Source organism: Dendrobates tinctorius, unplaced genomic scaffold (genome assembly GCF_039654945.1).
Source record: "Dendrobates tinctorius isolate UK_male_01 unplaced genomic scaffold, ASM3965494v1 ptg000046l, whole genome shotgun sequence".
Classification (NCBI taxonomy): Eukaryota; Metazoa; Chordata; class Amphibia; order Anura; family Dendrobatidae; genus Dendrobates; species Dendrobates tinctorius.
Window position 1 is genome coordinate 85,072,023 of NW_027361714.1, and position 72,089 is coordinate 85,144,111.

A 72,089-nucleotide genomic window follows, 5' to 3' on the forward strand; every position below is an offset into this window, starting at 1 on the left:
GGCTATAGCATGGTAACCCCCTTTCCCTTTTCTCAGTGCCTGGAGGTTTGCTGTAGTAACACCTTGTGGACCTTTGATCTAAATTTCAACTGTGGAAATATACAAACACACACTCCCATATTAAATACTCACAGGTGTACATTCCTAAAGGGCCGCCTTCCTCTTGCTACTTTTTGCACAAGTGAAAACTAGTACTTCACAGAAGATCGCTTTGCATTGTTCCCTGCTTGTTTGTTGGTTCACCAAAGCAAGACCAATATGTTATAATTATTAATTCATTTGTTTAACTAGAGAGTGAGGCATTTTACACATTGCAGAAGATTGCATCAGCTAAAAAAGGCTCTCATGACTTCAGACACAACCATGCGGGATACTCCATACTGCCATGTAGCTATCACATTGCATAGTATAGTGCAGCCAATCTGGAGGGTTTATCATAGCCTGTATAAAATCTGAGGCAGGGAATGCAGTAGCTATTTTACAGTTATTCAAAATTGTTGCTCACAGCTCAGCAACATACATAAGGAAAGAAAGCCCTAAAGGCCCTGTCACACACAGCGAGATCGCTAGCGAGATCGCTGATTTTGTGATGCAACAGCGATCTCACTGTGTGTGACATGCATCAGCGACCGGCCCCCCCGGGTATCACTGATCGTGCTCTAATGTCCTGGGCCATTTTTTGATCGTTGGTCTCCCTCTGGCCAGCACGCATCGCTGCATGTGGAAGCGGGAGACCATCGATCAGCGAGCTCACAGCGCTGTAAGCAGACACTGGGAGCTGATATCCAAGGTAACTAGCGGGTACAGTCATATGTAAAAGTTTGGGCACCCCTATTAATGTTAACCTTTTTTCTTTATAACAATTTTGGTTTCTGCAACAGGTATTTCAGTTTCATATATCTAATAACTGATGGACTCAGTTATATTTCTGGATTCAAATGAGGTTTATTGTACTAACAGAAAATGTGCAATCTGCATTTAAACAAAATTTGACCGGTGCAAAAGTATGGGCACCCTTATCATTTTCTTGATTTGAACACTCCTAACTACTTTTTACTGACTTCCTGAAGCACTAACTTGGTTTTGTAACCTCATTGAGCTTTGAACTTCATAGCCAGGTGTATCAAATCATGAGAAAAGGTATTTAAGGTGGCCACTTGCAAGCAGTTCTCCTATTTGATTATCCTATGAAGAGTGGCATCATGGGCTCCTCAAAACAACTCTCAAATGATCTGAAAACAAAGATTATTCAACATAGCTTTTCAGGGGAAGGATACAAAAAGTTGTCTCAGAGATGTAACCTGTCAGTTTCCACTGTGAGGAACATAGTAAGGAAATGGAAGAACACAGGTACAGTTCTTGTTAAGCCCAGAAGTGGCAGGCCAAGAAAAATATCAGAAAGGCAGAGAAGAAGAATGGTGAGAACAGTCAAGGACAGTCCACAGACCACCTCCAAAGACCTGCAGCATCATCTTGCTGCAGATGGTGTCACTGTGCATCGGTCAACAATACAGCGCATGCATAACGCCTTTTTGTATGACCAAACAACTCAATCTTTGTTTCATCAGTTCACAGGACCTTCTTCCAAAATGTAACTGGCTTGTCCAAATGTGCTTTTGCATACCTCAGGCGACTCTGTTTGTGGCGTGCTTGCAGAAACGGCTTCTTTCGCATCACTCTCCCATACAGCTTCTCCTTGTGCAAAGTGCGTTGTATTGTTGACCGATGCACAGTGACACCATCTGCAGCAAGATGATGCTGCAGGTCTTTGGAGGTGGTCTGTGGATTGTCCTTGACTGTTCTCACCATTCTTCTTCTCTGCCTTTCTGATATTTTTCTTGGCCTGCCACTTCTGAGCTTAACAAGAACTGTACCTGTGTTCTTCCATTTCCTTACTATGTTCCTCACAGTGGAAACTGACTGGTTAAATCTCTGAGACAACTTTTTGTATCCTTCCCCTGAAAAGCTATGTTGAATAATCTTTGTTTTCAGATCATTTGAGAGTTGTTTTGAGGAGCCCATGATGCCACTCTTCATAGGAGAATCAAATAGGAGAACTACTTGCAAGTGGCCACTTTTCTCATGATTTGATACACCTGGCTATGAAGTTCAAAGCTCAATGAGGTTACAAAACCAAGTTAGTGCTTCAGGAAGTCAGTAAAAAGTAGTTAGGAGTGTTCAAATCAAGAAAATGATAAGGGTGCCCATACTTTTGCACCGGTCAAATTTTGTTTAAATGCAGATTGCACATTTTCTGTTAGTACAATAAACCTCATTTGAATCCAGAAATATAACTGAGTCCATCAGTTATTAGATATATGAAACTGAAATACCTGTTGCAAAAACCAAAATTGTTATAAAGAAAAAAGGTTAACATTAATAGGGGTGCCCAAACTTTTACATATGACTGTAACTAAGTGCGCGCGTCGCTTAGTTACCCGCTGTGTACCTTGGATACCAGCGTGCTTGCGCTGGAAGCTGGTATCCAAGGTAAATATTTGGTAACTAAGTGATGCACGCGCTTAGTTACCCGATATTTACCTTGGATACCAGCGTCCTCGCTGGTCCTAATCGCTGGTGAGATCTGTCTGTTTGACAGCTCACCAGCGATCATGTAGCGAGGCACCGGCAATCCTGACAAGGTTGTATCGTTGTCGGGATCGCTGGTACATCGTTTAGTGTGACAGGACCCTAAAACATTTGCCAAATACTCAAGACAGTATGTGTTGTACAACTGTGGCAAAGAAGAAAATTAGTGCAGTAGTCTACAAATAATACAGAGATTCAATTAATAGGGGGAAGGAGAAAAAGGAGAGGTACCAGAAGCAGTGTCAGTGTGATTGATTAGTTATATAGCATAGCTGTGCTGGTAGCTTGTCCTGCTGCATTTGAATTACACATTTTTTTTCTAAGGGGTAAGGTTTCTCCTTGCGGAGAGTGACATGCCAGCTCTGGCTTGTCAAGGTAAGGAGGCTTATTCGCCGTGCAATGCTCCTCTGGGAAAATAATATGCAAATTGCCTCTTCAGAAAGAAAGAGGACTTTTACTCTACAGCACCACCTATTGGTAGTAGCGATCCTACAAGTCACAATCAACCCTTTAACGAGTCTTGTAATATGACTTAGGATAAAAGCCAAATCAGAATCTCAATTTGCAGACACACTGTTTCGAGCTATTGGCTCTCGTCAGTGCAAAGTATGAGATCTGATTTGGCTAGGTGAGAGGCTCTGGACTGAGGTCTAAGAGGTAAGGTTTCTCCTTGCGGAGAGTGACATGCCAGCTCTGGCTTGTCAAGGTAAGGAGGCTTATTCGCCGTGCAATGCTCCTCTGGGAAAATAATATGCAAATTGCCTCTTCAGAAAGAAAGAGGACTTTTACTCTACAGCGCCACCTATTGGTAGTAGCGATCCTACAAGTCACAATCAACCCTTTAACGAGTCTTGTAATATGACTTAGGATAAAAGCCAAATCAGAATCTCAATTTGCAGACACGGTGTTCAGATCTCATACTTTGCACTGACGAGAGCCAATAGCTCGAAACACCGTGTCTGCAAATTGAGATTCTGATTTGGCTTTTATCCTAAGTCATATTACAAGACTCGTTAAAGGGTTGATTGTGACTTGTAGGATCGCTACTACCAATAGGGGCGCTGTAGAGTAAAAGTCCTCTTTCTTTCTGAAGAGGCAATTTGCATACATTTTTTTCTTAATTCTTTAAGAGAACCTGTCAGCACAATTTTGAAATGTAAAGTACTGACACGGCTGTAATGGTGCTGTAACACTGATTATTTGTTGTTCTTTTGTAATCAGTATTTGATGTTTTCTACTAAATTAGGACTTCTCCTTCCTGTCTGTGATTCCCCAGCCCCCATGCCTTCCTCGGTGTTTGAAGACATGGTCACTGCAGGTGGAGGGGCCGAGGAATCACTTACAGGTAGAAGACCGTACCCACAGTCTACCCCTGTGCACTGAAATCTGATTAGCAGAAAGCTTCAAATCATGATTAACCCCTTTATCATCCAAGCTAGTGTGCACCTTCCTGACCAGGACAAATTTTACAGGAAGTTGCACACCAGCTTGGATGATAACCAGTGTCACTTTATGTGATAATAACTCAGGAATGCTTCAACGGATCCCACTGATTCTAAAATTGTTTTTTTCAAGACATACTGTACTTCATGGTAGTAGTAAAATTTCTTCGATATGACTTGCGTTTATTTGTGAAAAAAGTGGAAATTTGGTGAAAATTCAGCAATTTTCAAAATTTTAACTTGTATGCCCTTAAACCAGAGAGTCTACTTTATAACAGCACAATTTTTTTATTAGGAAGTTCTAAGTGTTTTTCACAAAAATGTTATTTTTTCTATTTTCACAAGGATAACTGGAAAAAATGCACTCCAAAATTTGTTGCGTGATTTCTCCTTATGTGGGGAAAATCACTGTTTGGGCACATGGCAGGGCTCAGAAGGGAAGAAGCGTCATTTGACCTTTTGAATGTAAATAATTAGTGGACGCCATGTTGCATTTGGAAAGCCCTGATGTGCCTAAAGAGTGGAAATCCCCCACAATTGACACCATTTTTGAAACTAGACCCCTCAGGGAAAATCTAAATGTGTGGTGAGCACCTTGAATCCTCAGGTGCTTCACAGAAGTTTATAATGTTGAGCCGTGAAAATAAAAAAAACAAATTTTTCCCACAAAAATGTTTTTTAGCCCCAGATTTAGTATTTTCTCAAGGGTAATAGGAGAAATTGCACCATACAATTTGTTGTGCATTTCCTCCTGAATACACCAATATCCCATAAGTTGGCAAAAATACTGCTAGGTTGCACAGCAGGGCTTGGAAGGGAAGGAGTGCCATCTGATTTTTCGAACGCAAAAATTTGCTGGAATAATTAGCAGACGTCATGTCGCATTTGGATTGTCCCTGATGTGCCTAACCATTGGAAAATCCCCACAAGTGACCCAATTTTGGAAACTAGACCCCTAAGAGAACTTATCTAGATGTATGGTGAGCACCTTGAACTCCAAAGTGCTTCACAGAAGTTTATAACATTAAGCAGTGAAATAAAGCGATGCAGTGGGGTGCAATGATCATTTTGACCCCACAGGTGTGTCACAGAATTTTATACCATTGGGCAGTGAAGAAAGCATAATTACATTTTCACCACCAAAATTTAGTTTTAGCCCCAGATTTTACATTTTCACAAGGGTAAGTGGGCAAAAATGGCACCAAAATTTGTCCCACAATTTCTGCTGAATGCAGAAATACCCCTTACGTGGCTTTACAGTACTGCCTAGCCATACGGCGACACTTGTAAGGGACAGAGTGCTATTTTCCAACTGTAGCACAGATTTTCCTGGAATAGTTTGTGGACTCCATATACAGAGCTCCTAAGTGATAAAAGAGCAGAATCCCTCCTCAAGTGATCCCATTTTGGAAATTATACCACTTTGGGAATTTATCTACAATGTAGTGACAATTTTGACTCCAATGGTGTTTTCCAGAAACAAGCAGCAGTGGATGTTGCTGAGTGAAAGTTGCAAACTGCTGTTGTAATGACCAGTATGTGGTAGTGACCAATATGTGGTAATGGTCAGTACGTTGTAGTGAACAGTACATTATGCCCAGCTCGTGCTTCTGGAGACACATACCTGAAAATTAGTCAGGTGGTTTAAAGGAGGTTTAGGCACACTGTGGGGCTCAGTAGGGAAAATAATTCACTGTATTTTTTCGGGGGGCAAGGAGCCCTTTTGCTTTTCAAGAGCCTTTGTACTTCCATTTCCTTAGACAGATGATGAACCTGAGTTAGGAATTGCTTTTTTGTGGATTGATTTTGTGGATTGATTTGAAGCTTTTGTTAGGAACATTTTACATAACATTTTGGATCACATTATCTGGCATTCTACACTGAGCACTTAGATTTTTAAATGAATAAGAGGCCGCCTTTGTCTTTAAATAGTGATTCCAGTATATTGTGCCAAGTACTGCTCTTAAAAGAGAGAGACCAATGGAGGATTCTCCGGTTCTCCTGTGGGCTAGTCCAAGCCTGGTCTGCGCACTCATGAAGGAGCAAAGTGCTACTGCTTCCCAAGCCACATACATCTTTCATGTGTTTTGAACGACCTGTGGGTTCTCAGGAGCCGGATTCTAACCTATCTAGAGGGCAACTTGTGCCCTGTATTATATATTGGAAACAATATGGCTTTAAAAAATCAATAAATATAATTGTGAACTTGATAATACACAACATCTATTGTTTTCTAGACTGAAAAACCCCTCACTTCCGTCCGGCGCCTTGAGCCATGTTTGTGTTCTTCCCCACTTTCACTTTTCATCGTTTGTGTGAGGTGTAGCAGCAAATATTACATGGGTAATGAGAAAGGGTACAAGGCTCAGCTTGTGTATTCCTACAGAACACAAAATATCAGCCAAGACAATAAAAACAAGCTTGAGCCATCTGCTAACCCGAAGGCATTTCAAGATTAGTAAAGGTTGGAAGGGCAGTTCCAGAATCCAAACAACACCTTTTGTTACTACCCGCCTTTCAATGATGAAAGGAGGAAGCTGTTACCTGGTATTACCTCAGTAATATATCCAACATAACCAGCTTCAAAAGAATGTGGGACATTTCATGAAGGGACAGATATTTCTCCATGGCTAATTATAAAAATAAAACATAAAGGATTTTTTTCTATAATTTTTCTTTCAGATTTGATGTAATTCTTGTTCTATCGATTAGACTTGTCAAGAAGGAATTTTTTGATTATGCTATTTTGTTTTTAATTCACCCTCTTCCAAGAGCCATCATTTTTTTTCCATTTTTTTTGCAGAATGAGCTTTAGTTTTTAATGACACCATTCATTTTGTCATACAATATACTTAAAAATGGGATAAAATTCTGTTGGGATAAAAAGAAAAAAAATGCAATTACACAATTATTTTTAGGGTTTTGCTTTTACGGTGTTCATTATTCGGTAAGAATGACCTTGAAGCATGATTATTCAGGTCCATGTGATTATGATGAGAATAAACTCACATTGATTTGTTTTTATTTAAGTGATGAAAAATGTGTATAAAAAAATGGATGGAGCTGGGTGAAGCATGTATTTTGTGTGCAGAGCCAACATTATGATTGATACCAATTTGAGGTACATACCATGCTTTAATCAGAATTTATTGCATTTTCTTATGGAGGTGTGGTGACCTAAAGAATGCAGTTCTGGCATTTCTAATTTTCTTCACTTACTGTGTTTACCACATGAGTTAATGAATTTTATATTCTCATAGATTGCACTTTTATGGATGCGGCAATATGTATTTTTTTTTTATTCTTTCCTACATTTTTAACAGGTGAAGGGAGATGGGATGATATGAATATTTATACAGTTGTGGCCAAAAGTATTGACACCCCTGCGATTCTGTCAGATAATACTCAGTTTCTTCCTGAAAATGATTGCAAACACAAATTCTTTGGTATTATTATCTTCATTTAATTTGTCTTAAATGAAAAAACACAAAAAGAATAGTCCTAAAGCCAAATTGGATATAATTCCACACCAAACATAAAAAAGAGGGTGGACAAAAGTATTAGCACTGTTCGAAAAATCATGTGATGCTTCTCTAATTTGTGTAATTAACAGCACCTGTAACTTACCTGTGGCACCTAACAGGTGTTGGCAATAACTAAATCACACTTGCAGCCAGTTGACATGGATTAAAGTTGACTCAACCTCTGTCCTGTGTCCTTGTGTGTACCACATTGAGCATGGAGAAAAGAAAGAAGACCAAAGAACTGTCTGAGGACTTGAGAAACCAAATTGTGAGGAAGCATGAGCAATCTCAAGGCTACAAGTCCATCTCCAAAGACCAGAATGTTCCTGTGTCTACCGTGCGCAGTGTCATCAAGAAGTTTAAAGCCCATGGCACTGTGGCTAACCTCCCTAGCTGTGGACGGAAAAGAAAAATTGACAAGGGATTTCAACGCAAGATTGTGCGGATGTTGGATAAAGAACCTCAACTAACATCCAAACAAGTTCAAGCTGCCCTGCAGTCCGAGGGTACAACAGTGTCAATCCGTACTATCCGTCGGTGTCTGAATGAGAAGGGACTGTATGGTAGGAGATCCAGGAAGACCCCACTTCTTCCACTTCTTACCCTGAGACATAAAAAAGCCAGGCTGGAGTTTGCCAAAACTTACCTGAAAAAGCCTAAAACGTTTTGGAAGAATGTTCTCTGGTCAGATGAGACAAAAGTAGAGCTTTTTGGGCAAAGGCATCAACTTAGAGTTTACAGGAGAAAAAAAGAGGCATTCAAAGAAAAGAACACGGTCCCTACAGTCAAACATGGCGGAGGTTCCCTGATGTTTTGGGGTTGCTTTGCTGCCTCTGGCACTGGACTGCTTGACCATGTGCATGGCATTATGAAGTCTGAAGACTACCAACAAATTTTGCAGCATAATGTAGGGCCCAGTGTGAGAAAGCTGGGTCTCCCTCAGAGGTCATGGGTCTTCCAGCAGGACAATGACCCAAAACACACTTCAAAAAGCACTAGAAAATGGTTTGAGAGAAAGCACTGGAGACTTCTAAGGTGGCCAGCAATGAGTCCAGACCTGAATCCCAAAGAACACCTGTGGAGAGATCTAAAAATGGCAGTTTGGAGATGGCACCCTTCAAATATCAGGGACCTGGAGCAGTTTGCCAAAGAAGAATGGTCTAAAATTTCAGCAGAGCATTGTAAGAAACTCATCGATGGTTACCGGAAGCGGTTGGTCGCAGTTATTTTGGCTAAAGGTTGTGCAACCAAGTATTAGGCTGAGGGTGCCAATACTTTTGTCTGGCCCATTTTTGGAGTTTTGTGTGAAATTATCAATGTTTTGCTTTTTGCTTCATTCTCTTTTGTGTTTTTTTCATTTTAGACAAATTAAATGAAGATAATAATACCAAAGAATTTGTGTTTGCAATCATTTTCAGGAAGAAACTGAATATTATCTGACAGAATTGCAGGGGTGTCAATACTTTTGGCCACAACTGTATATATTTTTTACATTAATTAAAGACAATTTATCCTGTGGCTAAGCTTTAGAGGAGTACCAGCATGGCAGCCATGAAGTCCTCCAGCAGGATCCAGACTACCATGGTAATTCATCGTTACCCTGCAATCGCATTGCGGGGGGCCAACGGAAACCAGTGTGCATGAGCACCAGCTTACATTCCATTTCAACGCTGTGATCAGAGATTGAATGCAGCATTTAAATTGTTAACAGCCGCAGCTAGACAAAGTTGACGGCTATGTAACATAGCCAGCATATACCTCTTGTGCAGGGAGCTCAGCCCAAGTCACCTCCACACTTGAAGAACCCTGTCAAAAATGTTTATTCATGTGGAAAGAGATTGAAAGCATGTACCATAACTGCGGGGGCTGTCAGCAGAGCCCCCGCAGCACCTATCATCCACAGCACCTATCACCCGCAGGACCAAACACCTGCAGCGGTGCACCGCACCGCACATCCGAACACCCCCTCATCCCAGCCTGCGTCCGGTAAGGTATATCCGCATTATAAGACACACACCCCTTTTCCCCAAAATTTAGGGGAAAAAAGTGTGTCTAATAATCCGAAAAATACGGGTATATCAGCTGCATGTCTGATTTCATGGTCCATGTTTTGAACATTTGCCATGGATTATCTGTGTGGACCCTATGGGTGTACAGAGCTGGTTCTTTTTATAGAGATCTCTACAATATTATATATCAATTCTGATCAATGTCTGTATGATTATCTTACTTGCAGTATATTCTTTTACCCCATCAGTTTCCTGATTCTACCGTAATACATTTGTTGCTTAAATTTGATAACTGTCTTCTTCCTCTTTCCCTAGAAAATGTTTCTAATGTTAGCATAGCTATTAGAGGTCTGCTCTTCTGTCCTAATGATTTCCTCAAAAACTCTTTATGGGATTTAAATAGAAAATACATGTTTAAAGAATTATACAAATTAATATCTGTCTTTTAGTAACTTAAAAAAAATGTTTGCAGTTGTGTCTACTTCAACGATATAATGTGGGCCAGTGAATTTTGGCTTTGGCTTTTGATATATATAAGGGTAAACTGAACTGTACCATTAATATTTGAGATGCATTACTACACGTGCTACTGAGAGAAACGAAGTAGTAAATCTAGTTTTAAAAACAATACCAGTGTAACTTGAAACAGATTATATGCGTTGCATATCTGTACTACATAACTCCTTATTACATTTGAAATACATCTACACTAAATATAGCCGAGTCATGACAAATCTCCCTAGCGGCCCTTGTCAAAGATATGTTTTTCCAGGCTAGCACCCATGCGTGTGTCAAGCATAGGGTACACCTTGTGCACTCAATAAGCAGTCCGAGTCCTGAATAATTGCCGAAGCAAATGTTTGTCTAGCTTTCAAAGTCTTTAGAAAGCGAGCAGGAGGGAGAATGCCAATTCCAGAACAGCTGCCAGGGCAGAGGAATCGGTTACATCGTATAAAAAGAATACAAGGATGATTTGTGACAGTGTGACATGTAATTCTTTATTAATGAACTTTCCTTTTTTTTGTTTAAAAAGGATATATGTATAATATATATGTACAGTATATCAATATCTTTATCTAATATATACATATGCATATTGTTATAACCACCCTTTGGCTTCAAAACATCAAATTCTTCTAGGCACACTTGCAGAAAGTCAGGATTTTCTTAGGATTGTATTCGGGTGTATGAGTAACCAAATATACAAAACAGGTGACAGTGATCATCACTGGCATATGTAGGTTGAAATAGAGTCATTAGCTCAAACAGAATAAGTTGTGTAGAAGGCTTAAAACTAGGTGGGGGAGAGCCAAACTCTGCTGCAAAGATGAGGTTGTTGAAGCTACAGGACAATGGCAAGAGGCGTATATAGAAATGATGGGGCTCCATAGCAGAAGCCTTAATTGTCCCCTCCCTTACCCCTCCCCCCAAAAATTTCTATGGGGTCATAGAAGAGCATATCTCACAACTTTGTAGCCCTTACAAACTAATTTTGCTCATATTGAATCCCTTTAGTGTTCATATGCACTAAAATAACCCTTTCAGGTACCTCATAAATTATGATGATTGCCAGCTAAAGTGCTCTCAGAAACCGTATGATAGTTCCACAGCGAATTCCTCCACAATTCCCTGGATATGACAGTATGATCACCCCATAGTACGTCCTTCGCAAAGTATGGTACTACCACAGTGACACCAACACAGTATGATTCCCCCTTAGTGACCCTAACACAGTATGATGGCCCCAACAGTACACCACACACAGTATGAGTGCCATGATGCAGTTCTTCCGTACAGTATGATGTCCCTCCACATAGTATAATGGCAGTTCATACAATATTATGGCCCTCCAAAAGTATAATGGTCCTCCATACTGTATCATGGATCTCACACAGAAAACAGTATAATTGTTCCAAAACAACCCTCCACAGAGTATGATGGCCTGTGCACAGTATAATGGCTCCCATACATACCTCTAAATAGTATAATGGTTCCCACATGGCTTTACAAATAGTATTATGGTTCTATATAGCCATCCAAACAGTACAATGCAAGTGTGACAAGGTGGCACGGGGTGGTAATCATGAACGAGTCTATTAAAGCAACAGTCCATTTTCACCCCGGCACCTTGCACATGAAAAAGACAGGTGTGATCCCAATCCTACAGCACAGTCAGTTGCCTTCTTTTCACGCTCACTGCAGCCACTGGGGATGAGGATCCAGGAAAACACGACAGGCACAGTTCTGATCCAACAGGAAAAACTTTACTGTACATGAAACAATGCTTCCTGCTCTGTCCCTGCAGCTACTTGAGGCCAGACAGTATCAGTCTCTCTGATGACGGTCCCACGGTCCGTCTACACTGCCTGGCAGACTGAGGCAGAGGTCTGCAGCAGCGTTATCCCCTCGTCCGGGGCACCTTCTGCTCCTGGCTGTGTGGAGCGTGCTGCCATGGGCAAGCCTGCCAGGGAAATTCCTGTCCCTTTGAGACTGCTGTTCCAGCCCCCTTAATTAAGCTCTTACTAGCCCTAATGTAACATCTGCATATTGTATATTACAATGCACAATATTGAAGCATTAAGACAATATAGGACATACAAACACAGCACATGAATAACAGTAATACATCATATTAGCAGAGTAGTTTAAAACCAAACCATGAGGGCTCAGCATGAGGCACACGTGCCCGACATAAAGGAAAGAGGGTGCAACTGAGGGTCCCCGCCACCTCCTTACACAATCATGCGAGACTGAGCATAGAAACAAGCCACAAGGTAATTATACATCAGCAAGGCCTCTCCCAGGCATAGGTTTGAAAGGAGACTTATTTCAGATGTGATGTTCAAGTTCTGTTAAAGAAGCAATAAGAAATGGGCAATTTTGAATGTTTACTTCCCTTTAAAATCAGAAGATGTCCAGCAATGTCATCAACTCAGAACCGACAACAAATAGTGGGACCCAGCTACACCAATCTACAGTTCTGAGAAGTTTAGCCAGAAGAAGTATTCATGGAAGAATTTCAAGCCATACCTTCAACATGGAAACAAGACAAAAATGCCTAAGCTCAAACACATAGTAACTAGGGTGCAGAAAAATAGCAGCAGGTGCTTTGGACTAATGAGTCAAAATGTGAAATTTATGGCTGTAGCAGGAGACAGTTTGTTCTCCAAAGGACTGGTGAATAGTACAATAATGAGCATCTTCAGGCAACAGTAAAGCATGGTGGAGGTTCCTGTCAAGTTTGGTGCTGCAATTCAGCAAATGAAGTTGGGGATTTAGTCAGAATTAATGGTGTCTTCAATGCCAAGAAATAAAAGCAAATATTATCCATCATGTGGTACCATCAGGGAGGCATCTGATTGGCTCTAAATTCATTCTGCAGAAGGCTAACAACCCCAACCATACAGTACTATCTTCAGCGTCAAGAAGAACAAAGAGTCCTGGAAGTAATGATATGGCCCCCACAGAGCTTTGATTTCATTGAGCCTGTCTGGAAATCCATGAAGAAACAGAAGGATCTGTGCAAGCCTCATCCACAGAAGATCTATGATTAGTCCTCCAAGATGTTTGGAACATGCAAGTTCTTTAAAAAGCTGTGTGCAAACAGGTCTAGTAGAATTGATGCTTTTTTTCCAAGGTAGATAGATAAATAGATTCTATCGTCCATAAAATAATTTGTTTTTAAACATATACAACTGGACTTAAGCTAACTCTGTTCAGTATGGCCTGTACGCATAAATTTTGCTTATTTTCTAAGGAAAGTCTACTTTGTTAATATTATTTGTACTTACAGTGCTACTAAGTACTGATGATATAGGCTCAGGAAAGGAAACCATTCAGCTGTGGCTTTGTAGTAATGAGAGTCCGTAGAGATATTTGTTACAGTGCAGTTTAAAATTCTTGGGCTGCCATGATGACAGTCTTCTTAAACTTTAAAGACATTGCAAGCAAAACTATAATATTAACGGGCACAACATGTTCTACTCTTATTTCCACATGCACAATTCACTTTCAGTAGTGAAAATCATAAACTATTTTTAAATATACAAGATGCTCAAGCATTTTCTCAATTTCTGTAGGTTTAGTCGCAAAGTTTAAAAATGTCATTATTGTCATAGTATTAAGTTGCATAACAACTTATAATTATATCTCTAAAGCGCTTTGTAATTAATGGCGCTATGTGCTGTAAGTGAATAAACTAACATGAAATTAAAAACATTCACAAATTCCCGCTAAACTGAAATTTTTGATTAATGGATCCAACATTCAGCTTGAAACACTCATAGTGGGCCTTCAATATACAATATTAATCAGAGCATAAACATGAAATTTAAAAGTGTTGAATAAGATAAGTAAAACTTTGATGCCTTTACTTAGAATTGGACCAACTGTTGTCCATTGGCTTTGTCTGGTATTGCAAAATGACACTGAGATGCAATACAATGCACAGTTAATAAACAAACAAGAATGAAAACAGCCATTTCTAGAAATCCCATTCACTGTGCTTGTAATGTAGAAGGCAGCGATTGGATGCAGCGAAAATATGCTGCATCAAAAATACTACTATCTTGATTGTGGGCACGTATCCTTGTGTTGTATATTTATCTTTAACAGTATTATGGAGTGTGACAAAGTCACTGGTAGAGTGCTGGAGGGGAGATATGTGTCCCTACGTTTAATGGCGTCAGTGATGTAAAGCCCAGAGTAATTTCCTTCAGCACACTATGTGCTAAGAGGTTTAAGCTAAGTTCCGTAATGGGCTGGTTTTTATGTGGACATCCATAGAGTGGGTGGGAGGAGGTCCACCTTATCTCCACCTGCAGAGCTGACAGGACCTGTGTGATGTCACAGTCATGTGTTCAGTCACATGGGCAAGAGTCACATGGTCTGGGGCTTAAATGGCTTGGCTTCAGAGGCAGTCTTTGGTCAGCAAGACTGGAGAGAGGATTTTCCAGGGGTTTGTGTTTTGTTCAGGGGTAGACACAGACTGTAGTGGGCCCCTGTGCAAGAAATTTTTCGGGGCCCGCCAACCCTTCATAGGGCAGCAAAGTTATTTGTTATTTGTTGTTATCTAATATTGAGGCTATGCAGGGCTGGATATAATATCTGTATAGGACATAATGTAACCCCCCCATAGAATATAATGCTGCCCCCCCATATAGTATAATGCAGCCACTCCATAGAATATATGGCAACCTCCTCATAGGATATAATGCAGCCCCTTAAATAGTATAATGTAGCCCCTCCATAGAATACAATGTAGCCCTCCTCATATAGTATAATGCAGCCCCCATAGAATATAATAAATATAATACAGCCCCCCTATAGAATATAATGTAGCCCCAAATAGAATATAATACAGCCCACCTCCCCATAGAATATAATGTAGCCCCCATATTATATAACACAACCTCCCCTTATAGAATATAATGTAAAATGTACCCCCCATGGTATATAACAGCCGCATAGTATATAGCCCAGCACCACACGGTATACAGCCCAGCCCACCATGGTATACAGCCCACCATGGTATATAGCCCACCATGGTATAATACAGCCCAGCATGGTATATAGCCCCACCAGAATGGTATAATACAGCCCAGCATGGTATAATACAGCCCAGCATGGTATATAGCCCCCCAGCATGGTATAATACAGCCCAGCATGGTATATAGCCCCCAGCATGGTATAATACAGCCCAGCATGGTATAATACAGCCCAGCATGGTATATAGCCCCCCCAGCATGGCATAATACAGCCCAGCATGGTATATAGTCCCCCAGCATGGTATATAGCCCCCCAGAATGGTATATAGCCCCCCAGCATGGTATGATACAGCTCAGCATGGTATATAGCCCCCCCCAGAATGGTATAATACAGCCCAGCATGGTATAATACAGCACAGCATGGTATATAGCCCCACAGCATGGTATAATACAGCCCAGCATGGTATATAGCCCCCCAGCATGGTATAATACAGCCCAGCATGGTTTATAGCCCCCCCAGCATGGTATAATACAGCCCAGCATGGTATATAGCCCACCAGCATGGTATAATACAGCCCAGCATGGTATATAGCCCCCAGCATGGTGTAATACAGCCCAGCATGGTATATAGCCCCCCCAGCATGGTATAATACAGCCCAGCATGGTATATAGCCCCCCCAGCAAGGCATGATACAGACCAGCATGGTATATAGCCCCCCAGCATGGTATATAGCCCCCCCCAGCATGGTATACAGCCCCCCAGCATGGCCCCACAGTCCAGCATGGTATATAGCCCCCCAGCATGGTATGATACAGCCCAGCATGGTATATAGCCCCCCAGCATGGTAGATAGCCCCCCCAGCATGGTATATAGCCCTCCCAGCATGGTATATAGCCTCCCCCCAGCATGGTATGATACAGCCCAGTATGGTATATAGCCCCCCAGCATGGTATATAGCCCCCCAGCATGGTATATAGCCCCCCCAGCATGGTATAATACAGCCCTGCATGGTATATAGCCCCCCCAGCATGGAATAATACAGCCCAGCATGGTATATAGCCCCCCCAGCATGGCATGATACAGCCCAGCATGGTATATAGCCCCCCAACATGGTATATAGCCCCCACAGCATGGTATACAGCCCCCCAGCATGGCCCCACAGTCCAACATGGTATATAGCCCCCCAGCATGGTATGATACAGCCCAGCATGGTATATAGCCCCCATCATGGTATACAGCCCCCCAGCATGGTATATAGCCCCCCCAGCATGGTATATAGCCCCCCAGCATGGTATGATACAGCCCAGCATGGTATATAGCCCCCCAGCATAGTATATTGCCCCCCAGCATGGTATATAGCCCCCCAGCATGGTATATAGCCCCCCAGCATAGTATATAGCCCCCCAGCATGGTATATAGCCCCCCCAGCATGGTATATAGCCTCCCCCCAGCATGGCCCCACAGTCCAGTACTCACACTGATTTAAAAAAAAAAACAAAAAACAACACACTCCTCACCTTCTCCTCGTGCCTGCATTGCTCCCGTCTCCTGTCTCCTCTCCTGCACTTCCTGCCTGGTACAGAGTGAGAGCGAAATGATGTCTTCGCGCACCCGCTGTGTCAGAAGCAGAGCGGGGAATGATGGGAGAGGGAGCGTCAGCTGACGCTCTCTCCAGGCTCCATCATTGCCTCCTCCTTCAATGGGGGGAGGGGGGGTTGGAGTCGGCGCTGGGGGCAGGCGGCCCCCCTGCCTCACAGGGGCCCCTTTGCCTCCCGCAGCGCTGCTCTCATTGCACTACACATGGCTAATTTGAATTTTGACATAATTAGCCATGCGCTGCTGGAGGCTGGAGGGGCCCCCTCTCCCCCGGGGCCCCGTGCAATGCACGGTCTGTACTGGCGGTAAGTCTGCCCCAGATTTTGTGGAGGAAAGACTGAACCTGTGTTGCTCCACAGCGGGATGTTGCCCACATAAGTATGGACTGTGTTACAGCATTTTGTTTTCTTTGTTGTTTACCTGTTTTTGCCTGAAGGGCTGTGTTTACTTTCCCTTCTTGTTGGTTTATGCTGCCATATAATAAACTAACTGAAGACTTAAAGAGACAGTGTTTCTGTTTTTTATCTCCGTGTACCACCAAGTGAGTTGAACTGCCACAGGAGGTACACACAGCCAAACCAGATCTCCCACTTTGCACTGATGAGGGGCAGTACCCCGAAACACAGTGTCTGCAAATGGAGTTTCTGGCTTGGCTTTTATCCTAAGTCATGTAACTAGGCTCGTTAAAGGGTCAACATTGACTTTTAGGATTGCTACCTCCAATGGGTGGCACTAGAGTTCTAGTCCTCTTCCTCTCTGAAGAGACAATTTGCATAATTAGCATATTTCCCAGAGGAGCATTGCGGCTTTAAGTCTCCTCACCTCGACATGCTTAGCATGTCATTCTCCGCAAGGAGAAATGATACTTCTTGGATATCGGTGAGACGCCTCTCTCACAGCCAAACCAGATCTCCCACTTTGCACTGATGAGGGGCAGTACCCCGAAACACAGTGTCTGCAAATGGAGTTTCTGGCTTGGCTTTTATCCTAAGTCATGTAACTAGGCTCGTTAAAGGGTCAACATTGACTTTTAGGATTGCTACCTCCAATGGGTGGCACTAGAGTTCTAGTCCTCGTCCTCTCTGAAGAGACAATTTGCATAAGGAGGTACACAAACATGTTACCTGTGGATGGTCCTGTGGACTTGGCTTTCCAGTGAAATTCACCCTTTGCAAGTGTTTTATATAAACTGAGAACTTGACTCCTTGTGCAATTTATTTTAGGCATTTGTTCTTTTTTTCCTCTTGCCTAACCGCACAAAGGCAAACAACAGCAGCCTTCACATCCTTCCATTTAGATGAAAATGATTGCAAATTATGAACATATTTGGTGAATACAGTATAAACAAATATAGAGAGCATCACATAGGTGTATTTTGCAGCAGAGATCCCCTACTTTACTAAATAACTTCTATAGAAAGGTTGTAAGGAGACATAATAAGATCTAATACCCATATACTCCCTCTCTGAAGTCCTGTAGATACAGCTCTGGTTTCAGTTCTTGGTTCCTTCTCCTGTAATACACACCTGTGTATGATGCTTCCAACATGCTACGGGCAACAGATGTGATGATGGAAATCTTTGTTTTCTTTTTGGACACTTGTTATTTGTTAGCAATAGATGTGAATGTGCCAAGACATCTTGAAGAACCATTTACAGAAATGTCAAAAACAACGTTGTTCCATCTACGTTCTTTAAATCTATACAAAAATAAAAAGAAACATTTACCCAAAATATACTTAATATAAGTCATCATGTAATAATACTGTGGACTTGCAAAAAAATAGCTGAGTGCCAAGCAACAAGATGTACCCTTTAGGACATCCAACTTTTTCCATTGATTATTCATCTTTTTGCATTGATATCCAGCAATTTGCCTTTATGATTAGACAATGTGTCTATATAAACAAATCAGTTATGTATTTTACGGCATTAGATTGAAGTTACTCTTTTGTCAAAACCTTCATGTATTCATTTTCTAGCTATATCAAGTATAGGTTCTCATTCAATTGTGTATGTCTGAATAAATTTGATAGAAATTGTGATAATGCTGTATACATTGCATAAGCCTTTTTTATAGCATTCAATATATATTTTGCACTAAATATAAAGAATTAAATTATTGATTTTATTTTTTCTCCTGGAAAAAAGTCATTTTTTCATTTCTTTGCTGGAACCTTTTACATTGTCTATGGGGTCACCCTTATAGCTGGTGAAAGAGAGGATTGAAATTAATCTTCTACCTACATGAGCATCATCACCTTGAAGTCATACTTTCTATATGCTTTATTTTCTAATCTACAGGCTTATCCGAAACATAAAGGCACTAAGGTATGTCATGAACCACAACTAAAGATCACAAGAAAGGAACTAAATCTGTTCAGAAATTTGTCAAAACCAAAACAGCACTTTGATTTTTTTCTAGCAAAACCACACTGCTGTATATTAGCGGTGAGACATGCCTGAGCCTTTTTTCTGTAAGAAGTGATATACAATATAATCTATGATGGTCCATTCTGGATACTAAAATACAAGCTGTGTAACGGAATGGAGGATCCTTCCCACAAGTTGGATTGTGCTCAGGTAAACATTTTCATAATGATAACATTTGCATAATTTTCTACAGCAGTGGGCAAAAGTTTTGACACTGAGAAAAATTTGGGTTTTCACAAAGTATTTTCTTTCAGTGATTTTGATCTTTAGTTAGATGTTCTTAAGGTTATTCAAGTGCAATTATAAGCATTTTATAAATTGTTTTATTCTTTTTTGACAATCACATCATGTTTATGCAAAGAGTGAATATTTACTGCTGACCCTTATTTGTTAAAAGGGTGGTCCAGCCCTTAAAATGAATTTTCGAAATATCTATCCTTACATCACTTTGGTTATTTGCTTTGCTACACAATACCCTACACTTCTCTCTATTTAGGTAGTCCCTAAATGTGTTTTTTTTCACTGCTTCCTGTGACGTTTCATTTGAGAAGAGTCTCAAATGTGACATCATAGAAGGTTGTGGCTGCATTAACTCCGTTAGGTGTCTATCGCCCCTTATGGATCAGGATGTCATCAGGGGGCAGCAATACAGTTACATACTAGTTTTTTGCATCGCCACCCCTCTAAAGACTTCCTGGATCCTGGGTGATAGACACTGTTGGAGATGTGAGTGCAGCGCTTAGCACTTTACTTTTATCTCTGCTGCCGCTGTGGCTTTTGTGAATGATGATATAGTCAGAGGGCTGAAATAGAAGCAGTGAGTGACATCAGCACCGCCCTAACGTTTTTAGCACCACCCTCAAACATTTTGTTATCCGGAGCGGCACTGGTGTCAATCACTGCTTCTATCACTGCCCCCTGCTGATGATTCATTTGAGGGTGATGCTAGAAGCATTGAGTCACAGCAACGCTGCCCCCTGATGATGATTCATTTGAAGGTTGTGCTAGAAGATGTGGGGCAGTACTGGTGTCACTCACTGCTCCTATATCAGCCCCCGAAGACATCTTTCACAGTTAGAAGTTAGAAAGTTGCTCCCGAATCATGAAAAAATAGCACTTGGAAGATGTTTAGACACAATTTTTTATTCATCGCAGTGTTTTTAGGCAAAATTGTGAGTGAGCCCACTCTCATGGATGAAAGGCAACTCCACATATGAATGGTCTCACAATGCTTTATTGTTGTTATGACACAGGACCCATGGTAATACTGGCCTTATCTTCTTCCCGATAATCATTTTTTCAGATGTCTCAGATGGTCTGAAGAAGGCTTCACCTTAGAAAATAACTTTATCCCAGTCCTCTGCAGTCCAATCATTTTACTTCCTGCACAGTTATTTTCTCTATTGAAGACCTCCTTCAAACCTTTTGGTACATTTGGAAGTTTGAATGTCCAGAGAAGAAAAGTTGAGCGCTACCATGTGTTCTGTGTCATACAGTATTGTGAAATCATTCATATGTGGAGTTGCTTTTCATCCAAAGAAGTGGGTTCACTCACAATTTTTCTTAAGAACACTGCCTTTAATAAAGAATAGTATCTCATTTTCCCCAATAGAAATTTCTTACATCATTCCAGGAGCATTTTGGCTATGAACAATGCTTTTTCCAGCCCGATGGAACACAGTGTCAATAGGCAAAGTGATAGGAAATCCTGTTTAGAACCTGTGGTCAATCCTCAAAAAGAGGATGAACAAATAAAAATACAGAAATTGTGATAAGCACTAAATAGACAAGAATGGGTTGTCCTCAGCCAGGATTTGGCCCAGAAGCTGTTATCCATCTTGCTTGGGAGAATTGCAAAAGTCTTTAAAAATAAGGATCAGTACTGTAAATATTCAGGATGTATTTGCCAATAAAAGTTTAAAAACTTATGAATTGCTTATAACAGTAGTTCAGTATCCCTGGAAACATCTGTCTAAAAGATCAAAAAACACTGAAAGAAAACTTTATGAAAATCAAAATTTGTGTCAGTGTCAAAACTTTTGAGCACCACAACTTTATAATTTATGGATAAATAACTTCTAATTAATGATGTAAGTAATAAATTGTTAGGCTCACCTGTAACAAAAATTATCTGAGTTTTAAAGGGAATCTGTCACCCTTTTTATTGACTATCAGCTGCCGGCATTGACATCAGGGGCTTATCTACATCATTCTGTAATGCTGTAGATAAGCCCCCAATGTAACCTGAAAGAGAAGAAAAGCACGTTAGATTATACTCACCGGAGGGGCCGGTCCGGTCCGATGGGTGTCGCGGTCCGGTCCAGTTCCTCCCATCTTCATATGATGCCGTCCTCTTCCCTTCCTGTATGTCAGGAATACCGCACTGCACTTGCTCACTGAGCCAGTGCGCGTGTCCTGAGTACAAAAACAGTGCTCAAAGATACCTGTGGAGCGGGGTAGCAGCGGTGACGATGCGGGCTTCTGACTATCAGGACCTGAAGCATGTGACTGCTGGGGCCGTGACCTAAGCTCCACAGAGCTGAGAGCTGAAGGAAAACTCCTAGAAAAGTAACTACGGGACAAGTTACGAAGGGGCATAGACAGGGACGTAAACCAGATCAAGCTGGGTCAAAGCAAGAGATAGCAGGACAGTACCAAAGGGTTAGACAGAGCGAATAGTCAGGACGTAGCAATAGATAAGAAAACCAGAACGGGCAATGGACGGTACAATAGGGACAAACTGTAACGGAGTAACAATAGCCAAGCCAGGAGGTCAGAACCGGAGAAGACTATAGTACCAAAACGAGAGACGGAGTTCAGAGTGAGGGGACAGACCGGGTCATACACGGGAATCAAACAAGCAATGCAGTATACACGCACACCAGGGGGGTCAGACACACAGCCAGAATAACAGTGTAGCTGACAGGGAATCCTAGTCTGGAGTGAGTATAAATACCCCTCCCAGATCCAAAGAGAGGTCGGCAAAAGTTAACCCTGTGAGAACAGGACATTAACCATGTCCCAACCATGACACTGTAGTGGCTTTGGCGCAGGCGCACTGTTCTCCCCTGTTGAGGGCAGAGCAGAATACTGCAGTGCACAGGTGCCAGACCTCTCCCGACACCTGCGCACTGCAGGACTCTGCTCTACCCTCAACAGGGCAAAGCAGTGCGCCTGCGCCAGAGCCACTACAGGAAGGGAAGAAGAGGACGGCATCGTATGAAGATGGGAGGAGCCGGACCGGACCACGACACCCATCGGACCGGACTGCTCCCTCCGGTGAGTATAATCTAACGTGTTTTTCTTCTCTTTCAGGTTACATTGGGGGCTTATCTACAGCATTACAGAATGCTGCAGTTAAGCCCCTGATGTCAATGCCGGCAGCTGATAGTAAAATAAAAGGGTGACAGATTCCCTTTAAGAGATTATCCGTTTTTTACGTAAACCTGCACTTTATGTGACTGCATACTTCGAAATCCTTACAGTGTGCTTACCGCATATTGTCATGATTCTTCTGTATTGGTGTTCACGTGATTGCAAATATGCAATTTGCATAATTCCAGCCACATTCCAACTAGATGTGCTTGGCCTGGCCAATTCACTTGTATTGTGTGAGGCCAAATATGTCTAGTTGGCATGTGACTGCATATATGTAAATACCATACTAGTCATCATCATGAGACCACCCGCTCTCACACCAACATCATAGAATCTTGAATTGTGTGCACTGTATTAATTTACAGGCCTGCAGTCACATAGTGTCTATAGATTTTCATCAGAAGATCAGACAACCTTTTAATTATTTAATACATGCTGTAGAAATTTTTTTTTATTAATTAGGTTTAAGTGCCATAACTATAGAGAAAGCTAATGATAATTACAACTTTATTTACTTCCAGTAATATTATGAAATCCAAAAGACTCAGATATCATGTGCTCTATCAATTGGTCATCAATAGGGCAGTATGATAAGAATATGGCTGCTAATGTATAGACTCTGTAGTGCCAAAAAGTCTACCGGAAAAACCAACACAGAAAATGTGTAGAATCAATACTTGTAAGAAAAAAATGTGAATTACCTCTACACAAATTAAGGTGTGTCCCACCATGTGCAAATGCTAGCTACTAATCACAGTCTGAAGTTTATTGCTTTTAAACCTTTAAATCAACTAATTAGAAATCCCCACAGATTGACAATGAAAATGTTGTCTTGGGTGGGGTGCGATGGCATGTACTCCATTGTCATTATTAGGCCCTGTTCACACGTTCACTATTTGATCAGTATTTTACATCAGTATTTGTAAGCCAAAATTAAGAGTCGAACAAGGAAAAGTATATTAGAAACACGTCACCCACCTCTGTATTTTTCACCCTCTGTTGGTTCTGGCTTACAAATACTGATATAAAATACTGACCAAATACTGAACATGTGAACGTGGCCTTACATCTAGTGTCAATGTTTTAAAATCCTTGGTTTAATAATGATGTTACAAGAGTGGTTCCAGCCCAACAGAAATATTCCACCTAGAATTCTGCAAGCACCTTCTCCAAGTCCATCGGAGCACCTCCAACAGTGCTTGCCGGGCCGAGCTGGGGAGATTCCCTCTACACCTAACGGTTCTAAAGAGGGCACTGTCATTCCGGGCTCACCTACGTAGGAGCAATCCAAGCTCCCATCACCATAAAGCCCTGACACATGTAGGTGAAACAGAAAAACCAGGACCCTTGGAACAGCTCACCCAAACCCAACCTGACCAGAACACCAATCACAACAACCTGACAAAAGCCAGAATCAGGAAGATGGTAGACGAAGGCCAGGAGAGGTACGTAAGTGACTGGAAGAACGACATCATCAGCTCACAGAAACTGACCATGTACCGGAGTCTACAGAGAGACTGCAGACTGGCCCCATACCTGGAGAAACTACCAGACCCCAGAGACCGCAAGATCCTGAGCCGATATAGACTCAGTGCCCACAGTCTGGCCATCAAATCCGGCTGACACGGGCGGAGCTACAAGCCCAGGGAGGAAAGACCGTGCCTACACTGTGACCAGGAGGCCCTGGAGGAAGAGACCCACTTCCTGCTACACTGCCCCAAATACTCAGCAGTGAGGGACACTCACTTCAGGAGACTCTCACATCTCTTCCCGGATTTCATCACCATGAAGGAGGAAGAGAAAACATATATCCTGCTGGGGGAAGAAGAGAGAGCAGTGGAGATAGCAGCACAATATGTGAGCGCATGCCATAGACTGCGAGAAAGGGAACTATGATATGCCATGGACTTCTATGGCCCCCACCCTGGATCTGCCCCATGCCCCCCATCCACCTTCCCTATGCCATGGACTTCTATAGCCCCACCCTGGATCTGCCCCATCCCCCCATCCACCTTCCCTATGCCATGGACTTCTATAGCCCCATCCTGGGGATCTGCCCCCATCCACCTTTCCTACAGGCCCTACCCAGCATCCCTACAGTCCCTATCTCTATTACCTTTTGTACATTTGCTTTGGCAAAACTAATGTGTATTTAGTCCTGCCAATAAAGCTTCTTTGAATTTGAGTGGCATAATTTATATATATAAAAATGAGTGTATGTATGTACAGTATGTGTGTGTGTATCAAGCCACGAACCACTGCACATAGCCCCGCTCACTCCACATAGCCACACTCACACCACACGCAAAGCTGCGTATAATAAATATCTAATATACACATATATATAATAAATATCTAATATATATATGTATATATATAATATATCTATTTCATAGGCGCACATCTTCTTGATCACAACACTGCCTGTGTTGCCCATAGCAACCAATCACTAAGCATCTTGCATTTCACGAGAGCTGTTTAAAAGATGAAAGCTGAGCTGTGATCGGTTGCTATGAGCAACAGTTTTCCCGCTCCACAACACCTCAGCATACACTGACCGGGTGGGAGAAATCTAGCATCCCTGGGAACATAAGCTCCCAGCCATTGTCTGCCCCCCCAAAAAGGAGCAGAGAGCACATGAGAGAAATGAATCACCCCCTCCTCTGTTACTGCTAGGTTCTATTGTTACTGGTGTAGAAAATCGCATCATCAGCGGCCGCACACAGAGCCGTACACACAACCGCACACAAAGCCACAATGCCAGGTTACATAACAGCACATCTCCAGGAACCTCCTGCTCAGCGCCACCCAACTCGGGACTGTGGGATGGAGGATGTGTGATGGGTATATGGGCATGGGACTATGGGATGGAAGATATGTATGATGGGTATATGGACACGGGAGTATGGGATAGAGAATGTGCGATGGTACATGGGCACTGGACTATGGGATACAGGATGTGTGATGGGTATATGGGCACTGGACTATGGGATAGAGGATGTGTATATGGGCACTGGACTATGGGATGGAGGATGTGTGATCAGTATATGGGCACGGAACTATGGAATGGAGGAAGTGAAATGGGTATATTGGCACTGGACTATGGGATGGAGGATATGTATGATGGGTATATGGGCTTGAGACTATGGGATAAAGGATGTGTAATGGGTATATGGGCACTGGACCATGGGATGGAGGATGTGTGATGGGTATATGGGCACTGAACTATGGGATGGAGGATGTGTGATAGATATATGGGAACGGGACTGTGGGATGGAGGATATGTATTTATTTCTTTATTTACTCACTTATATAGTGCCATTGATTCCACAATGCTTTACATACATTATTGTATGATGGGTATATGGGCACTGGACTATGCAATATAGGATGTATGATGGGTATATGGGCATGGGACTATGGGATGGAGGATATGTATGATGGGTATATTGACATGGGACTATGGGATAGAGGATATGTATGATGGGTATATGGGCACGGGACAATGGGATTGAGGATGTGTGATGGTTATATGGGCACTGAACTATGAGATGGAGGATATGTATGATGTGTATATGGGACTATGGGATAGAGGATATGTATGATGGGTAGATGGGCACGGGACTATGGGATGGAGTATGTGTGATGGGTATATGGGCACTGGACTATGGGATGGAGGATATGTATGATGGGTATGTGGGCACGGGACTATGGGATGGAGGATATGTATGATGGGTATATGGGCACTGGACTATGGGATGGAGGATAATCATAATTTGTTATTACTAACCACAGTTAGTTACTATGCCCGGGCAACCCTGGGCTCTTCAGCTAGTGAAGTTATAAAAGTAAAAAAAATATATATGCCAGTCCAGTAAAGCTGCTTGTACATATTAAAATAATGTTGGATGTTTTTGACAATTTTGGAGGACTTCATTAATGTTTAAAGGCAGAGGTGGGCAATTAATTTTCCAAAGGGGCCACATGAGAGACCGCAGCTGTTCTGGAGGGCCAATCTAATAGGCTGAAATGAATTAAGCTCAATATTAATATCAACATATAATTATTAATATTAATATAATAATTATAATTAATATTAATTATATCACTCAATATTAAGCAGAGTTAAGTATGCCATCATTCCTCTATATACTGTTTGAACCCGAATACAGCCTCTTTTATATATTGTATGAGGCCCACACAGCCTCCACATGTCCAGCACATGAGGCCCACACAGCCTCCCCATGTCCAGAATGAGAGGCCCACACAGCCTCCCCATGTCCAGCATATGAGCCACACAAAGTCTCTCCATGTCCAGCATATGAGGCCCACACACCCTCCCCATGTCCTGCATATGAGGCCCACAAAGCCTCCCCATGTCCTGCATATGAGGCCCATATAGCCTCCCCTTTTCCTGCATATGAGGCCATAACAGCCTTCCAATGTCCTGCATATGAGGTCTACACAGCCTCCCCATGGCAAGCATGAGATCCTGATAACCTCCCCATGTCCACAGTAAGATCTCCATAGCCTCTCCATGTCCACAGTAAGACCCCATAGCTTCCCCATGTTCACAGTAAGATCCCCATAGCCTCCCCATGCCCACAGTAAGACCCCCATAGCCTCCCCATGTCCACAGTAACACACCCATTGTCTCATGTCCACAGTTAGACCCCCATAGTCTCCTCATGTCCACATTAACACGCCCATAGCCTCCCCATGTCTACAGTAAGACCCCCATAACGTCCCCATGTCCACAGTAACACACCCGTAGTCTCCCCATGTCCACAGTTAGACCCCCATAGCCTCCCCATGTCCACAGTAACACACCCATAGTCTCCTCATGTCCACAGTTCACACCCATAGTCTCCTCATGTATACAGTAAAACCCCCATGGCCTCCTGATGTCCACAGTAAGATCCCCATAGCCTCCCCATGTGCAGCCAAACACCCCATATACATAAATAACTAATATAAAAACAAACAAAAAAATACTCACCTTGGTCCTGTTCCCCGGCGCTCTGCTTCTGCTCCTGTCTTGGTATCTCTGGTGCGCTGACTCTCCGCAGAACACAGCTGACACAATGAAATGACATCGCGTCAGCTGTTTCACACGCTGAATGGTGGAGGAAGTGGCTAGAGGCCCCTCCTCCACAAATGAAGTCAGTGTGGATAGAGACAGCGAGCGGGTGGCAACGGTCTGTTCAGAGGTGTATAGGTGCAACCTGTGTGCGAATAGCTAATGTTGGATTTCAACCTTCTCATTCTTAATTTCTGTTGGGAAATAAGCCACTTTCGAAATGATCTGGCAGCCGGTTGCTTCCCTCACTGGTGGTTTGCACGTTCATGACCGGGCCAATTTTTACAATTCTGACCACTATCCCTTTATGAGGTAATAACTCTGAAACACTTCCATGGATCCCACTGATTCTGACAATGTTTTCTCGTGACATACTGTACTTCATGTTAGTGGTAAAATTTCACTCAAATAACTTGCGTTCATTTGTGAAAAAAATAGAAAATTGGCGAAAATTTTGAAAATTTTGCAATTTTCCAAATTTGAATTTTTATGCCCTTAAATCACAGAGATATGGCACACAAAAAACTTAATGAGTAACATTTCACATATGTTTACTTTACATCAGCACAATTTTGGAACCAAATTTTTTTTGTTAGGAAGTTATAAGGTTTAAAAGTTGACCAGCGGATTTCTCATTTTTACAACACCATTTTATTTTTGTGGACCACATCACATTTGAAGTCACTTTGAGGGGTCTATATGATAGAAAATGCCCAAAAGTGACATCATTCTAAAAACTGCACCCCTCAAGGTGCTCAAAACCACATTCAAGAAGTTTATTAACCCTTCAGGTGCTTCACAGGAATTTTTTGAACTTTTAAAAAAATGAACATTTAACTTTTTTTCACAAAAAAATTAATTCAGGTCCAATTTTTTTTATTTTACCAATGGTAACAGGATAAATTGGACTTCAAAAGTTATTGTTCAATTTCTCCTGAGTATGCTGATACCTGATATGTGGGGGGAACCACTGTTTCGGCGCATGGCAGAGCTCAGAAGGGAGGAGCGCCGTTGGACTTTTTCAATGCAAAATTGGCTGGAATTCAGATCGGACGCAATGTCACATTTGGAGAGCCCCTGATGTGCCTAAACAGTGGAAACCCCCCACAAGTGACCCCATTTTGGAAACTAGACCCCCCAACGAATTAATCTAGATATGTGGTGAGAACTTTGAACCCACAAGGGCTTCTCAGAAGTTTATAACGTACAGCCGTACAATTAAAAAATCATATTTTTTCCACAAAAATGATCTTTTCACCCCTAATTTTTATTTTTGCAAGGGTAACAGGACCCTAAAAGTTATTGTGCAATTTGTCCTGAGTACGATGATGCCCCATATGTGGGTGTAAATGACTATTTTGGGCGCATGGCAGAGCTTGGAAGGGAAGCAGCGCCATTTCACTTTTTTGACTGGAATTGAGATCGGACACCATGTCGCGTTTGGAAAGCCCCTGATGTGCCAAAACAGTGGAAACCCCCCACAAATGACACCATTTTGGAAACTAGACCCTCCAAGGAACTTATCTAGATGTGTGGTGAGAACTTTGAACCCCCAAGGGCTTCACAGAAGTTTATAACGTACAGCCGTACAATTAAAAAATCATATTTTTTCCACAAAAATGATCTTTTCACCCTCAATTTGTATTTTTCCAAGGGTAACAGGACCCCAAAAGTTATTATGCAATTTGTCCTGAGTACGCTGATACCCCATATGTGGGGTTAAACCACTATTTGGGTGCATGGCAGAGCTCGGAAGGGAAGCAGCGCCATTTGACTTCTATGGCTGGAATTGAGATCGGACGCCATGTCGCGTTTGGAAAGCCCCTGATGTGCCAAAACAGTGGAAACCCCCCACAAATGACACCAATTTGGTAACTAGACCCCTTAAGGAACTTATCTAGATGTGTGGTGAGCACTTTGAATCCCCCAGTTCTTCACAGAAGTTTATAACGCCCGGGCGTGAAAATAAAAAAATCATATTTTTTCCACAAACATGATCTTTTAGTCCCCAATTTTTTTATTTTCCCAAGGGTAACAGGAGAAATTGGACCACAAAAGTTGTTGTCCAATTTGTCCTGAGTACGCTGATACCCCATATGTAGGAGAAAACTACTGTATGGGCACACGTCGGGGCTCAGAAGGAAAGTAGTGACGTTTTGAAATGCAGACTTTAATGAAATGGTCTGCGGGTGTCATGTCGCGTTTGGAGAGCTTCCGATGTGCCTAAACTGTTGAAACTCCCCACAAGTGACCCCATTTTGGAAAGTAGACCCCCTAAGGAACTTATCTAGATGTGTGGTGAGCACTTTGAACCCCACAGTACTCCACAGAAGTTTATAACACCTGTGCGTGAAAATAAAAAAATCATATTTTTTTTCCACAAAAATGATATTTTTGCCCCCAATTTTTATTTTCCTATATGTAACAGGAGAAATTGGACCCCAAAAGTTGTTTTGCAATTTGTCCTGAGTAGGCTGATACCCCATATGTGGGGGTAAAACACTGTTTGGGCGCATGGCAGAGCTTGGATGGGAAGGAGCACCGTTTGACTTTTTCAACGCAGAATTGGCTGGGATTGAGATCAGACGCCATGTTGCGTTTGGAGAGCACCTGATGTGCCCAAACAGTGGAAACCCCCCAATTCTAACTCCAACCCTATCCCCAACACACCCCTAACCCTAATCTCAGCCCTAACCCTAGCCCTAACCCTAATGGGTAAAAGGAAATAAATACATTTTTTTAATTTTGTTATTTTTCCCTAACTAAGGGGGTGATAAAGGGAGGTATGATTTACTATTTATAGCGGGTTTTTATGTTTGGCAGCTGTCATACGCTAAAAGACGCTTTTTATTGTAAAAATAGTTTTAGCATCACCACATTTTGAGAGCTATAATTTTTCCCTTTTTTGACCCACCAAGTCATGTGGGGTCTTATTTTTTGCGGGACAAATTGGCGTTTTTATTAGTACCATTTTCGGGCACGAGACATTTTTTAATCGCTTTTTATTCCAATTTTTGGGACGCAGAATGAACAAAAACCAGCATTTCAAGATTTTCTTTTGGGGGGTGCGTTTACACCGTTCCGTGTGCGGTAAAATTGATAAGGCGGTTTTATTCTTCGGGTCAGTATGATTACAGCGATACCTCATTTAAGTCATTTTTTGGTGCTTTAATGCAATGAAAATATTTTATATAAAAAATAATTATTTTTGCATCGCTTTATTCTGCGAGTTATAACGTTTTAATGTTTTCACTGATGACACTGTATGGTGGCTTGTTTTTTTGTGGGACAAGATGACGTTTTCAACGGTACCATGCTTATTTATAATCCGTCTTTTTGATCGTGCGTTATTGCACTTTTTGTTCGGCGGTATGATAATAAAGAATTATTTTTTGCTTTGTTTTTTATTTTTATTTTTTAAGGGGTTTGCTTAAGGGGTTAACTAATGGGACAGTTTTATAGGGTGGGTCGTTACGGACGCGGCGATACTAAATATGTGTACTTTTATTGTTTTGTTTTTTCTTATTTCCAAAAAATTAATTTATTAGGGAATATTTTTTTTTATTTATTTTAGCGATTTTTTATAAATTATTTTTACACTTTTGTTTTTTTTAACTTTATTATACTGTCCCAAGGGGGACATAACTCGTCATGTGACAGATCGCTGATATGTCACATCACAGATCGCTGTGACAGGTCAGCGATCTGTCACAGGGAGTTCTGGAGGCTTCCTCATGCCGGCGCTTTGCAGGCATGAGGAAACCGGCTCAGTGCAGGTCCCTGAAGGTCCCCGCCACCATTTTGGATCTGTTGACCTGCAGGGAAGGAGACCCCCACAGCAGCGCTGCTCATCGCGCTGTTGCGGGGGTCGCAGGGAATCACGGAGGGAGCCCCCTCCCTGCCGATGCTTCCCCAAACCCCCAGCACACTGCGATCGTGTTTGATCGCAGTGTGCCAGGGGTTAACGTGTTGGGGGCGGTCCGTGACCACCCCCGACACATAGTGCCGGGTGTCCACTGTGATAATCAGCCGACACCCGGCCGCGATCAGTGGCGCTCCCCCCGAGAGCGCCGCTGATCGCTATGATGTACTATCCCGTCCATGGGCATAGGGGCCCGGGTCCCATGGACGGGATAGTACGTCAGATGTCAGGAGCGGGTTAATAAATCAAATTGGAGAGATCTGGGAAGAATGTTGTTAATTGATAGTTTGAAGTTAAACTTTTTGAAATTGTCACTAGTTTTTTTTTAAGCTATGATAGTTGCTTATAACCATTTATTTGCTAAAATTGGTTAAAATATAAATAATAAATCAATATACAGTCATGGCCAAAAGTTTTGAGAATGACACAAATATTATATTTTCACATGATCTGCTGCCCTCAGGTTTTTATGTGTGTTTGTCAGATGTTTTTATCACATACAGAAATATAATTGCAATCATATTATGAGTAACAAAAGGTTATATTGACAGTTAGAATGAGTTAATGCAGCAAGTCAATATTTGCAGTGTTGACCCTTCTTCTTCAGGACCTCAGCAATTCTCCCTGGCATGCTCTCAATCAACTTCTGGATCAAATCCTGACTGATAGCAGTCCATTCTTGCAAAATCAATGCTTTTATTTTGTCTGAATTTGAAGGTTTTTGTTTGTCCACCCGTCTCTTGATGATTGACCACAAGTTCTCAATGGGATTAAGATCTGGGGAGTTTCCAGGCCATGGTCCCAAAATCTCTATGTTTTGTTCCCTGAGCCATTTAGTTATCACCTTTGCTTTATGGCAAGGTGCTCCATCATGTTGAAAAAGGCATTGTTGATCGCCAAACTGCTCTTGGACGGTTGGGAGAAGTTGCTCTTGGAGGACATTCTGGTACCATTCTTTATTCATGGCTGTGTTTTTAGGCAAGACTGAGAGAGAGCCCATTCCCTTGGCTGAGAAGCAACCCCACACATGAATGGTTTCAGGATGCTTGACAGTTGGCATGAGACAAGACTGGTGGTAGCGCTCACCTGGTCTTCTCCGAATAAGCCGTTTTCCAGATGTCCCAAACAATCGAAAAGGGAATTCATCAGAGAAAATGACTTTACCCCAGTCCTCAGCAGTCCACTCCCTGTACCTCTTGCAGAATATCAGTCTGTCCATGATGTTTTTTCTGGAGAGAAGTGGCTTCTTTGCTGCCCTCCTTGAGACCAGGCCTTGCTCCAAGAGTCTCCGCCTCACAGTGCGTGCAGATGCACTCACACCTGCCTGCTGCCATTCCTGAGCAAGCTCTGCACTGCTGGTAGACGATCCCGCAACTGAAACACTTTTAAGAGATGGTCCTGGCGCTTTCTGGTCTTTCTTGGGTGCCCTGGAGCCTTTTTGGCAACAAGGGAACCTCTCTCCTTGAAGTTCTTGATGATGCAATAGATTGTTGACTGAGGTACAATCTTTCTAGCTGCGATACTCTTCCCTGTTAGGCCATTTTTGTGCAGTGCAATGATGACTGCACGTGTTTCTTTAGAGATAACCATGGTTAACAGAAGAGAAACAATGATACCAAGCAACAGCCTCCTTTTAAAGTGTCCAGTGGTTTCATTCTTACTTAATCATGACAGAGTGATCTCCAGCCCTGTCCTCATCAACACCCACACCTGTGTTGATGGAGCAATCACTGAAACGATGTTAGCTGGTCCTTTTAAGGCAGGGCTGCAATGATGTTGAAATGTGTTTTGGGGGATAAAGTTAATTTTCTAGGCAAATATTGACTTTGCAAGTAATTGCTGTTAAGCTGATCACTCTTTATAACATTCTGGAGTATATGCAAATCGCCATTAGAAAAAATGAAGCAGTAGACTTTGTAAAAATTAATATTTGTGCCATTCTCAAAACTTTTGGCCATGACTGTATATAATCATCTTATCATGTCTGTCTTTCTGTAACCAAAATCCCACGGCACAGCTGTTTGTAACGGTAAGCTGCGCCTGCCGCTGATTGGTCGCAGTCTGGCGGCCGCGACCAATCAGCAGCAGGCACAGTCGGGCGCAGCGCTCAGTCAGGCGCAGCGCTCAATCGGGCGCAGCGCATCTGTAAACAATAGAATTAAAATAAAAAAAGTTATACTCACCTTCCAATGGCCCGCGATCTCCACTCCACGCGCCCGGCCTCACGGTCCCAGTAATGCCTTGTGCCTTAGACGGGAGATAACGTCATTCTCGCGAGAGCGCGACGTCATCAGCGGTGTTTTGTGCAAAGCATCACTGGGACCGCGAGGCCGGGTGCATGGATTGGAGATCGCGGGCCGTCGGAAGGTGAGTATATAGCTATTTTTTATTTTAACAGAGACCATGCATACCAGGAAAGGGGGGTGAGGGGACCATGCATACCAGGATAGGGGGGTGAGGGGACCATGCATACCAGGAAAGGGGGGTGAGGGGACCGTGCATGCCAGGAAAGGGGGGGTGAGGGTGACCATGCATACCAGGATAGGGGAGTGAGGGGACCATGCATACCAGGAAAGGGGGGTGAGGGGGACCATGCATACCAGGAAAGGGGGGTGAGGGGACCATGCATACCAGGAAAGGGGGATGAGGGGACCATGCATACCAGGAAAGGGGGGTGATGGGATGATGCATACCAGGAAAGGGGGATGAGGGGGACCATACATACCAGGAAAGGGGGGTGAGGGGGGACCATGCATACCAGGAAAATGGGGTGAGGGGACCATGCATACCAGCAAAGGGAGATGAGGGGACCATGCATACCAGGAAAGGGGGGGTGACAGGACCATGCATACCAGGATTGGGGGGAGAGGGGCACCATGCATATCAGGATTGGGGGGTGAGAGGACCATGCATATCAGGATTGGGGGGGTGAGGGGACCATGCATACCAGGAAAGGGGGGTGAGGGGGACCATGCATAGCAGGAAAGGGGGGTGAGGGGACCATGCTTACCAGGAAAGAGGGGTGAGAGGACCATGCATACCAGGATTGAAGGGTCAGAGGACCATGCATTACAGGATTGAAGGGTGAGGGGACCATGCTTACCAGGATTGGGGGGTGAGGGGACCATGCATATCAGGATTGGGGGGTGAGGGGACCAAGCGTAACCAGGAAAGGAGGGAGGGGTACCATGCTTACCAGGAAAGGGGGGTGAGGGGATCATGCATACCAGGATTGGGGGGGTGCATTATTGCATTATTATTAAAACTTCATAAATAATCCACATACATATTCTAGAATAACCGATGCGTTAGAATTGGGCCACCATCTGGTAGCATTATAAATGTGTAAATTGTAGCCAATAGATGAACTTACTCTAGATAGAAAATAAATTAAGAACTTTAAATATTTTAATCTTTTCTAAAATGTCACTATTTAGTTTAGTTATGGTGGCAGATATATTGACTTATGGCTATTTAATTGTAGCTATTATTGCTAAGACTAGTCAAAATGGATCACAGATAGCCTTCGAAATTTCCAGTAGGTAAACTTTAATACAAATTGAAAAATGAAGACTGTAAGAAAGTTCATATATTTTATTTATATATTGAAAATATACAGAATGACACGTTTAGAATGAATGGGCATGCAGAACATAAAACCACCATCTACTGTACCTAGGAGCTTTTAGGGAATTCCACTCTGTATGTCAGTAGATAATTAACCTTTCTTTGTTGTTTGCTTTCCTTGCTGGATTTAACTTGTCTGTGGTATAAACCTGAAAGCCAAACATGGCTGTTACGGTAAAGCAGATCTTTCAGCGAGAAGTATACCTACACTGCTACATTTCGGCTCTAATTACACTCACACCTATCAGAGAAGATCTACCTGAGAATAATCACTTCTTGGGCAGGAACTTACAAAAAAGTGTGTTTTAGGTCATTTGACCAGGCATTATGCCTCTTCAAACACTTTCCTCTCCACCAAAATTACAAATGCTTTAAAATAATGAAATAATGTAGCTACAGTATCATGATAGATTTTGAGGGTCTCTTCTGCAACAATTATTTTTTATTCGTGGTCAAAAAGTTGTTGCAGCAGAGATATATATGTCCACATATAAATAAATACAAACACATGGGCCATGCACACAGTGAACAAGTCTATAGGTTCACCCCACCGAAAGACTGAAACAGAAAAACACAGTAAAACGAATGTATAAAAATACTCTGCTGTAAAAAAGTAACAGTAAACAGCAAGTGCTAGTATAAAGATAACAAAACCGGGTATTTGGTTGATATGTTTTTTACAAAAAATGTATACTAAGCCGCTCTACCAAACGTCAAGGTAACCCCATAGAGCAGTCCCTAACTGATGTATTTAAAAACCTGATCATGTGTATAGTATCTATATGAGCAGGATTCAGACAGGTAATGTAAATAGAGTTGCGTAGTACTGGTCATATGTTTGACAGGACTGTTTCAAACTGTGCAGATAAATGTAGGCATCAAACACCATGTCACTTTACTCTAAAACTGAACATAGACGATGAATATCTGTTGGTCTGAACAATTCTATTTCCCAACCTCCCCATAAACATGGAGTGTGCATGTGTTTTTAGCAGAAAGCTGCCGATAGACTCCTCTAGTGGTGACTTACCTGCTGAGGATAAAATAAATGGGGCATTTGAAATCCAACTTCATGCTCCTTAACTCATCTGACATCTGCCAATAAGAGAGAATTAGCAGGCTTCTATATACGTTAGATGGTCAGCAAGTTACGATAATTTACACCATATTGATAAAAGTATAGGGACATCTAAACATTGCACCTGCAGGAGCTTTTATGGCATCCCATTCTACAACGTAAAACCATAGGTTTTATTATAAAGATGTTTCTCCACCTTTGCAGCTAATTCAGCTTCCACTTCTCTGGAAAGACGTTGCACTAGATTTTGGACTTTGTCTGGGGATTTTTGCCCCTTCATCAATAAAAGCATCTGAAAGGTAAGAAACCAAAGCTGGATGATACTGGCTCAATATCTTAGTTCTAGTTCATCCCAAAAGTCTTCAGTGGGGTTACGATCATGGCTGTGTGCTTCTGTGCTGCCTGTCAAATTCTTCCTCAAACAATCTCATCCAACCATGTCTTTATGGACTAGCTTTATGGACCTAGCTATGTATACTTCGCAGTTGTGATGGAACAGAAAAAGGTCTTCCCGAAACTGTTCCCACAAAGTTATAAGCATACAGATGACCAAAATATCTATGTGTTGGAGTATTAAGATTTATATTCACTAAAACTTAGGGGTCTAATCCATTCTTGAAAAACAAGCCTATAGCATAACCCCTCCATCACCAAGCTTTAAAGTTGACAAAATGTGCAACCAGCCAGGCAACATTCTCCTGGCATTCGCCAAACTCAGACTATCAATCAGGCTGTCAGACAGCAAGCATCATTCTTTATTCCACAGAATAGCATCTGTGAGGTCAGAAACCAAAGTTGGATGAGATGGCCTGGTTCACCATCTCTTTGATGAGGTTGAAATCAGGGCTTTGTGCTGTCAGTGAAATTCTTCCACACCAAACTCTTCCAACCATGTCTTTATGGACTTACCTAGCTATGTAAATATCTATGCTGGAGCATTAAGATTTCCATTCACTGAAACTTAGGGGCCTAATCAATACCTTGAAAAACAACCTGTGGCACTATTCCTCCTTCACCAAGCTTTAACGTTGGCATAATGTGCAATCAGGCAGATAGCGTTTTCCTCACATTCGCTAAACTCAGACGTGTCCACCAAACTTGCAGATAAAGAAAAAACATTAATTATTCCATATTTCCACTGCTCCAGAGTTCAGTAGTTTCATGCTTTTCACCACTCCATCCAACATGCATGCATTGCAACTACTTGGCAGAAGTTAATGAGCCAGCAAATTATTTATGACTTTTATCCACTATGTGATATTACGTAGTCTCCCACCTTGTGGAAGAATTCCTGTGGATCTTAAGTGTTTTCACTTTTCCATATTACCAGTAACACAACATGAGATTTTCAGGAGGGAAGAAATGTCAGGAACTGACTTGTTGCAATGGTGGGATCAGTGATCTCTTTAGAATGACCCATTCTTTTACAAAAGCAGTAAAGACAGACTGTATGGCCAAGGGGTTGATGTTATTCACCTGTGACAATGGGACTGAAAGAATGCTTGAATTCAGGGACTGAAAGGTGTGTCCCACTACTTTTTGTTCTAGCAGTGCACTTTGAATATGTATAGCCAGAAGAGAGCTGCCATTTGATAATCAAAGCATTTACATTTAATTTCATTTCAACAATACTGAGTAACAAATAGTCACAACTACAACACTGAAACAAAAAATATAAAGAAACAATTAACCATGGAGTCTCAAGTGGTTTGATTTAATGATATGCCACTGTCACCGACTAATTCACAGAACAGTGTTAGAAAAAGGACTGTTAGGAGGAGACTTTAAATCTATACTGTTTTGATTTGTGCTTCTGGTTAATATTAAAGAAATTGGCAAATTATTATTGCTCCATAAAATTAAAAGAAAAACACATTGGTTAGTGTAAAAAACAATATAGTATAATACTCTACAAGTCAATTCTCCTTGCAGCTCCACTTCTGACACACAACGTAAAAAAGGGCGAATGCCCATGAGAGACATCACCAGTTGCACTCAACGTCTAAGGCCTCTTTCACACATCCGTCTGTCACCATCAGTCAAAATCCGCTGTTTTGCAAAAAAAATGGATCCGCCATTTTTCTTGGCGGATCCGTTTTTCTTCCCATTGACTTGCATTATCGGCGGATCTTGACGGATGGTCATCCATAGGATCCGTTTTTTCACGGATCCGCCAAAATTTTGGCGTCCGCTGACATGACTGGACAGACACTGAAACTTTTTTTGCTGGCCGGATCCGCATTTGCCCGGAAGAATTGCCTTTGCCGGAAATTTAACCCTAAATCCCGTTCTGGCGGCTGAGAAATTCTCTCTCTCTCTCTCCCCTTTTTCCAAGCATGGGTTCCTTTAAAATTCAAACTTACATGGATCCGTCAACACAACGGTCCGGTGCCACCCGTTCCTTTCAATCCGCCTACAGATCCGTTTTCCGCCATTTTAGCGGATTTCGACTGAGCTGAAAAACGGATGTGTGAAACAGGCCTTAGGGTACAGTTACACCTAGCAATGCACCAGCGATCCCGACTAGCGATATGACGCGGTCAGGATCGCTGGTGCATCGCTAGGTGGTCGCTAGTGAGCTGCCACACAGGCAGATCTCACCAGCGACATCACTGGGGACGGGGATCGCTACTTACCTGTCAGACGCGGCGATCCTGCATCCTCCCGCCCGGCTCCACGCATCGCTCATCGGTGCCACAGGAAGCGCAGCAGGAAGTGACCGACGAGGAATGGTCCAGGAGCTTCTCGCGCGATCAGCGATAACCAGCGGGGGAGCCGGTCGGAGGTAAGTATCACATGCAGCGATATCGCTAGCAATATCGCTGCAACGTCACAAAATCGGTGACTTTACAGCGATATTGCTAGCGATATCGCAGTGTGTAACAGGGGCTTTAAACTACGCTGTCACGTATCAACCTTGATGATCTTCGGGATAACAAAACAGTGTTATCCTAAAGAACAGGACAAGATAGGGTGGGATATTAAAATTTATCCCTGACATTGTTTCGATATGATCTCTTTGACTGGACCGTCAATTAAATTGATCACCTCCAATTTTGAAGACTTTATTTGCTGTCCACAGATATTGATGTTCTAAAAGTCCAGTTTTATTCCAAGGTCACATTATTTGCACCTAGTCCTACTGGATGATTAGATCAATGTGATTTTGCCTCCGACAGTGTGCTGTCAATCTACTATTGTGGTAAAGTGATATCAAGTGTCATGTGAGTTCCAAGTCCTTCTTTTTTTGTGAATTCTTACTTGTCGGATTTTCTCAGGAGCAAAGGTGAAATAGTGAGTAAAAGTACTTAACCATTTCTGGTGGTAGGTGTTTTTATGTGCACATGTGAGTATAATATAAAGTGATGGGTGTTTCTCTGCTGAAAATTGCTGCCGCTTATGAGAACAATTCATGTTTTGGCTTTGCCTGTAAGGATGGATTAAAATGGGTGGCAATAATGCGTCCCTGACAAATCCACTATAAAATTTGCATGTCTTACTTGAATCTGTTACCACGTATAAAACATACCAACAATTTTGTTTATAGGATCAGGGTAGGTTACCAATAACTTTATTTACAAATTGACTAAGGCCGGCATCACACTAAACGTATGGAAAATCCGTTCGAGTCTCCCTGCCGAGAGATGCACAAGTGTTCTCAGTATGGTCATCCATGTGTAATGCGATGATGTGATTTTTCTCGCACCTATGTATCCGTATGAGATCCATATGACATGCTTAGGGATTCAAATTTATCACTGATTTTCCCCATTGAATTTAATGGCTCAATGGGCTGAAATAAGGAAAATGTGTGCATATTTGTCACAAGGTAGACGAATGGTTCGTGTGTTGTCTGAATTTTTCTCGCACCCATAGACTTGCTCTGGCGAGTCTCGGACGATATACGTGCACAATCACAGCATGCTGCGATTTTACACGCACGTTGAATACTTCTGAAAAAAAATATGGTGATGTGAGCTGCCCCATAGATTAACACTGGTCCGAGTGCTGTGCAATGTTTTCTCACATAGCACTCATCCGTATTCTATGGTAGTGGGACTCTGACCTAAGGCCAAAGATTCCTAACTAAAGATCTCTAAAGTAAAAAATGTTTTTTTTATTAATTTTAATTATACATAATGTATGTGCTCTAATAGAACCACATATAGTGTGAGATCATTAGACCATTTTATCCTTTATTACAGGAGATTTCACTGCTTTATAAAGGTAATTTTTTATAAGATATTTTAAATGATAATAGTGTTTCCAAATGTAGCACTATAAGCAGCTTCGGTATTCAGTAATAGTAGAATTTAACACGTAAATAACATATCACGGAGTGACAAACTTAGGCCTATAATGCTATTGCCTAGTTTTGTAGCGCTCTTGTGCTAGCATAGGTATGACAATTTTTTGCACTAGCTTGAGATCAATATCTAGATTCACCTGAAATCTCTCTGTAGTGTTGATGGTTGTTGTTAGTTGTACATAGGAAAGACAATTTGAGAACTAAGGAGGATGTCAAAACATGTCAGTATGGTTAATACAGGAGCGAATACCCCATCATCACAACACATGAGAACAATGCTTACCTCTAATCCACTTAGACTTTGTTTTTGGGGTATCAGACCTATGAATTTAGGTCCCAGGATAGAAGATTTAAATAAGCTCTTATTACAGGAAGAATCAAGATGGATTTTTAGACTCGATTCTTGTAGCCTTTCTAACATAGTTTTCAACATAGTTTTGAAGGCTGAAGGAAGACCTTATGTCCATCTAGTTCAGCCTATTTTTAGTGCAGCTGTTCTGCATTATTGATCCTGGGGAAGGCAAAAAACCCACAGAGTAGAAGCCAATTTTCTCCATAGGGAAAAAAATTCCTTCCCCTAAGCTAGGTCAACCATCTACCTATAATATTCTGTTATTCATAACCTTCTATACTGTTACTCACAAGAAAAGCATCTATTCCTTTCTTAAATTCATTCAGTGAGTTGGCCATCACCACTTCCTCAGGAAGAGAATTGTAGAGCCTCACTGCTCTTACCGTGAAGAACCCTCTTCTATGCTGGTGCAGAAATTGTCTTTCCTCCAAACGAAGAGAATGCCCCCTTGTTCTTGTCACAGTCCTTGGTACAAACAGTTCATTGGAGAGATCTCTGTATTGCCCTCTGATATACTTGTACATATATATTATACATATATTGTACATATATATATATATATATATATTTCTATAGAAAGTAAAATATTTACTTGCCTTACTAAAAGTTAAAATAAATAATAAAGGAATCAATTAAGTGTAATTAATAATGTTATGCCATTACATTGATCTTTGGGTTCATCTTACCAATTGCAGTCAATGAGCTAATAGATTATAAAATAACTTCCACTAGGCTTTTTCTTTACTAAACCTTACAATCCTCAAGTTTGATCAAATAATTGATAAATAAAATAATAACATTCCTAGCATTAATATTCTAGATAATTGGATTTATTTAAATATAGAATGAAATGCAAATAGCATAGATATTAATGCAATTTAATGGACACTAATAATGATATTGATATTATTTGGTAAATAGAGTTACTATTTAATGACGTTAAAAAGAGTGCAGGACTTTTAATTTTCATGGACACCAGAGTGCCAGGTCCTGGGACAACAACTGCTCTATAATACACTCTGTAATACTCTTTTGTGCATTGCGCGCAGGACCTGCTGATGGGTGTGATGTTACTGTCACATGACGCGCCCTCGGCAGGTCCTGTAGAGACAACCGACAGGTACTATATATAAAAAACACATGAAGTACAATGGTGCAGTAAAATTTTCCAGAACTACTTCTTTGATAAAACTGCCTCCAACATTCACTGTACTGAACTAAGATTTACATTTCAGAATGAATACCCTGCTGCAATATTTTAAGATAGAAACAAAAAAAACCAAATAACTCTAGGCAAAGGTTTCTCAATTTGGGACCCAACCAATCAAAAGAAAATGAAGACTGAGCCCAGTGTTAAACGGGAGTGCCAGGGCCTCAACAGTAACTTTGATTCTGCGGGCTCACTCTACAGCTTCATGATGATATTAACTTCCCCTTGTTTGCATTTGAATGGAAATATGTCTGCCTCGTGTTTGCAGGCACATCTCCACTGAAATCTATGGAGCATGCAGTGGGGTGGAATTCATGGACTCTCAGCCCCTCATGACAGAGGATCCTAAAAGGTGGCACTCATGAGACTTTTAATAACACATTCAGACTGCAGCAGATGGTGTGCCTATATTTCGTGCATCAAATGTACTGAGCCAAGCAATCACGTTGGGGGCACACTCCTACATATGGGGCCCACCTAGGTATTAACCTTTTCCCTTGTGGGTCAGTCTGAGCATGCCTGGGCCTCATGGTCAGTGGTCAAAGTCTATTTCAGAATTAAAACTATTGCTCAATTCAGTGCACACGATTGTGTCCATTTTTGGTCCTTGTGTGGATTTTCACCATTAGTGTGGCATCTGTTTTTCTCGTATGCCCCCCAAAAATTACAAGTTTCTTATACTCTTTAATCAGTAAAAAACATACAGCCCTTGGATGATACACAGATGGCATTCATGTACTGTCATTTTTTTTCACTCAGAGTTACAGTATGTTGGTGAAGCCGGAGAAAGGTCTGTGCAGCTTTTGATCACTTTTGTGAAAAATGCCTCCAAACATACAAAGTAGCAACAGCTAATGAACACCCCCCCTGCTGAGGCCCACCTTGCTCCTGCCCCTGGCAATGGTGGTTGGTGATGTAGCAAAACATTTAATTGAATGTGACTCAACTTGTTTTTCGCATTCATTTGCATAAATGCATGACAAAAAGCCCCCTGGATTGTAAAGGATTGTTTCTTTTAAGGTGAAGGCTGAATTACCCTCCTCCTCCTATTCACCCCATTATTTCACCCATCTCGTTATCTTCCAATGATTCCTAAAGGTTTTACATATTTTACAGAATTTCCTAAGATTTACATAGTCATATTAAATTTCCTTCGATTGCTCACAAAGGCACTGCCAGCAGAAAATAGCCACTTTTTTAGTGGTTTATTATTTTAATCAGCTGACGACAGCTGCCCTACTCAGTTTGATAGAATTGACACCATATTTGGTGGCCCTAGACTTGGACAGTTTAACGGAGTGTAGATGTGATAGAATTAAGCAAATATTTCTAGTATATGGTCTAAGGTACATGACTCATGGATTGAAAGAACTGCAAAGAGAATTCCTACAGTGGCTTGAGAAAGTATTCACCCTCCTTAGCTTTTTATCTATATTGTTACATTACAACCCGTGTTTAAAAATTTTTGTAGTCCGATTTGTGGGTGTTGCATCAGCACTAAATAGTCTAAGTTAGTGATGTGAAGTCAGAAAACTATAGGCATAGATTAAATGTATGGGATCAAGTAACAAAAAATAGGCATTAGCATATGTATTCACCCCTTTTGCCATAAAGCTTATAAAAATTGTGCTACAAGCAACTATCTTCATAAGTCACATGCTCAGTGAAAAAAAGTCCAGGTGTGAAATCTAAAGGGCCCTTTACACATAGCGATATCGCTAGCGATATCGCTAAAGCGTCACTGATTTTGTGATGCAGCAGCAATATCGCTAGCGATATCGCTACATGTGATACTCACCTCCGACCGGCTCCCCCACTTGCTATCGCTGATCGCGCGAGATCGGCCTGGTCCATTTCTCGTCATTGGCTTCCTGCTGGCGCCGACGAGCGAGACATGGACGTGGGCGGAAGAAGACATCATTGCTGCGTCTGAAAGGTAAGTACGACCGCCGACTGCTGCTGCGTCACTGGTGAGATCTGCCTGTTTGGCAGCTCACTAGCGACCATTTAGCGATGCACCAGCGATCCTGACCGGGTCGTATCGTGGTCGGGATCGCTGGTGCATCACTAAATGTAATGGGGCCTTAAGTGTCGCATGGTCTGTCAGTATATACACACCTTTTCTGAAATGCCACAGAGGCTGCAACACCATTAAGCAAGAGGCATCACTAACCAAACAACACCATGAAGACCGAGGAGATCTCCAAACAAGTCAGGGACAAAGTATTTGAGAAATACGTTATCATCAAATGGATAGAACATGGTACCACAACAAACCTGCCAAGAGAGGGCCGACCACTAAAACTCTCAGCCCAAGCAAGCAGGGCATTAATCAGAGAGACAGTACAGAGACCAAAGATAACCCTGAAGGAGCTGCAGAGTCCCTAAGCAGAGACTGGAGTATCTGTCCATGACCAGAATATGCCGTAAGCTCTATAGATTTGGCCTTAATGGAGGAGTGGGTAGAAAAAAAGCCTTTTCTTACACATGCAAATTGTAAGGCTCATTTTGAGTTTACTAAAAGACGTGGGAGACTCCTACATTGTCAAAGACAATGACCAAAAGCATAGTGGTAAAGCATCACTTGAGTGGTTTAAGGGGAGACGTGTAAATATTTTGGAGTGGCCTAGTCTAAAGGGCCTGTCACACTAAGCGATATCGCTAGCAATATCGCTATAACTTGTGACATTATAGCGATATTGCTAGCGACATCGCTGTGTCTGATACTTACCTACAACCCGCTCCCCCGCTGGTTATCGCTGATCGCGCGAGAACGTCCTGGACTGTTTCTCGTCGTCAGCTTCCTGCTGTGACGACGAGCGACGCGTGGACGCGGGCAGGAGGACGCAGGATGGCCTGGTGTGACAGGTAAGTAGCGACCCCCATCCCCAGCGATGTTGCTGGTGAGATCTGCCTGTGTGGCAGCTCACTAGCGACCACTTAGCGATGTACCAGTGTGACAGTACCTTTAGTCCAAACCTTAATCCAATTGAGAATTTGTGGGTCAGAATTGAAGATTGCTATTCACCAGAGGAAACCATCTAACTTGAAGGAGTTATGCATTGATGAATTTGCAAAAATTCCCGTGGCACGATGTGGAAAGCTCATAAAGACTTATCCAAAGCTACTTGTAGCTGTAATTGCTGTAAACGGAGGCTCTACAAAGTACTGACTTTAGGGGAGTGAATAATTATGCACACTGAAGTTTTCAGTTATTTTGTCCTATTTGCTGTTTGCTTCACAGTAAAAAGAAAACCAAATGTTCACAGTTTTAGGGCAGGTTCTTTACATGGACTAATGAAAACAGTGAAATTTCAGGTTGTGAAGTAGCAAAACACGGAAATTGCCATGGGGGTGAATTTTGTTGCAAGCCACTGTATGTCATACCTCCTCTGCCCATGCACTAGACATCAATTTTGCCCAGAGTGCTTCTGTAAAGAACTTTTTTTAGTACTGATAACCTGGTAATGGCTCTCTTATTTAAAGAAAACTACAGTACCAAGCTGCATCAATATATACAGATCTATGCTTGGTGATCAACAGAGAACATGCCACTCTATAGAGCACAACTCCTTCTGTCAGTTGATCAGAGGAAGTGTTGAGTTGGCTCCCCCTCAATTTGATATTGATAGTCTATTCTAAAGCTCCCCCCCATAAACATTAGATGGCTGTCAGATGAAAGACTGGTCTGCTTATTATTACTCTCCCATACACAGGAGCACTCGCTTTGCCAAGTGCTCCTGTGTTCTCTATGAGAGCGCCAATGCCAGACATGTCTGGCGACCAATGGTGTAACTTGAAGCTAGAAGGCCCAATTGCAAGTATTCTAAAAGGAACTCAAGCTATACGGCTCTTTAAATGGCATTGGTTTTCTCATTTTGGGCCAAAGGGTTCTTTGGTCCCCTCTAAGCTCTAGAGCCAGAAAGTAACTCCTACCCCTGAACTCACTATAGTTACACCCCTGCTGGTGGCATCTTATCTCAGGGAGAACAAAAGGATCACCAGTCCAAAATTGGACATGACAGATCAATAACTGTCCCCAACAATCAATTACGATAGGCCTACAATATCAGTCACAGGGAAATGAATGTATGAAGTGAGGCTCACTTAAGGTGAAATGTCACTGTAAGTAAATTAGCTGCATTCCGAATGCTATAGGAATGCTACATTATCATGAAGCACTGCAATGTGTCCTGGATGAAGCAGCACCTCCTTCACATAGAACAACTTGACACAGATGGCGGCAACCCTGGCACACACTACAAGCACATTTTCTCCAGCGGTGCTCCAGGTGCGCTGAATGTCTTTGGAGAAAATCCAATCTGCCCGAAGATTTTATCCACTATAAGTTTAGGCTTAAAACATACAACTCCACCCTTCACCTCTTCAAACAAACCTACTGCAACACCCTCAGCACCTCAATGTTCAACAGTTCTAATTGACTCTGACCTTTTTCACTCCCTCCTCAGTCCTAAAGTGCATGTCCCATATCACCAACCTCAGCGCTGACGATCTGGCCAATTATCTCAAATAAAAAAATTGACCATATCTGACAGGAAATTTTCTCCCAATCCCCTAATGTTATACATTTTCTTCCCTCCTGCACTTCATCTAGCTCATTTTCTGTCTTTCAACTGGTCATGGAAGGAGACACTAACAGGCTCCTCTTGCTCTACTACCTGCGCCATTGACCCTATTTCCCTCACATCTCCTTCAGTCCCTTCCCCAGCTGTCACCACTCACCTAAGTAAAATATTTACCCTCTCTCTCACATCTGGTATATTTACCTGTTCCTTCAAACATGCCAGCATATACCATCACTTAAAGAACCATTCCTTGACCATAACTCCGTTGCTTACTACAGATCTGTTTCTAATCTTCCCTTCATTTCTAAACTGCTGGAATGTTAGGTCCACTCCCATCTAATCCTCTATCTTTCAGATGACGCTCTTCTTGACCCTTTACAATAATCCAGTTTCTGCTCTTTATACTCCACTGAAATTGCCCAAACTAAATTCTCTAATGATCCACTAACAGCTATATCTAATGGTCACTACTCTTTGTTGATTCTCTTGGATCTCTGTGCAGCATTCAATACTGTGGATCATCAGCTTCTCCTCACTATATTCCATTATGTCGGCCTCAAATATACTGTTCTCTCCTGGTTTTCCTTGTACCTCTCTGAAAGCTCATTTACTATATCTTTTGTTTGCTCCTCTACCTCCACTCTTGCCTTTTCTTTTGGGATTCCTCGGGGTTCAGTTCTAGGTCCCCTCCTCTTCTCCCTATGTACTGGCTCTATTGTCCTATTGGACAGGATGACCCTGGAAATTACTTCCAAATCTAACATTCTATGGTTCTATGAAACCATCAGTAGATTAGGTTTTCAGTACCATCTATTTGCTGATGACACCTAATTATTCACATTGTCTACTAATGTCACCCCTCCATTAGTACAAAATACCAGTGATTATCTTTATGCTGTCTTTAACATTATATCCTCCCTTTATCTAAAACTTAATCTGTTAAAAGCTGAACTCCTTGTGTTTCCTCCCTCTTCTAACATTCCCAAACTCAATATTGCCAGTTCTGCGTGTGGATCTTACTAAATCGTCTCCAATTCATCCTAAATGCAGCAGCCATGGATCATATTCCTCTCCAACTGCTACACCGATGCCTCTATTGTGTGCCAGTGATTGCACTGGTTGCCCCATCTACCATAGAGTCCAATATAAACTTATCACTCTCCACAGTTTTGCATCTCCTCTCTCATCTCTATCACCCTGCCCTTCATTCTGCTAATGACCTAAGATTAATATCCTCAATAATCTGATCCTCCCACTCCTGTCTCCAAGACTCCTTGCGAGCTGTGCCAATTCTCTGGAATGCCCTACCCACGACAATTTGATTGATTCTCAATACCCATAGTTTTAAGAGTGCCCTAAAAATGCACATCTTTAGACTGGCCTACCGTCTCACCTCACTTACGTAATTATTCCAGTTTTGCCTTTCCAAAATTTTCTTACAAAAATGGTCCCTCATATCATCTGTTTACAAACCCTCCATGCACTTAATAGCCCTCTGTATCTGTACTTGTTGATGCAGCATTATATAATTACCCTATTTATTATATTGTTGGCTGGACATTACAATACAAGCAGTTTTTACCATTTACCTTTTTTGTCTCCCCTAATTCCTCATAGATTGTAAGCTTACAAGCAGAAGCCTCATTCCTCTTAGGGCCCTGTCACACACAGCGATCTCGCTAGCGAGATCGGTGATTTTGTGACACATCAGCGATCTCGCCAGCGAGATCGCTGTGTGTGACGGGGATCAACGACTGGACCCCCTGCCGGTTATCGCTGATCGTATCGTGCTCGAGCGGCCAGTGCCGTTTTTGGACCGCTGGTCTCCCGCTGGCCAGCACGCATCGCAGTGTGTGGCAGCGAGATACCAGCGACGCTGGACGCTGGTTTCTAATGTAAACATCGGGTATCCAGGAGCCGCGGCTCCAGGATACCCGCTGTTTACCTTGGAAATCGGCGTACACACTGGTTTCCAAGGTAAACAGCGGGTATCCAGGATTCGCGCTGCTCCAAGATACCCGATATTTACCTTGGAAACCAGCGTGTACGCCGGTTTCCAAGATAAACAGCGGGTATCCAGGAGCCGCGGCTCCTGGATACCCGACGTTTACATTAGAAACCAGTGTCCAGCGTCGCTGGTCCTGATTGCTGGGGCTGTCTATGTGACAGCTCACCAGCGATCAGCCTAACGATGTCCCAGCGATCCCATTATGTCGGATCGTTGGTGGGATCGCTGGGACATCGTTATGTGTAATGGGGTCTTTAGTGTCTGTTGAATTTTATGTTTACTCTGTTATTGTCTTTATTGTCTGTACTAGTCCCCTCCATGATGTAAAGTGCTGCAGAATATGTAAAATTATTATTATAGGAAAGGGCTAATTGCATAACAGCAGTTCTGTCTAATAATTTGAGAGAAATGTATTAATTGTACAATTGATGAAATGTTTCCTTTTTCCTTTTAAACATTTTTTATTGGGTTATATAATACAAATAAACAATAATGTTACATAACAGGGTGTGTTTCAATATAATGTTGTCAGAAGTTTCTTCAGGGTTCCTTTTTACTTACTATAGATTACTGGTAATTTGTGGAGTACAGAACAAATAATCCCATGCCTTGGCTTTGATTTCCAGCCAGAGACATAGTGTCTCCACTCACATAATGGTGGGCCAAGTTGAAAACTATCATGATGCATCTTTACTGAAAGCTCCAAGTCTACTCTGCGAATGACAACAGGTTAAAATAACGAATTCTGTTTAATTGAACCACAGAGTTAATCTGCAAACATAAGGCTATTATTAGAGGTTACCACTTGCTGTTTTGCACTTTCTTCCATCTTGAATTTGCATCATAATACAATTATCTGTCTCCCCCAGTGCAGAGTGTTTGTTTTCCCGTAAATGAGGCTAAAGACAGGAAAAGTGACTTGTGAACACCTCCATGCACTATGTTGTAAAGTGTCACCATACACTGTTTGTATTGTATACAAGAATGGAAGTTGATGGTAATGGAAGAGTAAACTTACAATGTATATTGGAATGTGTATTGAAGCAAACACATTGAAAAGAGGGTATTCTACCATTTCGTGTTCCATACTGGGTGAGGGGCATTGGCTTGGTAAAATATATTTGGACAAGACTAACTTTTGCAAAAATCAATAAGAGGATGCATGTAAAAATATAAAAGCTTAGCACACAGTGGGATACATACATTTTATGGTATTTAATGAAAAGTAGCTAATGTCTGTTTCCAGTAAGAACAGGCTGTAAATTCAGTCTATTTTCTCTATAGTAAAGTTTTATTAGATTTGGTAGATGTTGGATTACTTTACAGCATCCTTGTCCCAAGAGAAGTATGTGTCCATGTTATGAGAGATAGCTGTGACATCTTCATCAATCAGCTTCTTCTAATTAGCCAATTTTAAGATTCTATAAGCCACTCACAGAGGAACATTTATCTTTGTTGTCCATGCTTAAAATTGCAATATTGTTCAACTACAGATGGCCTGTAAAAACGCCAATGAATAATTACGTGTGACTGATTTTCACAGATTTGCATGTTTTTTATTTGCTGTATTAACAAATGTAAGTGTATGTGCACACGATGGGTCTGGTTCATCAAGACTGGCCTGGTACATGCTCACGCTACAGCAGCCTTGGTGGAGTATAAGGTGCCGAATTCTGAGTGGCGTGCGCCTCTGTTCACCGAGCCAGAAATTCTACTTCCCTCAGGGACTGAATTTGACGGGCTATATCGGCTCCTCCCCGGCTCTCCCAATTTTGGCGGAGCTGATTTAAGCTGAATGAAAATGCCAAAAGTTGCAGGAATTTTGTGCAACTCCTAGTTTTTGCAACTTTTTAAAGCATTTCTGCTCCGCTTCTATGACTCAGCCCTGATATCTTCTTCAAGCAGATCCCGAAAATGCTTCAGAGCTTGAACATATGCACAGCAAAGCATTTTTACATATAAATTCATGTATTTAGGCTTGTGAGTCTATTAACAACTTTAGATTTCTAAAAGAAAGTGACCTTCTCATTCTTCTGGCATTTTCTGCTCAGACGAGGCTCTGTATTTGACAATACAAGTCATTGGAAAAGTCAAAAGATGCCCAGATGATGCCCAGGCGTCGTTTAGGGTATGCGCATGCGTTAAGTATCGGCAGCAGAAGTTTCAACACCACAACGCTTCAGTTTACAGTACCAACAAAATCAATGAGACATGGATGCTGATTTTTTTTCCTTGCGTATTTCAAATGAAAGGGGAAAAAACACACACCCAAAAAAATCCCATCAAAAACCCATCTGTTTTACTCAGTGTTTCTCCTGCCAAGAGATGCAGATATTTCCGTTGCAAATATGGAACATGTGCACCTGCACTTAGATCATTTTGCTGTCATTTTTACTTTAAAAAACATTAGTGGTCTCTTCATTATTCAAAGCAGTGAAAAAAAAAATGACCAGAATACGACAATAAAAAAGACATGACAAGCACTGTGGGAAAACTCTGCAAAAAAGCACTCGGGGAAAAAGTAGCAAAAATCAAGGTGACAGTACTCTTAGGAAAAAAATGTGAGCATTTGACGGTTATCTGGTTTTAGTGTTGTCATTACTGTTGCATTATCATTAGCAATAACAATGACATTTCATCTGAGTTTCAGCCAGGGAACTCTGATTTTTTTTCTTGTTTGTCATCCATATGCCTCTGTGTGCAATCCCTGTGCAAGCCGTTTCTATGCAGCAGTTGCTAAAAATGTACAAGACTAAATACAGTTTCCTACGTCAAAGAATTGCAATGTATCCGTAAAAAAATAATGCTCCGTATGGCATCCAATTTTTTTGCAATCCCATAGACTTGATTGGGTGAGTCTCAAACAGAAAAAAACTATAGTGATTTTTTTTTTCATGCACAGATTCGATCTGTGAAAAATATTGCGCGTATGTACTACCCCATTGAATAACTTCCGTCCGTTGTTTTCACGGACAGTGCTCAGAAGTTTGCAGATATGCCTAGCAAACCCTATCCAAAATGTAACCTTTAAACAATACTTAAATCTATTTAAAAATAATGTAAAGTTTATTATAAAATGTAAAAAGAATAAATAATAATATGCACAATAATTTTTCTTACATAATTCACTTCAATTCCTATGGAAAAAGAACCAGAATAGAAAATATCTGTTTCTTATTCCAACAACTACAAGCTTCTTTGTTGCCAAAACACATTTTTCTGTATTCAGAGCTTTCCACGGATCACTATTTATAGAAAACATATCTATGTCTGCTACATTTTTGCAAGCAATGAAAGGTTACAAGTTTGGTATATCTCCTTGCCATCAAATGTAGGTGATACTTTTGCTCTAGATGCAATATTCAGATTTTTAATAATATAATAGGGCGGCTTACACCATAGGGGTGTGTGTGTGTAGATATATATATATATATATAAATCAAGAAAAAAGGGCAGCACTGCCAAAATAATACAGCAGGGGCAAAACCTTCAGCAGTGTCCAAACAGCCAAAATGTCAAAAGGAAAAAAAATAGGCAGCACTCAAATTAAATGTGAAAAAAGTGGATACTTTACTGATCCTCAGATGGCAATGTTTCAACGGTGACCCGTCTTTGACAAAGACGGGTCACCGTTGAAACGTTGCCATCTGTGGATCAGTAAAGTATCCACTTTTTTCACATTTAATTTGAGTGCTGCCTATTTTTTTCCTTATATATATATATATATATATACTGTATTATATATATAATGAAACAAGTAATTAATATTAGATTATATTTATTCTAGCTATTAATTTTGCTTATTTTGCTTATTTATACAGCGCCATTAATTCCATAGCGCTTTACAGATATCAGCCTTGATAAACGACTAGTAACTTATTAGTTTCCATTAGTAATGTCAGAAAGGTTTCTTTATCAAATGTGAATATATAAAAATATAATTAGAAAAAAAATATATAATTCAGTGTTTTAACAGTTCACTTAATATTTTAATTATATGTATTTTAGAATTAATCCATTAAAAAATGTATATCATTCACTGTTTAAAGTATATATTTTTTTTCCAGAATTTTATTAGTCTACGCATCTGTATTTTTGGTTCCACAAGTCCACTACTATTTTTGTTATAAAATTTCTTTACGCACATTCTCTTTATTTTAATTCTCAGTAAAACAGGTTTTGTGTTAGATTAGTTACAGTATTCAAACTTACGTGTTTCCCGTTTGTCAATGATTATATCACTTAAATAAACATGTACATTACCGTATAGTGATTTTTTTTGTTTTAATTTTTTGCAGCACTCTTGCAACATTACTGTGAAATATTTGGGTGGATTTAGTAGTGGTAGTTTTTTTTCATAACTAAATTGTTTTGCTGTTCATAAATAATTCTCTTTTGGGTACTCTATTTGCTTTAATAATAAATATCTCTATATTGGTTTCTTTGGCTGGAAAAATGTTTCTTAATGTTAATAGGGAGAGCTTATTTTGAAAAGTTTTATGTTTAAAAAAATTGGAGAATATTAAAAAATGAAGGTTATGCGCACAGCTTTTTTTGTTCTATCCTGAATTTGGCTGTGTCTGGATGTTTTATTTTGCAACATATTAATTTCTAATGGATTATTTTTTTGTGGCTTTTTAGTGGAGAATTGCCATTGAGATGCATGTTGGTCTAAAAATCCATAGGTAAATCTCAAAAGTGCAGCGGTTTTAGTGGATATTTCCACGTCAATACCACACAAAATGGTGTGGATTTGTCACAAACTGACTTTGAAATGTTGCATATTTTTTTTCAGTAGATAGCAAGAAGAAATTGTCAATGTGTGAACTTACCCTAAAAATACCATTATACACATAACAATACAGTAAACCCATAGTCAATGAAAGTTTGACGTAGACTGAAAGCCTTTAGGTTTTTATTTGTGATTCTTAATATGTCACCTATATTTATAGCGCAAATATACAGTGTTTCTAAATAAATATTAACACCTCCATTAATATTTAAGACTCCAGCATAGACAGTGGAGATGATTTAGAATGATGTATGAGCTTTGGGATTTCACGCAAAGTGCCCCGCTTGTAAAGTGTAAAGATTTATAAATGACCCCCAGGGAGTCTCCGTTGTGTCAACTGTTCGCTTATTTGCAGGGGTTCGTGTTAATTGAATGCACCAAATTAGTAACATCGCACCCTTCTAAGGAACATATTGTCTCACTCTTACCATAAATCAATGATATTTTAATTAAGTTAGGTTAAACATCAATATATTTCTGCCTCCACTGGAAGAGTTACAAGACATGACTATTATTATGGCACACACATCCATAATAGATATGCAAAAAAGCTTCTTCAGATAAGAATGAAGCCTCTTTTCTATAAATATTGGTATCTGGTCACCAGCTTTGTTTCATTTCAAATGATTTTACACTTTTTTTTTAGCAAGCACATATGCTTAAGATTAATATCTTGAATTACAATCCATTGAGAAGTTTTTTATCCTGTATAGGAGAGGGAATTTAGATTGTGAGCCCCAATGGGCACAGTGATGATGATGGTGGCTGTAAAGCGCTGTGGAATTAATAGCACTATATAAGTGAGTAAAATAAATAAATAAATAAATAAATAAATGCATCTGCAAATAAACATAGCACCTTCCTACAGTTGTGGTCCCTAAAGGGCCTTTTACACATAGCAAGATCGCTGGTGATATCGCTAAAGCGTCATCCATTTTGTGACACAACAGCGATATTGCTACATGTGACACTTACCTCCGGCGTTTTTAATCAAAGCAGGGCCACTTCCCCTCCACAGAGATATAGACTTCAGTCTAAACAGAGGATTTTTCATAGGTTCCCATTCAGATGGAGACTTCAGTCTTAGTGAGGATTGGCATAGAATAGGGACCTGGAAAATGAGAAATGCCTTAACGTGGCTTCCAGGTACACATAACTTGGCCATTTTATGTGCTAAATTTTCTTAATTTTTCATATTCCTAATGCAGTAATGAAATTCATTTTTCATATTTGCATGTTATGGCGCTACAATGTGCTTCCTTTTTTTTTGAGTGTATATGAGTTGGTGACTCTAGGTTAAGCACCTGTTCACACAATGTTTATGCTTGGATGTGACGGTCAGTTTTTGAAATTTGTATTCATTTACCTTCTGACTGAGCACTCCACCTGTTAGCCGCAGGCGTTTTTAATCAAAGCAGGGCCACTTCCCCTCCACAGAGATATAGACTTCAGTCTAAACAGAGGATTTTTCATAGGTTCCCATTCAGATGGAGACTTCAGTCTTAGTGAGGATTGTGATAGACAGGGACCTGGAAAACGAGAAATGCCTTAACGTGGCTTCCAGGTACACATAACTTGGCCATTTTATGTGCTAAACTTTCTCAATTCTTCATATTCCTAATGCAGTAATGCAATTCATTTTTCATTTTTCATATTTGCATGTTATGGCGCTACAGTGTGCTTCCTGTTTTGCTTGAATGTATATGATTTGGTGACTCTAGGTTAAGCACCTGTTCACACAATATTTATGCTTGGATGTGATGGTCAGTTTTTGAAATTTGTATTCACTTACCTCCGACCGGCCCCCTCGCTGGATATCGCTGATCGCGCTGGAACATCCCGGGCCATTTCTTTCTCATTGGCGTCACGCTGGCGCTGACTAGCGATGCATGGACGCAGGCAGAAGATGTCATCATCGCTGCCGTCTGACAGGGAGGAGCGACCGCCGAGCATCACTGGATCATTGCTGCATCGCTGGTGAGATCTGCCTGTTTGGCAGCTCACTAGCGACCATTTGGCGATGCACCAGCGATCCTGATCGTTGTCGGGATCACTGGTGCATCGCTAAATGTAACGGGACCCTAAGATTTCAGCTCTGGAAGATTTCACACCAGGGACTGAAAACAAAATTTAAGGGGCAGTTCATTATTGTCGCCTTAATAAGTCACAGTATTTTTGTGCAATTCGACAGTTGCACAAAAATATTGTGACTTTTGGCATTTATACTTCATTTTTGGCCAGCTGGCATAGCATGGGCAAGATGGACTATTGTCACGCACGCACATCAAATTCATTATAAGTTGCATCATTATAATGCTGTAAGTTACTCCAGAAATATACACCAGCCCCGGCGCGCGCTGAGTGGCTGATGTGTCTGATTGATTAAGCATCGCTTGTTGCTCAATGAATCAGGTCAGAGTATTAAAGCGAGCACTTCATTAAAAATGGCATGCGCTATGCCAATCTTAATGAATATGAAAAAAGAGGAATGGGGAATGGGAGAAGTCAGCTCACCATTTGCAGTCTCTTTCCAAGAATGAGTTCCATGCACGGAGCCTCCTGGGCTGGGAGTGCAAGTTCCAAAGAATGAAGAAAGAAAAGGTACTCTAGCGTAGAAAAATATATAAGTTCGTCTTGGAAAAAATTCATAAAAACAGGCACAATGCGTACAACATATAGATCGCAGAGAGCTACCAACCGATGCGTTTCGACACTCCGGTCCATGATTAAGACCGGAGTGTCTTTAATGAATCACCCCCTTAGAATAATCATATTGATAAATGTTATGTGGTAGCAGCCTCAAATATAATGTATTATTGTACCTTATAGCATTTATTAATATAATTACACCAGTTTTCTGCTTTTTATTAAAATGAAAAGTGTTTATGCTCATACGTCAGCAACTCTGTCACTTCTTATGACACCTAAAAATGTGTCTGAAAAAGGGGGGCTTTCAAGTCCCATGTAGAGTTGATCGACTTTGGTCGGATCGGGTTTCATGAAACAAAATTTGTTTCAGATGAAACTGGTCTGACTAGGGCAAAAAAAGTCGGAGTTTTGTCCGAAACCCGACCCCAATGCAAGTCAATGGGGATTAAAAGTCGGCATTGAGTGGATGAATGTCATGCGCTCAATGCCGACTTTTATTTCCCATTGACTTGCATTGGGGTCGGGTTTCGGACAAAACTCCGACTTTTTTTTGCCCTATTCGGACCAGTTTCATCTGAAACAAATTTTGTTTCATGAAACCCGATCCGACCAAAGTCGCTTAACTCTAGTCCCATGTAGTGTGATGTCCAAAAAAAGTTATCAATCATCAATCACTTTGCAAAGAGAAAAATGGCTGTGAGCTTTGTCTGACTCAACCCATTTCATAGAACGTAGTCTATATGCCGTAAGTGCTATCTTCCATCTTACCTTATAATTCTGACAACTCCATGTAGTGTGAATGTGCAGAAGACAATCCTTAAACTTCCACTGAATATTTCTGTATGTATGCATAAGACATTGAGGAGAGGAAGACCATCCATCATGTATTATCTTGAGGTGACTACAGGAGCTGTGCTCCTCAGCATAACTCTAATTGGTGAGCATATCTGTATGCTCCTCCTGAGGGATTTGAATTTGTAAAATGTATCGCCCTATGATGCAATTTATTGTTTATTTATTTAATTTTTTTACTTTTTAAGAATATCCCATACTGGGGAGTGGGACACACACTACAATTTAATTATGTACTGGTATACCACTTCAAATGCTACAACACTATTAGTAAATATGTCCCCATACCAGACTTCAAGTGTTAAAGAGTAGAGGACCTCATACACAGACTAATGTCAGCCAAACTCAGTTATTACCAGCATAATGTGTATGGGTGCAGCGGCCAACTAATTGTAGGGAAAGATGATGATCAGGCATGTCCGACGTTGGACTGCCAATCAAATTGTCTCCCAAGGATAAGCTGTCACCAGACATATCTGCAGACAGCCTTTCAATAGAAAGCACAGAAGCACTCAGCTGAATGATTATTCCTATGTAAGGGGCAGACAGCTGATGCAGCTGAATGATCAGCCAAAGCAGCTGTCGGCCAATAGCTATCTAGTGTGTGTATGGCCGACTTAAGACCGGGATCACATAAGCAGTAGTGTCCTGTACAACAAAATATGCTGCATGTATTTTACAGCGGATTGCCCTGATTTGTAGGTGCTATTATTCGCTAAGAGTGCTTTAACGTTGCATTTAGGCACCAATTCAGTGGCCCCCATCGGGCTTAGGTCTGAACCCCCTGCAAAATGGGATTCTGACATATGTGGCGATGGGGCCATAGACTATAATGGTCCCAACAGAGCAAACATGCTCTCTGACGTGCATCATTTTAGGCTTATACAACTATTGGAGGCGGACACCCAGACACAGTCTACTACATCTGAGTGTCCATCTCCAGTAGACATATATGCCTGAAAATGATGTTAGTTAAAGCGCACATTTGCTCTGTTGGCTCCATTATAGTCTATAACTCCAATGGTGTAAACGTCCAAATCCTGCTTTGTGGGGGGTTCAGATGTAACTGTCAACAGGACCCCTGAATGGGTGCCTAAATGCAGTGTGAAAGCACCCTAAGCAGTTATTACAGGCCAATGTACAAAAATAGATTCACCTGGTAAAAGTGCAAAGCCAATATCTGCACCACAAAATTGCAACAGTTTGTAGTGCTGTTTGTGTGAATCAGGCTTTATTAACCCTTCATGTACCTAAATTGAAAAACTGAAAATAAAAGTAAACATCTGTGATATCACCATCTGGCTTGGAATGCTGTATCTCAATAAAACTGCCTTATTGACCTGTTATTGCATACAGTTGTGGCCAAAAGTATTGACACTCCTGTAATTCTGTCAGAAAATACTCAGTTTCTTCCTGAAAATGATTGCAAACACAAATTCTTTGGTATTATTATCTTCATTTAATTTGTCTTAAAAGGAAAAACACAAAAGAGAATGAAGCAAAAAGCAAAACATTGATCATTTCACACAAAACTCCAAAAATGGGCCAGACAAAAGTATTTGCACCCTCAGCCTAATACTTGGTTGCACAACCTTTAGCCAAAATAACAGCGACCAACCGCTTCCGGTAACCATCAATGAGTTTCTTACAATGCTCTGCTGGAATTTTAGACCCTTCTTCTTTGGCAAACTGCTCCAGGTCCCTGATATTTGAAGGGTGCCTTCTCCAAACTGCCATTTTTAGATCTCTCCACAGGTGTTCTATGGGATTCAGGTCTGGACTCATTGCTGGCCACCTTAGAAGTCTCCAGTGCTTTCTCTCAAACCATTTTCTAGTGCTTTTTGAAGTGTGTTTTGGGTCATTGTCCTGCTGGAAGACCCATGACCTCTGAGGGAGACCCAGCTTTCTCACACTGGGCCCTACATTATGCTGCATAATTTGTTGGTAGTCTTCAGACTTCATAATGCCATGCACACGGTCAAGCAGTCCAGTGCCAGAGGCAGCAAAGCAACCCCAAAACATCAGGGAACCTCCGCCATGTTTGACTGTAGGGACCGTGTTCTTTTCTTTGAATGCCTCTTTTTTTCTCCTGTAAACTCTATGTTGATGCCTTTGCCCAAAAAGCTCTACTTTTGTCTCATCTGACCAGAGAACATTCTTCCAAAACGTTTTAGGCTTTTTCAGGTAGGTTTTGGCAAACTCCAGCCAGACTTTTTTATGTCTCGGGGTAAGAAGTGGGGTCTTCCTGGGTCTCCTACCATACAGTCCCTTTTCATTCAGACGCCAATGGATAGTACGGGTTGACACTGTTGTACCCTCGGACTGCAGGGCAGCTTGTACTTGTTTGGATATTAGTCAAGGTTCTTTATCCAACATCCGCACAATCTTGCGTTGAAATCTCTTGTCAATTTTTCTTTTCCGTCCACAGCTAGGGAGGTTAGCCACAGTGCCATGGGCTTTAAACTTCTTGATGACACTGCGCACGGTAGACACAGGAACATTCAGGTCTTTGGAGATGGACTTGTAGCCTTGAGATTGCTCATGCTTCCTCACAATTTGGTTTCTAAAGTCCTCAGACAGTTCTTTGGTCTTCTTTCTTTTCTCCATGCTCAATGTGGTACACACAAGGACACAGGACAGAGGTTGAGTCAACTTTAATCCATGTCAACTGGCTGCAAGTGTGATTTAGTTATTGCCAACACCTGTTAGGTGCCACAGGTAAGTTACAGGTGCTGTTAATTACACAAATTAGAGAAGCATCACATGATTTTTCGAACAGTGCCAATACTTTTGTCCACCCTCTTTTTTATGTTTGGTGTGGAATTATATCCAATTTGGCTTTAGGACAATTCTTTTTGTGTTTTTTCATTTAAGACAAATTAAATGAATATAATAATAACAAAGAATTTGTGTTTGCAATAATTTTCAGGAAGAAACTGAGTATTATCTGACAAAATTGCAGGGGTGTCAATACCTTTGGCCACAACTGTAGATGTCAAACTCACGCCTGTGGGTCATATCTGGCCTGCAGTTTAATTATATTTGGCCTGCAAGAATATACTAAATGTCTTCTAGGACTGGCCAGAGCCCATGCTAATACTACAAATCCCTCACTTCTGGTCTGGCACTCTTCCTGGTTAATACAAGGCTGTTTACAACCCACCCATAGTAAAAAAAAAAAAATTATTCTTTATTGAATATATTAAAAAATGAGAAAATTAACAAGACAGGGCAATAGGCCTCCAAAAAAGAGGGGGATAAACTAGCGGCAAAGTAAGTAAACAAAGACATGAAAGAAACAATAAATAACCCAATAGGTATGTATAAATACAAAAAGGTTCTTACATGCAAATAAGTCACTACAAAAATCAACATGCCTTAGTAGATGACAATAATCACCATTGTTTGTTACTACTAAGTTTTGCAAAAAGCAATACTGCACGTGAATACACAGAGGTTCTAACATGCAAATTAGTCACTACAAGGTTCAGCATGCCTCAATGAACAAAAATCAGCCATTGTTTTGTTACTACTAAGTATCTGCAAAAAGAGCAGTGTTGCACATTGTCCATATGACTGTTAGAAACATGGGTATAATGTGAGGTTAATAGGTTGGAATACACCAGGGAGCTGCACAGAGTAACAATATGGTAATTAAAGTGCTTATGTAAAAAGCACAATATGGATATATAGGTTAGATGTAAATACATGAGGTTCTAACATGCAAATTAGTTACTACAAGGTTCAGCATGACTCAGTAGACAAAAATCAGCCATTGTTTTGATACTTCTTAGTATCTGCAAAAGGAGCAGTATTGCACATTGCCCATATGACTGTTAGAAACCTGGGTATAATGTAGGGTTAATAGGTTTGAATACACCAGGGAGCTGCACAGAGTAACAAGTTTATAATAGATGTAATTATGTATAAAGCAAAGGACTGATGGTTAGTACCTGATATTAAGACGTGTGCTGGGTTAGGTGCAGCATCCACCAGTGAAAGCTAATTGATTGCAGCAGGCTGTCTCCCCCCGCCCAACGAGCGCCGTTTCGCTAAGTAGCTTCTTCCAGGGGCGTGGAGATAATGAGGTGTCAGAGGAATATTTATGCCGAGGTGCTAGATACCAGGAAGGAGTGCAAAGGAGCTTTATACTGTCCTCATACACGTTAGCAGGGTGTGCAATGAGACATGTAGCTAAACCCCCTGTCTTCTTTAAGAAAAGAGGCTGTAAAATTGTAACCTTCTTTTATTGATTGCAGATGTGACAGGAAAGGGTGAAACTATAGGATGCAATAACCGTATGCATTTCAGAATATATAACTACACAGATAATAAAATACAGATAGTCTGCAATACACAGTAACATGAGGTAATACATAGGTAACATGAGGTAATACATAGGTACCATGAGGTAATACATAGGTACCATGAGGTAATACATAGGTACCATGAGGTAATACATAGCTGATGATTACCTATTTAATGCAACAAACGTTATAAACACAGGATTATAACACCTAGATAGTGTTTACCAACTATGCTTAGAGCAGGTTGTTTAAGAAGCATGAAGAACACGAATGGTGTAGTTTCTCCTAAGACACATGGAGGAAAAATGACTGCTGTTCCCCTCACAGTGTCATAAACAAGACTATGATGTAACAGGAACAAACCCACAATACAATGCAATGCAAATTAAACTAGAATCTATGCATTAAATGGCCAGCAGGTGGTGCTGTTACCTTACAGTATGAAATATATGAAGGATTAATACACACAAAAATACAATGTCTGTAATAATGGAAGACATAAAAAATGACTAGACCTTCTAGACAGCAATTATATGGCTGGACAGAACACTCCCCGCTTGACGTCAGCCGACATCACTATTGTGTTTATTGGACGAGAACAGCAGAACGAGTTCCCCTACTGGCCTGAGGAACAATTTGGTCTCGCCTTGTTTTCCTATTTTTACTTCCACCTTACGTACGATTCCATCCTTACTTGGGAATGTCTGGGTAATGAGGCCATTCATTTCTTCGAGACTGACAGTCTTTCATTAGTACTATATCGCCAGGCTGGAGGTTAGGCTTGCTGGTTTGCCACTTTCTCCTCTGTTGCAGAGTAGGCAGGTACTGTTTTTTCCACTTGTCCCAAAAGGAATTGGAGAGACTCTGTACTTGTCTCCATCGACTCCTGTAACGGTCTTTAACATTAAATTCTCCAGGTGGAGAGCAATTAGGGTCGGTCTTCTGCGTAAGCAGCAGGGCTGGGGTGAGAACAGTTGGGTCATCAGGATCACTGGAAATTGGAGTCAACGGTCTGGCGTTTATGATGACTGACACTTCGGCCATGAATGTTGTCAAGCTTTCGTGCGTCAGTCTTGCAGATCCTTCCTGTAAGAAGATTGAATCGAGGATTCTCCTTGCAACACCTATCATTCTCTCCCATACACCTCCCATATGTGAAGAATTTGGTGGGTTAAAAGTCCAAGTACACCCATGTACACTTAGGTATTTTTCTACGTCCTTCATATCCAAGTTGGAAGAGAGTTGCAGTTCTCTTGCTGCTCTGACAAAGTTCGTGCCTCAGTCTGAACGAATATGTTTGACGGGTCCTCTGATGGCAATGAAACGCTAGAGAGAATTTATGAAGCACAAAGTCTCCATAGATTCAATTACCTCTATGTGGACGGCTCTAATGGATAGACAAGTGAATATAATCCCCCATCGTTTCCCGTTTGCGTGGCTTCCTCTGGTTTGTCGGACAACCACAGACCAAGGACCACACATATCTAGACCGATGTTGGTGAAAGGTGGATCTGTGCTAAATCGGTCATATGGAAGATCTGCCATCTTCGGAATCTGTGACATACCACGAAGTTTCTTGCAAGTAACACAGTTAAAGATGAATCAGCACACACATCTCTTAGCTCCAACTATCCACAGGCCAGATGTTCTTAAGGCTCCCTTTGTGAACAGACGACCTTGGTGTTTTGTTCGCTCGTGATAATGTTGAACAAGCTATGTGATGTTGTCCAGGAACTATGACAGGATGTTTCTCTGCAGAACCTATTTTTGCCTCTTTAAGGCGTCCTCCTATTCTTAAGAGACCGTCTCCATCCATGACTGGGTCGAGTTTCCTCAGAACACTATCTTTTGGTATTGGTCTTTGATTGGTTACACAGTCGATTTCTTTGGCATAGTTTTCCCGTTGTACAGCTCGGATAATTATATTCTTTGACTGCTCTAGATCGAGAGCTGTGTGGACATGTTTACAATGATGCCAACCTGTGCAGCTCTCCTTTTTTGTTGGTGAGGTTGTCTTGTACGACTGAGCTATGTGGGTCAGGCAGGTAATGGCACGAACAAGTGAATTCCAAGTAGAGAACCTCTTGAATCGCTGGGATCCCAGGTGGCGTTTCAAAGTTTCTGTATGTAACGCAGACACTTGAGGGCGAATTTCAACGTCAGCATGTGGATTTGCTAGTTCAAACAAGGCCGTTTCTGTCATGTTGGGCAATGGTCTACACAAAAACTTAGGGCCTGTAAACCAAATTGTGTCTTTGAGGCGATTGGCAGAAACAAATCTGGTAGCCTGGTCCGCAGGGTTGAGATGTGTAGGCACATATTTCCATTGTTCAGGTGAGGTAGACCTTCGAATTCTGAGCACTCTGTTGCTAACATAGACATAGAAGCATCTCACTTCATTATGGATGTACCCAAGTACTATCCTGCTGTCAGTGTAGAACTCAAAATCTTTAATTTCTAGATTCATTTCCATGGCAACGAGTTCTGCCAACTCGACTGCTAACACAGCGGCACAAAGTTCCAGGCGTGGTATGGTGTGTTCACGGAGCGGTGTTAGTTTTTCTCTGCTCATGATAATCCCTACATGGCATTGTTGACTAGTGTCTATTGTCTTCAAATAAGCTACCACAGCAATCGCTTTGATTGAAGCATCGGAGAACACACAAAGGGTTTGTGTCTCTATCTCAGTACTAGGTACAGACACGCTCCTGTGTTATATGAAGACTTGATAAGGCTGTGAGGGAATTTCTCCAGGCTATCCACTTGGTTTTCTCTTTTGTGGGAAGAGGAGTATCCCAGTTTGTCACCTCTCTGGTGAACTCTCTTAACATAGCCTTGCCTTCGATGACTACAGGAGCTACAATCCCCAGTGGGTCATACAAACTGCTTATGGTAGACAGTACTCCTCTGCGAGTAAAGGGTTTATCTTCTCTGTTAACCTGGAAGGTGAAGGTATCAGCTTTTATGTTCCATAGTAGGCCGAGGCTCCGCTGCATCGGTGGGGAGTCTATGCCTAGATCTAAATTCTTCAAGTCATTTGAATGAACCTCAGGAGGGAAGGCTTCCATCACTTCCTTGTTGTTAGAAGCGATCTTGTGCAACCTCAGGTTAGATACAGCGAGCATGTCTTTGGCTCTTTTCAGAAGATTAATCGCGGTCTCATTTGGTGGCATCGATTTCAAACAGTATTCCACATAGAAATCTCTCTATATAAACAGTCTGGCATCTGTTCCGTACTCTGCTTCAACCTCTTGAGCCGCGCGTCTCAGCCCGTAGATGGCTACTGCAGGAGAAGGACTGTTACCAAAAATATGTACCTTCATACGATACTCCGTAATCTCTTTGGAAAGATCGTTATCCTTGAACCACAAGAATCTCAAGAAATCTCTGTGTTCCTCTTTAACAAAGAAGCAATGGAACATCTGTTGGATGTCTGCTGTGAACGCAATAGAGTCTCTATGAAAACAGATAAGCACTCCTAAAAGTTTGTTGTTCAGATCCGGGCCTGATAACAAGACATCATTCAATGAAACACCTTCATACTTAGAAATATGCAGCACTCACCGATATAGCTGAAAAACTGCGCGTCTTTATTTCACATAAATTCCATCAATAGATGTGTGGACATGCAGGACGTTAGAGGAATGCTAGGGGAGGGAGGTGCCGGACAATTGCTGTTTCGCGATTACTCGCTTCTATGGGTCCAGGACCTGGACCCGTAGAGGCGAGTAATCGCTAAATGGCCATCGCTAAATGGCCATATTTCTTCTTTTTTCGCTTCACATTGAAATATTCATGTTTTTTCATGCAAGCACCTCCATTTTTTGACTGAATTATATGCCGCAATACTTCAGATAAATAGCTCCGTCTGGTAATGTGGTGATTTGTGTGCCCTAGTATGCCGTTCATCTGTTTGCTCTTTGCTGGAACCTTCATACTTAGCACTCGAATCAAATACTACTCTGATTTGGCCTGGCTTTTTCGGGTGATACACTCCAAACAGAGGCAGGTACCAGCATTCTTCAGAGTCTTGAAGTGTAGGTGCTAACTCTGCATGACCGTTTTTAAATTTTTTCTCCATGAAGGTAAAGAAATGATCTTTCATCTCTGGCTTATTATGGAAGCTGTGCCTGAGAGAGACAAATCGTTTGTAAACATGTTCTCTGTTGTTAGGCAAGCATTGTCTTTGAGGCTTGAAGGGTAGAGGTGCAATCCAGCTCTTCATTTTGTCCTGCACCATTCCTTGCTCCATCATCTCTAGGAACAGTCTATCCTCAAATGACATTGCTATACGATTATCTTCTTTGGTCTTGTGGAAGACCGTACACCCAAGGTGATCTTGGTCGCAATTCTAAATGCAATCATCATTGGCACGACTCGCTAAGATACTTGGTGCTGAAGTGCTGTGTGTCATGATCTCAGTGCGGGTTTGACTCGCACACGTGGGGTTAATGTTTGAAACCAGTGCTGATGACTGGCATTTCTGGGGTTAAAGGTTGTGATCCCGATGCAGGCTTACCTGCACACCTGGGGCTATGATTGTGGCCTCTCCGTGGTTCTGGGGGAGGCTTCTTATAGCCTCAGGACGCTCCCATCCCTGTCAGTTATACTCTTGGCCTTGGCATTGTGTGGTGACCCCTGAGTGTGTTAGTGCTGTGTTCTGGTTGCTTGATTCTCTGTGTATGACTCGGTCTGTTCCCTGGATATCGCTTTGGATTCTGCCCGGTACCTCCTATGTCTGTTTGGTTTTGATCTCTGCTTGGCCCTGATTATCCGCTCTGTCTCCTCCCTGGTACGGTACTGATATCTTATGTATGACCTTTTGCTTTGTCTGACCTCCCATCTGTTTATCCCTCCTGTACCTCGCTGGTCTGTACCGTGCATGACTTCTGCTTTGCCTTAATCTGAGTTCTCTGGCTTCTCTGACACTATTAGTTGAAGCACGCTTTGTCACCTCTGCTGCCCTGCTCCCCAGGTAACTCTTAGCACTGCTTCTGTTCTCAGGACACGTGCACTGGCTCTATGAGCAAGTGTAGTGCGGTGTCTCTGACATTATAACTGACCTCAGGCCATGTGCTTTCTTTTCCAAGAAGTTCTCTGCTGCGGAAAGAAATTACGACGTAGGCAATAGAGAGCTTCTTGCGTTCAAATTGGCATTTGAAGAATGGAGGCACTTTTTGGAGGGGGCCAGTCACCCGGTTACGGTGATCACGGATCACAAAAATTTGTCGTACATTGAGTCTGCTAAAAGACTAACGCCCAGACAAGCCCGTTGGTCACTTTTTTTTTCCCGTTTTCAGTTTACAATTACATTTCGTCCAGGGTCTAAGAATGTCAAGGCTGACGCCTTATCACGCAGTTTTCAGCCGGTGTCGCCCCCTGAGCCACCGTCCTCCATTCTTCACCCTGGGGTTGTGATAGCAGAGGTCTCATCTGAATTGGAACGGGAAATTCAGGGGGCCCAGTCGCAGGCCTCGGCGGCCAAGCCGGAGGGGAAGTTGTTTGTCCCAGAGCAACTTCGCCTGAAACTCTTGCAGGAGTTCCATGAATCCAAGCTGAGTGCTCACCCTGGTATTTCAGCCACACGTCTGGCGGTGGCTAGGATCTTTTGGTGGCCTACCCTTGGTTCGGACATAAAAAAATTCATTGCTGGTTGTGGGGTCTGCGCTCGTTCTAAAAGCTCTCATAGCCGGCCGGCAGGGGAGCTGATACCCTTGGCAGTGCCCGAAAGGCCATGGACTCACTTATCCATGGATTTTGTTACCAATCTCCCTCCATCTAAGGGTAATACAGTGGTATGGGTAGTGGTGGACAGGTTTTCTAAGCAGGCTCATTTCGTACCCCTGTCCGCACTACCGTCAGCTGATACGTTGTCCAGGTTGTTTGTGCAGCATGTGATCCGGTTGCATGGGGTACCCCTGAATGTGGTGTCTGATCGTGGTGTGCAGTTTGTGGCTAAGTTTTGGCGTGCTTTCTGCAAAAAAATTAGGTATGTCTCTGTCCTTTTCGTCTGCATACCATCCTGAGAGCAATGGGCAGACGGAGCGCACTAACCAGTCCCTGGAACAGATCCTCAGGTGTCTAACCTCTGCTAGACAGAGTGACTGGTGCGATGCACTGCCGTTGGCTGAATTTGCCTTCAATAGTCGGGTGAGTCAATCCACTGGTAGGTCCCCTTTCTTGATTAACTATGGGTTCAGTCCTCATTTTGGTGAGTTTTCTCGTCTGGATTCGGGGTGCCCGGGGGCTGAGGACTCTGTTCAGCGGTTAAAAGATACATGGGCAGAAGTCCAGCGGCGTATATCTAGGTCTCAAGGCAGGTATAAGTTTTTCGCGGACAGGAAACGAACACCTGGTCCCATGTTTCGGGTGGGAGAGAAAGTTTGGCTCTCCACGCGAAACATTAAGTTAAAGATTCCGTCAGCCAAGTTAGGACCCAAATTCATTGGCCCGTACAAGATTGTGGAAAAAATCAATCCAGTGGCGTATAGGCTGTGCCTTCCACCCTCTTTCAAGATCCCTAACGTCTTCCACAAATCTCTACTGAAACCTTTTGAAGCAGTCCGGGGAGACTCTGAGTCTGCTGCTTCTCCTGTTTTGGTTGAGGGGCAGGTGGAGTACGAGGTTGGTCATATCGTAGATTCCAGGTTGGTAAGGCGGTCGGTACAGTACCTGGTCCATTGGAAGGGGTATGGACCGGAGGACAGGTCCTGGGTACCGGCCCGGTTGATGCATGCTGATCGCCTGGTACGGGCTTTCCATGCTAAGTACCCGGGCAAGCCTGGGGGTCCAGAGGCCCCCCGTTGAGAGGGGGGTACTGTCATGATCTCAGTGCGGGTTTGACTCGCACACGTGGGGTTAATGTTTGGAACCAGTGCTGATGACTGGCATTTCTGGGGTTAAAGGTTGTGATCCCGATGCAGGCTTACCTGCACACCTGGGGCTATGATTGTGGCCTCTCCCTGGTTCTGGGGGATAGCCTCAGGACGCTCCCATCCCTGTCAGTTATACTCTTGGCCTTGGCATTGTGTGGTGACCCCTGAGTGTGTTAGTGCTGTGTTCTGGTTGCTTGATTCTCTGTGTATGACTCGGTCTGTTCCCTGGATATCGCTTTGGATTCTGCCCGGTACCTCCTATGTCTGTTTGGTTTTGATCTCTGCTTGGCCCTGATTATCCGCTCTGTCTCCTCCCTGGTACGGTACTGATATCTTGTGTATGACCTTTTGCTTTGTCTGACCTCCCATCTGTTTATCCCTCCTGTACCTCGCTGGTCTGTACCGTGCATGACTTCTGCTTTGCCTTAATCTGAGTTCTCTGGCTTCTCTGACACTATTAGTTGAAGCACGCTTTGTCACCTCTGCTGCCCTGCTCCCCAGGTAACTCTTAGCACTGCTTCTGTTCTCAGGACACGTGCACTGGCTCTATGAGCAAGTGTAGTGCGGTGTCTCTGACACTGTGTAGCAACTCCTTTATGAATTAGTGATTTTCACATGGATGAAGGAGAGATGGACGTCCATTCTCGAGAGTCCTGGTAAACATGTTGTTAACCACTGTCGGTTTGTGTGCACCTCCTAAACAGACCTCTCCTACAATGACCCACCCAAGGTCGAGTCTCTGAGCATATGGAGCATTGTGCGAGCCATTGATCTGTTGTCTAACCTTGTGAACTTGTAGAATATCTCTCCCTAAGAGCAAGATTATTTGAGCCTCTGGGTCAAGGTTAGGAATCAGGCGTTCTATACGCTTCAGATGAGGATGATACATACGATGCCACTTCAGGCGTAGGTATCTCTGACCTGTTGTCAGGAATCTGGTTGCATTCCAATATGGTTGGTAAGGGCAGACGCATTTGACCATCTATAAACTCGACTACGTAGCCTGTTGCTCTCCTACCAGCTGTCTCTACTATACCGGCACAAGTTTTCAAAGAGTAGGGGGCACTGGGTCCTCTGAAGTTAAAGCTATCAAAGAGGGCAGACTTGGCTAATGACCTGTTACTCTGATCATCTAAAATCACGTACACTTTGACGGCTTTGTCTCTTTCATCTGCTGGGTAGACTCTCACTAGGGATATTTTAGAGCAGGACTTGCCTCCTATGAGATTTCCACAAACTTCTGTACACTTAGAAGTAATGGCTGGAGTGTCAGTATTTGAGTCATTCAGCTCCCCGCTATGCTGTTGGGGCAAAGCATCCGATGGTGGTCCAGGGTGTAGAACTGAGTTATGTTCGGTGCTGTCACATTCGGTACACCTTGCACTAACCTCACAGTCCCTGGCGAAGTGGGATGTTGAAGAGCAGCATTTGTGGCAGATGCGGTTCTCCTTAAGGAAGGCCTTCCTTTCTTCCAATGACTTTCCTCTGAAAGCTCTGCAATTACTGTAAGTAAGGAATGTGGCTTCTTGTGTAAGGGACACTGCCTGCTTGGGTCCTTGGGTTTGTCTTCTCCTTGTCCGGAGCTGAACTTTTTGCGAACTGAACCTGTGGAAGAAATGTTAGTTTTGTGAACCTCTACAGTTGTTCTACGAGGTTTACTAACAGAGTTATTGGCACATGACAGCATGAAATCAAAGCTAGGAACATTTCTAATTTTTGCTTGTTCTGAGACAAAATCTACAAACACATTGAATGGAGGAAATGGTACATTGTAAGTCTGTTTACACCTAGAACCATATGTAACCCATTTGTCTTACAGGTTATATGGGAGTTTTTGAACTATGGGGTTCACACCTCTAGCAGTGTCGAGATATGTCAACCCCACAAGATCTCCTTTTGCTTTCGCTACACACAACTCCATTAACAAGTCAGTTAATTCTCTGAGCTTTGAATAATCCTTGTTCACTATTCTAGGAAAGTCCTCTATTCTTTTAAACAAGGCACTTTCTATAACCTCTACTGAGCCATAGCTTTCATCAAGTCTATTTCAAATTCTTTTGAGGCCGACATCTGGATAATTTGCATTCATGTCTCTGATTCTCTTTGCGTGTTCGGCAGACTCACTTCCTAGCCATTTTACCAAGAGATCCACTTCTTCATTACATGATAGACCTATGTCTCTTATGGTATTTTTGAAGGAGGCTCGCCAAGCCCTGTAGTTTTCAGCGTGATCACTGAACTTTACAAGTCCCTTAGTGACCAACTCACGTCGAGCAAGGAACTTGGCAAAGTCCATCGTGGCTTGATTGGCACTGATGCCAGCTGATGGAGTGTTGTCAGAGTACATGTGTGCTGTGCGATCATACCTGTTAGATGTCTCTGGTTTGTACAACTGCTGTAGTACCTTTCTGAAGTGAAGGGATTCTCTTTAAGCCAGGACAGATTCTGGTTCTTCTGTTCTGGAGAAAGATTATTGTAGTCAGTATCATCCCAATGTGTATTTCTTTACTTTTGGTAGGGAGACTGATAGTTGGCTTTCTGGGGGTCCGAATTATCTGGTTGGCTTGACTTGTTGACAAAATTCTCTGTCTTTGCCTGTGGGTCTGGATCGTCATTTGATTTGGAATGCTGATGGACGTACTCTGCAGAACGATGCAATGGATCCGTGAGTAACTTGCTGTAGGCCTAGCACACTGCTGCGTTCATCGTCAGAATATACGGCAGCTTCTAAGGCTCCTGCTTCTGCTATGGCAGCTGCTGTTTCTTTTTCAATAGCAAGTTTCTGTAATGTTGCTTCAAGGCACGCTTTCTCTTCATCCAGGGATGCTTGTTGGCTCGCTTTCTCTGCATCCAGGCATACTTGTTGGCATGCTTTTTCTGCATCCAGGCATGCTTGTTGTAGTTTCAATTCTATCTCTTGCTCAGCAAAGGTGCTTCTTGCTTTTGCCGCTTCAGCTTTTGCTCGGGCAATAGCGGCGGCATTGCTGACGTATGATGTCTTGGAGGAACCAACTCGTGATCTCGTCTTGAAAGAGGATGCTCATCCTTGAGACATGATTCAACAGTTAGGCGACTGCAGTGATATCCCTTTGTCGGCTCTGCATGGATAATGGCGGGCTCCATATGGTCCAATTATTCGGTCCGACCGTTAGGAGGTTGCTGCAATATCCGTATGCAATAACCGTATGCTTGGATAATGGTGGGCTCTGTAATGTCAGATCTTCTGAGCTTGTTCTCAACAGTTGTTTCACTATATTGTCCTCATACACGTTAGTAGGGTGTGCAATGAGACATGTAGCTAAACCCCCTGTCTTCTTTAAGAAAAGAGGCTGTAAAATTGTAACCTTCTTTTATTGATTGCAGATGTGACAGGAAAGGGTGAAACCATAGGATGCAATAACCGTATGCATTTCAGAATATATAACTACACATAGCATAAAATACAGATAGTCTGCAATACACAGTAACATGAGGTAATACATAGGTACCATGAGATAATACATAGGTACCATGAGGTAATACATAGCTGATGATTACCTATTTAATACAACAAATGTTATAAGCACAGGATTATAACACCTAGATGGTGCTTATCAACTTTGCTTAGAGCAGGCTGTTTAAGAAGCATGAAGAACACGAATGGTGTAGTTTCTCCTAAGACACATGGAGGAATAATGGCTGCTGTTCCCCTCACAGTGTCATAAACAAGACTATGATGTAACAGGAACAATCCCACAATACATTGCAAATTAAACTAGAATCTATGCATTAAACGGCCAGCAGGTGGTGCTGTTACCTTACAGTATGAAATATAAGAAGGATTAATATACACACAAATACAATGTCTGTAATAATGGAAGACATAAAAAATGACTAGACTTTCTAGACAGCAATTATATGGCTGGACAGAACAAGCTTCCATTGGTCTATTGCAGCTGTGATAAAACACTCCGGGATCGGCTTTGCTGGGGTCAAAAGTCACGTG